The following is a 72089-nucleotide window of genomic DNA, read 5'->3' on the forward strand; positions in this document are numbered from 1 at the left end:
CACCCCCTCTTGAGTAATATTTTAGAACCAATCCACGATCCCATCATTTAGAAAACTTCAATGCGTGCACATCAAATTTTGACTCAATCCCACAATGGAATGACATACCATTTTCCACTTGAAGTTCGCCAGATGGATAGAAATTCTACTACAGTTTTTGGTTTATTCTCTTTATTTTCTTTTTTTTTTTTGTAAATTAAATACTTTTACTCTCCAACCCTAGACCATCCACTTGAAAGAGATAACCCTAGCAGTAAGTAGGCAAAAAGGGCTTAAGTAAACCCCTACAAAATTTAGGTTTAAAACATAACTTGGGTCATCCTTCACAGGGAAGAAAAATTCAACAAATCTCCCCCTCCCGACTATGTGAAGGTGGTTGTCATTTTAGTAATCAAACAACAAGCAACAAGCTTTTTAGTGTTCACTAGGCAAAGCCTTGGTTAACATATCCAAACTATTATCATCCGTGTAGACCTTGACCTTCTCAAGCTCTAACAATTTAGAATTCAAAATACCCTTTGTCCAAAATATATTTTATCCAATGATATCTAACATAAATATGCTTCAATCTACCATGAAATGTTGGATTCTTACTATCATGGATGACACTTTGACAATCACAAAACAATACATATGTCTTTTATATAAAGCCAAACTCTTTCACAAGTCTTTTCATCCAAAGCAACTCCTTGCAAATTTCTGTCATTGTAATAAACTCTATCTCCATGATAGACAATACAACACATTTTTGCAATCTAGATTGTCAGACCACTATTCCCCCTGTTACTACAGCCTAGCAAGATGTTTGTTCAATCTCTTGGACGATCTTTCCTAGGATAACCAAAAAGTTTAAGTGGTTCTTCAGGTCTCAACATAGAAAACAAAATCCTTTTCCATTTATTATTCACGTTTTCTTGGGGGAGGGGGTGTTGAAGCAATTTCCCCGACCCTCAAGTTTGAAAAAATTATACATAGGGTAAGTATTTGAAACTTTTTCAAATTCCCCCCCCCCCCTCAAGTTTGCTAAAATTATACATAAATAGCCAAAATCAATTTCTCCCTTAAGCTAATTTTGCAGTGCTTTGAAAATATGAATATGGTTGAGAATAATTATAAGATGTATCTACTTAATAAGAAATATAATTAATCACTAATTAAGCTCTGATCCTGGATCTGCCACTAGTTAAGTACCTTTTCTTACCATTCTCAACTTCACTCTCTCATAAGGCATTGAACTTTTTAAATGGAATATAAGCCAACACCTTAAACAAAAGAAGAAAGAACTAACTGTTAAATAAATAAATAAAAATCAATAATTGGAGCCTATTTTCAACTGTGAAACAGAAACCAAAATTATTATTCATTTTGCCTGGTTACTTGAAAGTTTGGGTTGACAAAGACAGCCATGGTCGGACCATACATGGAGGGACTAGAGAGAGAATGATTCAGTTTGGATAGGCCTCAATGATAGAAGGCAAATCTTGGATCCGGATGATGTTATAGCGTGGGAAGCCTCCTTTCTCCAGCACTCGTTTCCATTCAGCCTCTGCTCTCTCTTTTCCACCACAGCTGTGAGCAAGCATTATGAGATCGAATACAAATCCCGTGTTGTCAAACATGCTTTCACCGTCTGGCTTCAGAACCACTTCCACTAGAATCACCTTTCCTGTCTTCTCTGGGATTGCCTTCCGGCAGTTCTTCAAGATCTTCACACAGTCTTCGTCGCTCCAATGATGCAAAATCGACTGCACGAATTGATGATTAGAACATGAATTAAATCATCTAGACAGTTAACTAATAATAACTATTCTTTTTGTGTGTGTTAAAATATTTCCAAATTTAAATCCATTACCTTCATGAAAACTGCATCAGCCTCTGGAACAGACTCAAACACGTCACCTCCAATATGGGTAACTCCTGGGTACTCAGGTGCAGTGGCGACCACATGTGGCAAATCAAAGTTGATTGCTTTGATGTGTGGATAGGCCTTGGTGATCTCGGATATGGACGTTCCAATCCCACCGCCCACATCCACGAGCGACCCAATGGAATGAAATCCATCTTTGTACGCAGCGACGATTGCGGTAGTGGTGACCTTGGCGGAACATCCCATTGCAGCGTTGAAGACCTTGTTGAAATCTGGGTTGGCGGAGCCATAATCCCATATCGTTTTGCCATGAGCCTTTTCGAACGCAATCCCACCTTCCCGCACACACCTGCTGAAGCATTGCCAGGGAGCTAATGCCCTGGCGTCGCTCGCCATCAGTACGATCGCCGCCAGGCTCAGCTCAGCATCGCGCAGCAACAACTTGGAGGCGTGGTTCAACCCGTAGAGGGTCTCTCCGCCATCAACCGACGGAGGAGTGGCTGTGAAAATCTTTTTCCGAACCAGAAATCTCATGATCCGCCCCAGGGTAATGATATCCGGGGAAGGAGAGTCTATGCCGGCGGCGATTTGGGATAGGCTGATTGGACAGCCGGAAGAATGAATGATGTCAGCTATGCGAAGTTCCACCGCAGACTTGAGTGCCATGGCGTCTGCAAAGCTTAGCATCTGTTGCCATATCTCTGCTTTGGCGTCAAGCAATAACATTGCCTCTGCATCAATGGCTTCCTTCTCATTAATCATTCTCTCTCTGTCTCTCTCTCCCTCTATGTGTTTAAGCTTACGTACAGAAGAGGCTTTCTTGCTTGTAAGGCTTCCTTCTCCATATCTTATAGAGGAAGATTGAAGAAGGAGAAGAAAAAAGTCAACAGATCACTCAATGATCTACTGCCACTTCAGCGCAGGCAGCAGATCGTTACTCTTCAACTAATATGATTGAATAAGTCTGTGGCCGTGGCTGTGGCTGTGGCAAAAAAGTCGACAATCACTATCATAGCCTCTCTACATGTCAACAATCACTTTGTTTATTCTATGATTTGTTTATTAATCAAATCATGGCTATTTAATGATTTGGCTATTCTACGATCACTCTTTTGAAGAAAGCAAAGATTATCTTTTGCTTCTTCAATTTTCCATCAAAATATTTCTGGATTCAAGCATTAGGGGACTATTATTGTTATTATTATTGTTATTATTAAAAATTGTTTTAGAAATCAAAAGCTAATTTGGATATATAAAGTTCACTGGATCCTTATTTTGTTATTCATAATTTTAAATTTATTATCTCAAATATTTTAAGTTGGGTCTAATTTGGATACATAAGGATTTGAAATGACACTTTATTATATATATGTGTGTGTTTCTTTACTAAATTAAAAAAATATTTTATATTCACTAGAAATAAAATTACAATGAACACAGAGACTTAATGAATTTGAATTGAAGCTTAACCTTGCCTTAACAAGATAAAAGAAAAAACATTATCACTTGGAGGGATCAAGAAGTAATAAAATTCAATGTTTCAGGGATTTGCATCAATAAATTTATAATCGTTTGAGTTGTGTTCTACTTTAATCTACTAGTGTGTCTCTCTCTTGTGTTCTTACTTAAGACATAAATGGTTTTTTTGTTAGACATAGATCGTCAACCAGTCGAGTCATGAGGTTCATTTGATCAGGTTAGTGTTGCAGAGATTCCGGGAAAAATAGTTGTATGCCAAGTTTTCTAAATGTGAATTCTAGCAGATTCAGATAGTGTTTTTGGGTCATATAGTTTCTGGCGAAGGCATAACTGTGGATCTCGAGAAGATTAAATCCATGTTGGATTGGCCAAGACCTACTACTGTGATAGACGTTCAAAGTTTTTAAGGTCTTGTTGGATATTATCAACACTTCATTGAAGTGTTTGCTCATTTGACTTCCCGTATAACTAAGCTGACACGTAAGAGAGTTGGCTTTATTTGGGACAACGCTTGTGAGAATTGTTTTCAGGAGTTGAAACAGCAATTGACTTCAACACCTATGTTAGCCATACTCAGGAGTGGTGAATTGTTTACACTTTTTAGTGATGTCTCGTATACAAGTCTGGGGTGTTTTTTGATACAAGCTAGTTGTGTTAATGCTTATGCGTTCAGGCAATTGAAAAAGCATGAGGCGAATTACCCCACTCACAACTTGGAACTCGCAGGTGTGGTATTTTCCTTGAAGATTTGGTGTCATTATCTTTATGGAGAAAAAGTGCAGATTTTCACTGATCATAAAATTTTGAAGTACTTGTTCTCCTAGAAAGAGCTGAACATGAGACAGTGGCGTTGGTTGGAACTAATTAAGGATTATAACTGCGAGATTCTGTATCACTTGGACAAGGCAAATGTAGTAGTAGATGCCTTGAGCCGACGGGGAGCTTCAATTTCAACTATGATGATTCAGGAGTGGTCTTTACTAAAGCAGATAAGTGAGCTTACCATTTCAAGGTTGAGGGATGTCTTAGGTGTTTACTATGCCTATAGGAGCATTCATTCAGGTTTGGTAGACAGGATGCGGGACCGACAAAAGTCTGACGAGGGGTTGGCACATATTAGGTTGGATATGGATAGATTTGGACCTTTAGGTTATAGCCTGAGGGATGATGGATTACTTGTATTTCAAGGACGGATTTGTGTGTTAGGCGACGAGGCAATCAAACATGAGATATTTTCTAAGGCTCATCGTTCCCATTACGCCATTCATCTAGAGGTAGCAAAAATGTACCAGGACTTGCGCCGCCAGTATTGGTTATGGGTATGAAGAGGCAAATAACTGAGTATGTGTCTCTTTGTTTAGTGTGTCAACAAGTTAAAGCTGAACACCAGAGGCTAGCATGTTTACTTCGTCCCTTATCTATTCCAAAATGGAAGTGTGACCAGATTACCATGGATTTTGTATCCAAATTACCCCGTACTAGTAGAGGTCATGACACTATGTGGGTGGTTGTCGATAGACTCATGAATTCGACACATTTCTTACCTATCAAGAAGACTTATCCTATGCATCATCTGGCTAGGATATATATAGATGAGATTGTGAGGTTGCATGGAGTACCAACCAGTATTGTGTCAAACTGGGACCCTCGGTTTGCCTCGCACTTTTGGGGGACATTACAAAGTGCTATGGGGACAAGGTTGACTTTTAGTATGACATTCCTTCCCTAGATCAATGGGCCGACGGAGCGGAATATTCAGGTTTTGAAGGATATGCTCCGAGCGTGTGTACTAGATTTCCATGGGAATTGGGATAAGCACCTGTCGCTGGTAGAGTTTGCTTACAATAACAGCTACCAATCCAGTATCAAGATGGCACTGTTCAAGGCACTGTATAGGTGACCTTACTGGTCTCCATTATGTTGGATGGAGGTTGGGGGTAGTTCAGTGTTGGGGCTAGACATTATTGAATAGACCACGGAGAAGATTAAATTGATTAGAGCACAGATGACTGCCCAAGATCATCAAAAGAGCTATGCAGATAAGCAGTTATGAGACTTAGAGTTTGCTGTTGGTGATAATGTATTTCGGGTTGAATCGAAAGGATTTACGGCCAAATAGTTCATTCGAGCCTAAGTGTAATTTCTCAAAATTAGTTGAGGGAGGTCAAAATGACGTTATTTCTAAATTCTCGGGGATGAAATGAAAATCTTAGAACTTGAGGATCTCAATGGAATTTATGGAAAGTTCAAGGGCTTCTTGGAAATGGCCAAAAAGTAATTTCAAAAGTTGAGATGACCAAACTAAAATTTTGGAAAGACTGGCAGTGTGAACACTACCAGCCGTCAGCCACCTCTCCCATTGCCGATTTCAGCTTATGGGGGGTTCGAGGAAGGGCTCTAGAAGGGCTAAGGCTAGGGTAGGTTGCATTGGGAGTTGTCCATGGCCAAGAATCGACCACGTCGTCAGTTGATTTGTTCAAGAAATCTAATCGTGTCTTAGCCAAAAAATCGAGGCTTTAGGAGGTCATTTTTTAGGGCTTTAATCAAGGTTTTGGGTCGATCTAAGGGAGGTAAGGCCATTAATGACCTTGGATTGGCCTAGATTAGACGTTTGGCTCGGGTTTGGCTATAAATAGAGGCTGAATTAAGTTGAGGGTTTTTAAAATTTCAAGCTCAAATTGCTCTCATTTTGGGTGGAATCGAAGGCAAGGGATAAGGGGCTTTTGATCCTTGTGAGTTGTAGAGTGTTTTTGGAAAGTTTGGTGAGCAAAGGTGTACGTTTTAATAGGTTTCGAAGGTCGCCGAAAAGTCAAGGCAGTAGCTTTAGCTTAAAGTTTAAACAGTCGATTGAGGTACCTCTGGCCATTGTTTCAAGCATCTAGGGATACCATTCTAATCGACTAAGAGAGTAGAGTAAACCTAGAGCAAAAGCTAGCATCGCCGGTGTACCGGAACCGAAGAAGACTATTGGCACGTAAAGCACATGCGTCAGCCTTTACTTTCATTTCACGCGCCAGCACATAAGGGCGCGTGGCCAATGTGTATTTTTTGAAATTTCTTTTAATATTCTCCTAGAATTATTTTATGATTTATGGTGTTGAAAAAATTGGGAAAGTATTTGAGGTGGTATTTGTTTTGGAATTATCGGGAGAAAAATAGGAAGAAAATAGGTGAAAATTATGAAAAAAATTGGGAAAAAATGGGTGTTGATGTTTATTTGAATAAATATGATGGATATGGTGCTTTGGAACTCAAAATTGAGTGATTGTGTGAATTTCGAGGTTTGGCATGAAAATGGAAGTTATGCACGCTTTTTGAGGTATACTGAGTTATTGTTTAAGGTGAGTGGTTCTACCATAAATACTTGGTTTTAATTCTTCCTAAACATGATTTGATTACATGCAAAAGGGGTTTTGATTGCATGTGAATAGTTTTAACCTATGGTGATTGGTTTCATATGGGAGTTTCGTCCCAAAATGTTTATTACATGTTGTTTTGCATCGAATAATGGCATGTGGCATTGGCATGTTTCTATGTTGTCCATATGGGATCTCAACTTGGGATATTGCCCAGATAGTGTAGCCGTAATTCCCCAAGGTATTTGTCAGAGAAACGTATAGGGGTATTCTATGTCGAGTGTGTGTGTAGGGATGACTACATAGGGTTCCGTACCAGGCTGGGTGGTCAGGGAAGTTACACTAGGGTGATTGGTTGTACCTTTGGGATTGGGATTTCAACTTATAACATGGCACTTGAGTGATAGCACTAGGAAAGCGTGCCAAAGAAAAATACCCACTTATGAAGAAAGCTGAGAGTGGACACCACCCTGGCGGTCGATAAGTGGCGGTGCTGAGAGTGAACACCACCCCGAATAAACTTAAGTGGCAGGGATGCTAATGGACACCACCCCAAGTGCCTTTGAGTGGTAACATTGTTTCCGAGGTGGACGTGGATTCCTAGAGATAGTGTTGATATTCTTGTGGCCAGGGTTGTGTTGACAGGATCCGATATGCTTTTGAGTAGAAACATAATCCTTAACATGATTGTGGGGTGATTCCCTGGATTCTTGAATTAATGTTGACCATTCTGTGTCAGAAGTGGTGACGATGGTTTTTCGTTGTGTCAAAGAGAGTCATTGATATTGCTCTCTTAAGTTAGGACTGTGTTGTGCTAATGTGTCGATGTGGTTGTGTTGCCTTTAGAAAGATTGCATTTTCCCCGGTTAGGGTTAAGTGTTGTGTGGGATTCTCTTGGGCAGGGGCATATTAAGGATATGTTAGTTTTTCTTCATGTCTTGCATACATTCATGATATTGTTTTGAACTCTTACTTAGATAATTCAACATCTTATTTTGGACTTTGTCCCTAGAATATTCAACGTTCCAGGTGAAGAAGCGATGCCAAAGGGAAAGGAATTGTCGAGGAGTGACGGCGATTTGTAGGTGGTTCGTAGCATGACTTTTTTATTATGATGTATTTTATTTGAATGATGTCATGTTAAATGATGGTGAGATCTTTTGAATAAAGTGGTTTCGATTATGTATCATTTGAGGTTTCGATCTAGCTTCCACATTTAGGATGATGTTACCTATCTTATATTCCCAAAATTCTAAGTCATTTAACGCTCAAGAAAAGCAGGGCAATACAAGGCGTGTGTATCCTCAATTGTTCGAGTGATCAGGTACAAATTTAGGGGATCAAATTCTTTTAAGAGGGGGGGGGGGGGGGAGGATTTGTAGTGACTCAAATTTAGTTATGAAATGTTTTTATCATACTTTGAGGTTGAGTTAGTTAGCCTTGATGTGTAGAATGTTGTTTTTAGTGGTTAATAATTAAGTGTTAGGTCTTCGTTTGATGTATTTGGATGTATAAGCTTGCTTTTGCATGTGATATCCGACTATGGGGGTGGTGTCACTACAAGAGATTTGAGTTTTTCCGGCGGTTAAAAAATCGCCGAAAAAAGTAAAAAAATCGCCGGTAAAATTTTTACCGGCGGTAATTATTCTGCCGGAAATACCTCTGTCGGAAAATATTACCGGCGGTTTTTAACCGCCGGGAAAAAAAATTTACCGACGGTTTTGTTGAACCGCCGGTAAAAATAAGAATTCCCAGCGGTTTAAAAATCGCCGGTAATGATTTTTATCGGCGGTATAAAACCGCCGGTAAAATAACATTACCAGCGGTTGAAAACCGCCTGCAGAGTTTTTTCCTTTGCCGGCGGTTTAAAACCGCCGGTAATTCTATTCCCAAAAACATTATTACCAGCGGTTTTTAAACCGCCGGTAATCTTAAAATTTTTTTTTACAGCCTATACACTGTACATTAATAAAATGCAAAACCTGTATAACAAAAAACTACCAACAATTTTAAAAGATTCACCCACTACACAATAAGTATAACCATTTTATCTCGTTTATTTAAATACCATTACAATTTTAAAAGATCGATCTTATCTCGTCTCATTACACAATACCATTTTTATACATACAAATCAACCCTAAACTAAAACATGTCTAAGTGACCTCAGATAACTATTTATTACACCACCATGCTGCTCCAACCAAAATTGTATATCATATTTTTTCGATCTGCATTAAAAAACAATAGATTTATAAGTATGGACATTAACTATGAAATTGCATAAAACATGATCAAAATTGCATAACTATATATAAAAACACTTACATCTGAGACCCTCCATGGTATCGTAGTTTTACTGTTATTAGCATCCCTCAAAACACGCATCCCAGAAAATTGTCGAGGCAATGGATATAAAGGCTTAAGCACTTTCTGAATACTAATTTCAACAAATTCATTACCTAGCTCTACTCCCCCTACAGACTTGGTCGGATCAATGGACACAATAATTGCCTCAGCAACAATGTGGCGAGGTATTCGTCTATTCATCAAGTGAACAAATTCACTAATCTGATCATACAGAATAATAAGAATTACTTAGTATATAATATCATGAGTATCCATGAGAACAAAGCAAGGTTCAGTTTTGATTTTTCCAACTGAAAACAAAAACTAAACACAAAATTTGAAAACTTAAACTAAAAATGAATACGTGAAAATTAAGAACAAAATCAAACAGGCACTTGATCTCCAAGGACCATTCAGAATCACTGCCTATTAGTTCATTGAATAAGAAACCAAATGCTTTCTATCCTGTAATTTTAAATAGGGATGGTGCTAATTTTCAATTTTTGTGCTCCCCATTCGTTGTTTACTCATGTGCCCTGGTGGGACAGAAATCTTGAATCCCAACACCATCTCCAATAGGCTACCCACTCTATCCCTATCAATAATGAACAATATAATTTATAATACAGTTTTGTGTAACACAGAAATAAACACAATAATAATGGGATAAACATTGCATATTATACAAAATTTGTAAAACAGTAACGGCAAAGTCATGTTGTTATTGCTGTTTCAAAAAGAACATAAATTTCAAACTTACAATGGGCTGTTGGCAATAGTGTATTGATATAAACTTCAATTTCACAACTATAAATCATTCTGTTAATTAAACTGTTTCTTCCATGTGAATGGTAAATTATTTTAGTTTTAAATTTGAACAAAAGATATATAAACATCATCAGTACCACAAGCTTGAAACAGATTAAAGGAGAAGAGGTGAGCTGTTTATTACTAGGAGAGGAATGGAACATGTAGATAGTACACAGTACGTTTTCCATTGTTATAAAGTTTCCAATAACTGGACTGAGCAAATACTTTTTTAAATTTGGCAACTGGTTCTGCTAACAAGTTTACTTGGGTTCAAACATTTCAACATTCAACCTTGTTTTAAGCAAAAACAATCCACTTAAATAGCTGAACTGGAGCATGTGAAGTTCCCTCTTATGGTTTTGACAACTCCCATATGCAATTATTTGGTGACTGTAAAAGTTTAAGCGTGTGAATATGAAAATTTGTATTAAAGAAGGAAATATACATTAGCAGCTAAGATAAAATTATTTACTAATATAATAGTTGTGTATTACCATTTTTTAAATCTTTGAGATACCTAGCATAATATTTGAAAATTAAAAGGAGGTGCCTTAAATTAGGCCTAACCGCAAGGGTGTCATACTCAAATATATATTTGATGTTTGTAGACAACCTTATGCTTATTGGTAAACTAGATCAATCCAACGTTGCAACTGTTACAATTGCTTGGTTAGGATTAGGGTTAGGCAGGCTTGGTGGTTTGATGGACAGTGCTGTAACTGACGGCACATCAAACTTTTCCAGCGGTAGAAATCAAAATCCACTTCTTTTTCTGCACAAAAGCATTGGCAATGGCTACACCCAACACATTGACACGCTCAGTTTGCTTTGTCCTCACTCTCTACTCCTTCAAAATCAAGTACTCTTGCCATGTTCTCTATCTTTGTTGTACATTAAATTAAAATTTTAAAAAAATTATATCATTTTGTGTTCATTTTTTAGTAAATGAAGACCAAAGCATTGACAACCACCAAGAAGAAGATTGCCCCGGAAGAGAGCATGCACTAAGCACAGATGCAAAGACTAACGCTAGCTCACTAGAGCCGAGCAAAGGATTACAAGACTAACCCTCCACCCAAAGCAACCTAGTCAATAGGTTAATTTGAAATTTCATTCAAATTAACATAAACAGAACTTGTTTTTTCATGAACTGGTAAAACTAAAACCAAATACATTGGTTAATTTGAAATTTCATTCAAAAGTGTTAAATTGTCCCTGACTTCTAAAAATAAATGCGTGAGTTAATCCTTGTGAAGAAAACATAAACAGAACTTGTGGGTGTTTAAATACATGCATTTATTATATTTAAAAAATATAAGTACTATTTAAAAGTTAACTTAATATAGTCTAATTTTGAACTTCCGAATCCATGTAAATTGGTAAAATCGCCACTTCAATGACCAGTCCAAAAAGAAAAGTGCAAAACATAAACAGCATCACATTAATGCAGAAAACTAAAAGTGTGTTCTTCAGCCCCTCCATCCAAACCAAAACGAAAGTGAAATCCAATTGCCAAATAAACAAATCAAAATTACCAAATTTCCACAAGCACAGATTATCAAAGCATGATTAAAGTTAATGGGTTTTAATAGTGGCAGGCTTGGTTTTTGCAAGGAATTGGGCAAGATCAATAGTGCATTTGATTTTGAAGTATATTAACTATTTGGTAGCGAATTACCTCTAAATGATGATCACATTCTGGTATCGATAATCCAGCGCATTCAGCTTCGGGTGATGGTGTGCTTGCATGTGTGGCAGAAGCACTAGCATATGAAGATGGCTATATTTCAAAATAGTTTAGTTAATATATATAGTAAACATGTAATTTTAAATCAAATGCACTAATGAACGACATACCTGTCTCGGTTGTGGTGTATTGTCTGGAGCTGGTGGTATATGTCCCATTGCCTCAAGTATTGCACGAACTTGCATTTGAACTTGACTTTGGATTTGAACTTGAAATTTTTCTTCTAGCTCGGCAGTAATTTGCGCACGCATTTGGTCATATTGCTCTTGAGGCACTTGATACTGTTGTCTTTGTCTAACCTTAGTTGGGCATGTTCCAAGTCCTCCCATCCTTACCCTGCCATGCCCATCTTTGCCTAGTATTTGAGTAAAGACATCTTCTACCGAATCTGGGGTTTGTTCATCTGTGGGTATTTGTGACAACCTTTCATCCATTTGTTCCTCAAGAAACATTTCACAAGTTAGTTACATCAGTCGACAAGTAAAAGAAACAAAATATATCTACAACTTTCAAATTTTAAAAATACATACAATTATATATGAAGATGTAGAGTCTACTATCTCTCCGCTCTTTTTGGTGTGTGTCTTTCTAAAGAGCTTGATTCTATCTGGCTCATCTCCACTTTCAATAGTCATCTAAAAACATATATAAGATATGAAATATATTAAATGTTTAAAGTTTAGGCATTACTAATTAAATTATCAATAAATATATATAACTAATATCCATTCTATTCTTACCTGGTGTCTAACCTGAGGATGTGATCGCCTACCGCTGGTGTGACCCATCTTTTGCTTATCTCGATTGGCACGATTTGTCACACTAAGTTCCTACTTGTAATATGATATTAGAACTAGGCATAGAGAATCCATCTGATATATCCACCCATACATAAATCATACATACCTGTGCTTGCTCACATCCCCAATACTCCACAAGAACCTTCCACTGTTCTGGGTCCACCCCAGGCGGTATTTTTGACAGGCGAGCCTCATCTGTCTCATGGCAATCATAATGCCTCTTCAAGGTGGCTTTGTATTCTCTCCACTTCTTGGAAGCATGTTGCAAGCAAATTGATCTCCATGTTGTAGGTACATCAGTGTTATCCTACAATGATATCCTTATTAGAGTATAAAAGTTTAGAGTCAAATAACTAAGAATCAGAGAGACGTTATTTACTCACCAAGACCTCTTGCCAGATGCGCTCCTTATATGGTTCCATCCCTGGTGATCTCCAATCAGTAAATGTAAGGGGAGCAATACTCCTTACCATCACACCTAGTTGGGTTTCCAACTTAGTTTCCATCTCCCCAACTGGTTGTCCTTCAGCATCAAATTCAATATGAATCTTTTCCTTTCCCCACTTTGAAATTTGTCTTGATATTCCTCTTCCTTTCTTGGCAGTAGATGACATGGAGCTTGTACCTGCTAAAACATAATAACACAATAAATTCAGATTGAATTAGGAAAGAATAATAATTTATTATCGTTCATATAAATTTTTGGTATTTACCTTGCTGACTATGTGAGTTTTGGGAGTTGGATTGTGAGTGGATCAAGTCCTCTTCAGGATGATGGGGATGTGGCGGGACTGGGTTTGGGGTTGGATGATGGGATGGAATTGATTGTGAATCATTGTGGTGTGAATCTGTACTACGTGACATGAATCCAATTGGCCAACGAGTCTGCCTCTTAGGTGCCATCAGTGTAATTGCCTATTATTGATTTGAATGTAAAAAATAATCTGTTAGCATATCAATTTAGGTTAAACAAAAATAACAAATCAAAACATAAAAAGCTAAAAACATAAACATATATACATACCACATCATTAAATATTATGCAAGGAAGACATATACATGCCACTTCAATATTAGAAATCATTATCATCACTATGTGCAGTATAAGGAATGGAATTGTCGTCGTCATCTGATATATCAACTAGCATACCATCCTCATCAGATTCTCCAGAAGAGTAGTCTTCATCAGATTCTCCTAACTCTGCATGTAAGGACTGATCATTGTTGATTTCAACATGATTACTAATTAAAGCATCCTCCTCATCACAACTCCCTGTCACATTTCTTTTACCCATGTTATACAAATCTCTAGGTGTCATCTTCATGACAACGTGCCATTCTTCATCAAGAGGATCAGCCACATACCACACTTGTGATGCTTGAGTTGCAAGTATAAAAGGTTCGTCTGTTGGTTTATTCTCTTGATACATTAAACAATTAAAATTTACAGTTATGAAATTCAAACTGTCAACCTTCATCCCTCTGTTATTATCAACCCAATCACACTTAAACAAAACAAATTTGAATTCGTTAGAGTATCGTATCTCAACAACATCTGTTAGGACTCCATAAAAGGTAACATCACCACTGATAGGACGTTTATCTTTTGAACTAGCATAACTTTCAGTATTTGCAGTTAGTAATACTCCACTGTTTTGAGTCATTCTTCTCCTTTCTCGACGCCTCGTGTGGAATTTGAATCCATTTACGATGTACCCAGAATACTTCCATGCCCATGAGTGAGGCCCAGCAGCTAATGTTTTCACTTCATTGGGTACATTGTGACCACTTACTTGCAATTCATAAACCTGTTTTGTAACATGTTTATAATTCGTTACGCAAATAAATATATGCAAATTCTAAGATGGTTAGATATGGATGTTTAGGGTGTGGTGGCAGCATGTTAAGACATCACTTACATGTTTTTGAAACCATAATGGGAAGTTTTCATGGTGTTTTTGTGTAATTTCACGATTGCTAGCACCTCTTCTTTCCAATCTAATGGATTGTAAGTGTCCTGCATTGTATGCAAATGATAGGAATTATGAAATTAAAGTATAATTTTTTTTTATTATGAAATAAAATTGATCAACCAGATTAAGTTATAATAATCTTACTCTCGATAAGACGAAATTGTACTACAATTTGCTAGCACATAACGATGGGCTTGCTGCAATGAAATCTCATCCAATGTGACTAATTTCCCTTTTTTTGGGATAGGTTGACCATGTGCACCCTCATAATTTCGAACCGGCCTATTAAACTTTGTTTCCACATCATCCAAGTACCTTGCACAAAAAGTCAAACACTCTTCTGCTAAATAACCTTCAGCAATAGATCCTTCTGGATGACTTCTAGTCCTTACATACTTTTTCAATGTCAATAAGAACCTACATGATAAGTTACATTGTCAAGTAAATTCACAATATTTACTTAAAAACGAACAAACAAATTCACAAATAAAAAAAAAATCATGGCTTAATATACCTCTCGACTGGATACATCCACCGAAACATTACCGGTCCCGCAATTTGGACTTCGTCAGGCAGGTGAACAACTAAATGCTCCATTATATTGAAGAAGCTCGGTAGAAATATTTTCTCGAGGTGACAGAGCACCAATATAATGCGTGACCTCAATTGGTTACACTCGTCTACTGTAATGTTTTTAGAACACAACTGTTTAAAATAATTGCATAATTCAATCAAAGTTTTACTGACATACTTCCTCTTGAACACCCTCCTAATTGCCAATGGAAGCAAATGTTGCATCAAAACATGATTGTCATGGCTCTTAAGTCCACTCATTGTGTGTTCTTTGAGTTGGACACGACGTGATATGTTTGATGAGAATCCATCGGGTGATTTTATACTTTTCAATACTTTTAAAAATACATGTTTTTGTTCTCGATTCAACGTGAAAGATGTAGGAGGTAAATACTTCTTCCCACCCAAACGATCTTCAGGATGTAACTTTTTTCTTATCCCTAGTTCTTTCAAATCAAGACGTGCTTTCAAGTTGTCCTTTGTTTTACCTGAAACATTTAATAACGTCCAAATTATGTTGTCACAAACATTTTTCTCAATGTGCATGACGTCAAGATTATGTCGGATCAAATTGTCTTGCCAATATGGAAGCTCAAAGAATATACTATGTTTTTTCCAACCACCCATTCCTCTCCCAACACTAGTGCCAGAATTCTCACGATTTCCATACATCTTCTTAACAAATTCAACATCTTTGAATACATCGTGGCCAGATAACTGAGGAGGAGCAACACGGTTCTCAATGGTTCCATCAAAATTCTTCTTGTCTAACCGAAAATGATGACTCATGTCCTCCAAGAATCTACGGTGACCCATATAACAAAACTTACCACCATGTTTTAACCATTTGGACTCCGTCTCTTTCATGCAACAAGGACAAGCAACTCTTCCTCGAGTACTCCATCCAGATAAATTAGCATACGCAGGAAAATCATTAATCGTCCACAACAATGCTGCATGCATGTGAAACATTTCTTTTCTAGAAGCATCATAAGTTTCTATCCCCTCGCTCCATAATTCTTGTAACTCTTGAATCAACGGTTGCAGAAACACATCAATATTGTCTCCTGGTGCACGAGGTCCATCAATCAATAAAGACAAGATGAAGTAAGGTTGTTTCATACACAACCAAGGTGGTAGATTATATGGCATTAACACAACTGGCCAAATGCTATAGCTAATGGTCATTGTTCGAAACGGATTAAACCCATCAGAAGCCAACCCAAGTCTAACATTGCGACTATCTTCAGCGAATTTCGGATGTTGTTCATCAAAAGATTGCCAAGCCAATGAATCAGCAGGGTGCCTCATTATACCATCCTTTGTTCTACCTTCTTCATGCCACCTCATTAACGATGCTGTTTTGTTAGACATAAACAATCTTTGCAGTCTCGAGATCAAAGGAAAGTGTCGTACTTGTTTAGAAGCGACTTTTTTCATCTTCGTTATATCGTCGTCTACGTGCACCTCGTATTCTTTGTACCTTGACTCCCCACAAAAAGTACATCTGTCCAACTTTGATGCATCTTTCCAAAAGAGCATACAATTGTTAGGGCATGCATCGTACTTATAGTACTTAAAACCTAAATCCTCACTCAATTTCTTAGCCTCTCGATATGATCGTGGCAATGACACTCCTTCTGGAAATGCCTCATTCAACAACTCAAGCAACATATCAAATATTTTATCCGACAACCCACCCAATACCTTCAAGTGTTGTAAACGAACAATAAACGATAATGTCGTAAAGTTCTTACAACCAGGCCATAACTCTGTTTCTGCCTTCTCCAACAATTCATAAAATCTCGTAGCTTCTTCACTACTTCCAACATTGTTTATGGGAACTCCATGTGCATCATGTATCATTCCCACCATATCATCTCCAATATTACATTCCTGATCTTGAAATTCTTCTCGACTATGATGAGGCACATATAACTCTCCATGAACCGTCCATATTATGTAATTAGTGTCAAACCCATTCAGAATGAGGTGTTCCTCCACAACATCTCGTTTATGAAAATATCTGTTAACACATTTAATACACGGACAATATATGCTTGCCCCAGGAGACTTATGTCTATAGGCAAACTGAATGAACTCCTGAATTCCTTGTTCGTATCGAGGATCTAGCCTGTTCGATATGTTAATCCAACTCTTATTCAGCTCCATTAGAATAATTTATATATCAAACCTGCTAAGAATAAGGATTCAAAGGGTGCTCTAAGAATGGGATTATAATATATTAAAGTTTTAGTTAATATAATCGGTAATAGTCATACAATCACAAGAGAAACAAAATACAACCAAGTATAATTTATTTTGCAAGTGGTGGTGGTGTTGTCATTTTTTAAAATGGTAAATTAGTAAAGAATTCCATGTTTTGACCATTTGAACAGAAAATAAATTAAATTTATTCATTAATTACTGTTTGCTGAAAATAATGACCTTTGTTAACAAATAGTCTTCAAATCATTCGGATAAATTTATCTTGATCTTTATAAATATGATAACGTTTCTTAAAAGGACTAAATTTTTTAAAATGTTTAAAAATTTAAGTAGCTAGCTTGTTTGAAATTTTTTGATTAGATATATCATTGGTCACATAATGCCGAGAAAGTTGATTCAGTTGACGGGTACAAACACAGACTTGGATTGCCTGCTAATGTGCATTGAGTAGTAATGAGAGATATATATGGGGCCAAAAGTTTAGGTGAGGCGCTGATATATATATTTAAGGCTGTGAGTTGTATAGAGTAATTGTAGGCAACTATATATAATAAGTGATTTTTGAATGCCATTATAAATAGTGGCATCAAACTCCAAATTCTAGCTAGTTTATAATTAGTGTTCCTATCATTTTTAAATTAGTTTTATAAAAGAAACTAATTAGAAGCTAATTTTTGAAAGTAGTTATGAAGCACTTTAATTATTACTCTTTCTAAATTATATGTTTTCACACCTTTTCAAAGTAGGTCTTCCACCTTTAAAAAAGAAAAAAAAAACACTCTTATGTGGAGCTAATTCTTAATTAGGTCAATCTATTATGTTTTGGAAGTCACAAGACAAAACTATTAAAACTAATCTAGACAAAAATAACGAGCCATATAGAAGAGAGGCTAGACAATATTTGTGCATCTATCTAATTAAAAATACTATCCCTATTTATTAGAGGATGGGAGTTTTAATACTTATAATTAAATATTTAGGTATTATTATTATTATTATTATTATTATTATTATTATTATTATTATTATTATTATTATTATTATTATTATCTGTAATAAATAGGGATAGTATTTTTAAAATAAAAATATAAGATTATTGAATTTTTTAATTAAAAAATACCAGTTTCTAGATAGTTGAAGATCCAAAACTAATAAATAATATTATTTCCTAGCATCATCTAGAGACCCGCATTGGAGTTGGGAGTTAATTTGTGACCAAATCAACAAATTCTCAATTTCGATCCAACCGAGTAAATTCCCAAAATTGTGTCTGTTATTAGTTATATCATATTTAATGTTGAATCCATTTTAACACTTCAATTGCATTTGCTTAATTTATTATATACACGGATGGTTAATTCAATTTCCAACCAACCAAACAACACAAAAACAACAATGTTGATCAATAATTATGATCTAATAGAATGAATTATCATCTAAATCTCAACCGATAAACAGAGGATCTGGGATAACACGCAAGATTCATACGTATAGACAGATAAATAAACGATAGAGATACATTATACACAAGCTGGGGACAAACCTGATCAAGGAAGAACAACTATCGCGGAGCAATCGAACTGTAATTTACCCCAATTCCAATCAACACTTCTCTGGTTGCATGTGCGACTGATCAGTGAGCGAGGGAGGGCGAGGCCGAGGGCGACAGCGAGTGAGAGTGAGCGAGAGAGGGCGAGGCCGAGGGCGAGAGCGAGTGACAGTGAGCGAGGGAGGGCGAGGCCGAGGGCGAGAGCGAGTGACAGTGAGTGAGGGAGGGCGAGAGCGAGTGAGAGTGATCGAGGGAGGGCGAGGGGAGGTGAGGCGAGCGATCGAGGGAGGCAACGAGGCGCGAGCTAGAGAATGTTAGGGTTTGCAGGGGGGTTTTTGGAAGAGATCGAATTGGGCCGAGTGCGCGCGGGGGGAGAATTGGGCTGGGTGCGCGGGGGGGCTTATATAATCCTATCCCCGGCGGTTTTAAAACCGCCGAGGATGGTTACACACAACCGGCGGTTTGATAAAACCGCCGGTTATGTTTCAAAATCACCGGCGATTTTTTTAAAACCGCCGGAGATGTGTATCTCATTACCGGCGGTTTTAAAACCGCCGGTAATTTTGACCCATCACCGGCAGTTCAAAAAACCGCCGGTAATTGTCGTGTTTTCCCGACGGTTATTAAAACCGCCGGTAAAACTTCGCCGCCAATGACACTTTTTCCTGTAGTGTGTATCCTAATATGGGGGGGGGGGGTGATATTCAAATATGGGGGTAGGGTATCCGAATATGTGTGTGAGATATCCGAATATAGAGCTTGTGGTATCCAAATAGGCTAGGTTCTTGGAATGATATATCTGAATATGGTGCATTAGATATTTGAATAGGTGGGTTTTTGGGTGAGATATCCGGATATGGGGGAGGTGATATCCGAATAGCCTTAGGCTTTGGAGGCATATTCAGATAGCTCAAGAGATATCTGGATACCCTTAGCTTGAAGAGGTATCCAGATAAGCCAAGGGTCTATTCGAATACCCCATGTTTAACAAAAGGCATTCGAATAACTTGGGTGTTGTTCAGATATGCCTCTGTCTCCCTTTCTCCCTTATATCCGAATACTTTGCCCCTCATTTGGATAGCTTCCATTTTCTCTTCCAGGCTATGGTGGATGTCTTCCACCAGACTTTACCACATCCTTGCCACGTGTCCTTACCCACTAGCCTTTATTTCTCATATATATATATATATGTGTGTGTGTGTGTGTGCGCCAGATGCTTTTGTTCTTCATCTATATATATTCACGAAGACAGAGTGCGAGAAGAGAAAGAAGAAGCAAAAGAGGAATATAAGAAGAAGAAGAAGGGATTTCTTTACAATATCAGGTAAGTTCTTACCTGGTTACTTTCCTTCTGTTGTCAATCCATGACTACCACTCCTCGCTAATTTCATTTGATTCTTAAAAGCGTTCGATTTTTCCCCCTGGTCATGTTTCTCTTGGACCTCCTTCTATTTGGTGGAAAAATGGGTATACATGGTAAAATGGAGCCTTAGGTCTCATTATTCATGTGGCCATGGAGAGATAGGTTCCTCTCCAAATTTCTTTATGGAATGAAGCTAGACCCTGTTGGTGGTTGTTTAATTGGTTATTTGTGGTAGCCATTGTTTCACTTATTTGATTGTCTCATGCATGCTGATTGAGGGCAAGGACTAGGATGTTGGATGTTGCATGTACAAGACCCGCATGACTTGTGTGCTTGGGAACGAACATATTAGATTATTTTTGATATCTTGTGTAGCTTTACACAGGCATAGCATGGTATGTGATTTCCTTTATGGGAAAGCGTGGCTTGATGCATGGTTTTATAGGGGCTATGTATCACAGCTATGCTCATTATATCATTGCATTGTATATGTTCATCTACATGATTCTTGGTGCCAGTATTAGAGGCACATGTAACACTCCGCTTTTCCCAAGCGTGCGTTAACCCGAGATTTCAAGAAAAAAAAAAAATTTCAACATACACTCAACCTAAATCATTCCCAACAATCTCGTTTTACCTTCTCAGCATATCAACTTAAAGGAATAAACTAAGATAGGTAATATCATCACATCGGCGAAAACAAAATTGAAACCTTGATAATACATAACTGTAATTCTTTTGCTCATAATATAGAAATCGTACCATCAATATTCAACATGACATTATCAAAATAATACACTTACAGCTGAATATCTCGTACATAATAAAAGACTTACAAAAGATCTAATATGTAACTATCAACTACATCTCGATAACTTTATTTCCCTTGACGCCGCTGCTTTCACCTGAAACGTTTGAATATTCTAGGGGACATAGTCCAAATTAGATACTGAATCATCTAAGTAAGAGTTCAAAACATTTTCGTGAATGTATGCAAGACCATGAATAGTAAACATATCCTGACATGTCCCAACCCTAGAGAATCCCATACAGCGCTTAACCCATGCCACGAAAAAAGAGCAAATCTCTCTAAAGGTAACACAATCACATCGACGCATTGGCACAACACAATCTTAGTTTAAGAAGGGCAACATCAACACATCTCTCTGACATCTCAGGAACAAAAGTTACCACTCCTGACACGAGAGGTTCAATATCAACGCAAGAACCCGGCTCACCACAATCACGTTAGAGATTACGTTCCCACTCAAAAGCATCCCGGAACACTACCCATGTCCAACATATATGCTAATGCCATCACCACAACATGTAATGATGCATTATATAAAATGACATTTTAATACACGTTTTAAATGCACACGAAAATAACCGATTTGGATAAACCATCGACATGAAATCAGCCATTCACATGCCAAAACCATTGCATGAAACAAAATCAATTATAGGGTCGAACCACCCAAAATAAACCAAGTTGATAGGAGAATCACTCATCTTAATTGTAATTCAGAATACCTCGATTCTCATGGCAACCTCGATTTTCTTGCCAGGCATCAATAATCGTATTATTACTCAACCTCGAGCCTCAACGATCTCTAGACATCATATTTATTCAAAAGAATATCAACATCTATTTTTTCCATAATTTTCCTTTATTTTCTTTCCATTTTCTACTCAAAAATTCCAAAAAAAAATACCTCAAGTATTTTCCCAAATTTTTCTCCACCATAATTCATAAAATATTTTTCTAAAAATATTTTTAAAAAATTCAAAAAATACCTTGTCCCCATGCGCTACCCACCCTCCTACGCGTGAAAACTAATGCATGTGATGCACGTGCCTATCATCTTCTTTCTTTCTCCAGTTGTCGGAGATGCTCCGATGACAGAGATTCTTGCACCACCTCAAACCCTCCTCAAGTCGATCCCAATGTCACACTCCTTGGCCCGAAACACCATAAGAAAATGCCCCAATCGAACGATTAAACTTTCGGCTCCAACGACCGCTGCAATTTTTGACTACCTCTCGGAACACCCTCAAACCTTGATGAAACCACACCAAATTCTCCAGAAATGATGCCCAATACCTCTAGAGCAAAAGCCCTCTATCAAATCTCTCAAAAACTCACCAAAACTTGAGCAAAGGGATGCTCTAAAATTGGCCGAAACCCTCACCTAATTATAGGTGAAATTTTGTCATTCTTTGGTTAATCATCGGTAATAGCTTTGCTCACACGTTTCCTAAGCCGTATGCTTGGTCATTCCCTGGCAAGATCAAGTCATTCCATTGCCAGATTTTGTCCCATGTGCAGTGGCAGGTCCGACCATGCTTGCTACAGTATTTTTGAAAATTACACTTTGACCCCCTGGCAAATTCCTTTTGCATTTTGGCCATTTTCCTCAAGTCCTTAGACTTTGATATTTCACCACATGAGCCCCTAAGTTCCGTGCTCCTCAATTAGCCCAAAAAATTTGAAAAAAATATCATTTTCAATCTCTTTTCAACTAGAATTGAAAATTATACTAAGGCCCCAAATATATGTTTCAATTGTAAACCCTTTTGTTTTATCCTGAAACCACTTAAGGGTTGTTCTAGTCACAAAATTAGAGCCTCTATAGCATTCTGGGGATTTCTCGGAAGCCCCTTACCATCATTCGATCTTTCAGGCTATAACTTAGTTCTACTAAAAATCATCTTGAAATTGATTTCTTTCGGCATCATAAATTCTGTCTCGAGACGCTCATTGATTTCATACCCTTATCTTTAGGTATCTAAGTTCCAAGGCATTCCTTGCCATCAATTCGACAATTTATTTTATTATCAAACCAATTTTTTGGTATTTTAAACTCATCCAAATTACGTGGCAACCTCATGCCAACATGTGGTATTATAGCACAACTGTTTCGATAATGGAGGTTTTCGCACCGGGGTTATGTTCACAGACGAGTTTAGCATGCCATTTCAGGTGTGGTCGCACCCACCCTGGGATCTTTGAGGCAGGTGGCGGGTTATGTTGCCTTTCAGAGTAGTGATAGGTTTGCGACCTGGACTTGGGTGTTGTCGTGTCTTATGTGGGCCCCAAGGACTGATATGTGCATATTTTACTACGTAGTATTTCTTTATATTTGTCATGTGTTTCATGGGCATGTTATGCATGGTTGTTGCATGTGGGGTGCGGGTTACTCTCTAACTTCCTTACTCTTTTCAGTCTTTCTTTTCTTATATGCTTGCTGAGTCTTGTGACTCACTATTGCTTCTCTTCTTTCTAGGTAAAGGCATGATACAGGCCAGAACCTACAAGGTTAGGATAATTCCAAGAATCACTCGACCGGAGGCAACCGACATCACTTGACATTTCTAATCGCGGAAGACGCTCACATGACCAAGCCACACATTTGATATTTAAAATGACTCACTCACTTTAGGCAAGGAAAGGACTTGCAATATATATATATATATATTCTCAAAAACTCCCTAGATTTCCATTCACAAAGATATATATAGAGATTACAAAAGATACTCCGAGTTATTTTCCCTAGACACTTATTGCTTTAGGACTTTCCAAAGCAAGCCATATTTCCAAGACAAACAACACACATTCATAAGACATAGAAGTCAAAAGGTTTTCAAAGACTAACACCAGAGAATAAAATAAAATAAAATAAAATATATTTCTCGTCTCCCGAGTATGCTTCTGCATCATTCTCTTCCGTTGAAAAAGAAGTCTTCTTGGAATTTGTAACCAAATCTTCCCAAAGCCTTTCATTAAGGTTCTTGAGTTATTGAGCTAACACCCATGCATCTTCACAATGCGTTTTTCCTATCTAATGAACCAGATATTGCGTATAGGTTCCTCGTCGAGTAGTGGTTGAACGAACATCCAGGACATCAATGATTTCTTGATGGGAATTTTCTAGTGAAGCAATCAATTCTTTAAACTTCAAGGAATCACTATCGTCGTCTCCATAATAAGCATTCAAATCACTGATGTTAAAGATCAGGCTGATTGATAACCCTTGTGGCAACTCCAATCGGTAAGCATTTAGCCCAAGCTTCTTAATCATTCGGTATGGCCCAAACTTCCTTTGCTTGAGCTTGTTATAAGATCCCGCTGGAAATCTCTTCTTGCATAGATAACCATAACCAAATCACCCTTCTCAAACTCGTTATTCCTCTAGTGTGTATCAGCCTTAGTTTTGTAATACTTAGAAGCTTCCTTTAAGTGCTCTCGAACTTGATCATGAATGCTTTTGATGTGGGTTGCAAACTCCTCCGCATCCATGCTAACCCAAACTTGGTTACTTAATGGAAAAAGATCCATAACTTGATGGGGTTTTCGACCATAAATCACCTCAAATGGGGCCTTTTTAGTTGATCGATTGAAAGAACTATTATAGGAAAACTTAGCTTGAGGAATGACGAACTCCCATCTCTTTGGACTGTCCCCCACTAGACTTCTCAATAAATTTCCAAGCGATTTGTTCACCACTTTAGTTTGGCGGTCAGTTTGAGGATGATAAGCAATAGAAAACTGCAGTTGAGTTCCAAAAAGCTTCCAAAGTGTCTTCCAAAAGTGACTCATAAATCGAACATCACGATCTCATACAATTGATTTCTGAATCCCATGCAAACAAACTATCTCTCGAAAAAATAAGGTAGCAGCATGGGAAGCATTAGTAGAGTTCTTGCATGGTATAAAGTGAGCCATTTTTGAGAAGCAGTCAACAATTACAAAGATGCAATCATACCCATGCTGTGTTCTTGGCAAGCTTTATAACAAAGTCCATTGAAATATCCTCCCAATGAGCATTAGGGATAGGAAATGGTTGGTATAAACCTATATTTGCACTCCTCATTTGGCCTTTTGACACACCAAGAATCTTTTCACAAAACGAGCAACATCTCGCTTCAAGGACAGTAAAAAATAATGTTCTTTAACTAGCAGTTCAATTTTGTCCCTTCTAAAATGCTTGCCAAGTCCACCACCATGCAACTCTTGAATGATAAAAAGCCTCAATGATCCCTCTAGAACACACAATTGATTTCCCCTAAAAAGATACCTATTCACGAGCAAATAGTCTTGGCTTCTTCCATCACTTAACTCTTGCAAAACCTTTGAAAAGAAAGCATCCGTTGCATAGTATTCTAGTAAGAGATCAAAGCCAACAATTTTGAGAGAGAGTGCAATCAACAAGCTATATCTTCTACTCAAAGCGTCAGCAACCTTGTAAAGGTACCTTCTTTGTGATTTAGAACAAAACTGAACTTTTCCATGTAAGATACCCACCCAGCATGTCAAGAATTCAGCTTCTTTTATGCCTTGAGAAATCTTAGAGCTTCATGGTCTGAATAGAGAACAAACTCCACACCAACAAGGTACTCTTTTCAATGTTGCAACGCTTGCACAATTGCATACAACTCTTTGTCATAAGTTGAATACCTCTTCTTGGCATCAGTTAATTTCTCGTTGAAATAAGCAATTGGGCTCCTTTCTTGCATTAGGACAACACCTATACCCACATTTGAAGCATCACACTCTTGGAATATTTTTGAAAAGTTGGGTAGAGCTAGCACTAGAGCTTCCACAAGCTTTCCCTTCAAAAGTTGAAAACTCCTTTGTGCTTCCTTAGTCGACTGAAACTCCTTTCATTTCAAGACATCCATCATAGGAGCAACAAGGTGCTGAAGTTTTTGATGAAATGTCAATAAAAAGAAGCTGAGCCATATAAGCCTTGCACTTTCGTAAAACTTCTTAGGGTTGGCCAATCAAGAATCGCCCTTACCTTTTTCTCATCCATTTGCATCCCCTCTGCACTCACAATATAACCTAGAAATACAACTCAATCAGTGATAAAGGAACACTTCTTTAAGTTAATATAGAGCTGGTTGTCATGCGAGACTTTGAACACATTTCGTAGACGCTCCACATGCTGAATTCTATCATGGTTATACACCAAGATGTCGTCAAAGTAAACAACAACATATTTTCCCAAAAAATCCTTCAAAGCTTGAGTCATCAACTCATGAAAGTGCTTGGGGCGTTAGAAAGCCCAAATGGCATGACTAGCCATTCAAACAAGCCATTCTTTGTTTTAAAAGCTACTTTCCATTCATCTCCAAATTTAATTTGAATTTGATGATATCCACTCCTAAGATCAATTTTAGAAAAGACCTTTGCACCACAAATCATATCAAACATATCATTGAGACGGGGGATCGGGAATCGATACTTCACTGTTATCTTGTTTATTGCCCTACTATCAATACGCATCCTCCAAGTTCCATCATTTTTTTTTATGTTAGAAGAGTTAGTCCAACGCATGGACTTAATGACACCCTAATCAACCCCTTTTTTAGCAATTCTTCAGCTTGTCTTTCCAATTTAGCATGTTCATTAGGTGACATTCTATAATGAGCCAAGTTAGGAAAGATTACACTTGGTATGAAAATCAATTTGATGTTGAATATCATGAAGATGAGGCAAGCAAGCAAGTAATTCATCCGGAACTAAACCTTCAAATCTATGGAATAGACTTGAAACTTCTTCAGGAACATCTCTAGCATCTTCCTTATCTTCCCCTATAACCACCAAAGCACATGCCACCTTTTCTTTATTGAAAACTTGTTCGAAAACTCTATAGGACAGCAAGTTAACCGTGCCTTGAGATGCCACACTCGTGGTGGCATCCTTCAAAGGGTTCAACACAAATGTTACCCCACCTTTCTTAACTATGTAGGTGTTCTTCCTCCCATCATGTTGAGCACATTGATCATATTGCCATGGTCTCCCAAGGAGTAAGTAACAAGCGTCCATAAGATGGACGTCAAAATAAAGCTTGTCTTCATACTTTCCAATGGAGAATTTCACCTGGCATCTTTGTGTTACCAAAACCTCTCCTCCTTTCTTGAACCATGACACCTTGTAGGGTTTAGGATGCTGCTCAAATGGAAGTTTCAACTTTTCGACCATCGTGTTGGACACCATATTTTCTACACTTCTAGTATCAACCATCAAGATACACTTTTTTTCATTGGTCAAGCAATAAGTTTGGAAGAAGAGCCATTGATCATCTTCTTGAACAGTCATTACCCGTCGAATCACAAGACTTTCAACATCGCAGTCAGGTTCACAATACTCCTTTTCAGTTGCACCTTTAGGCTCTTCATCTTTTTCTTCTTGTCCTTCTTGAACAACATTCTCCTCAGCTTTCTTGGAAGGACATTCATATGCATGATGACCAGCCTCACCACACTTGAAACCTGAAGATCTAATTTTACCATGGTCCTTTTTCCCTCCCCCAATATGTGGGTTTGGATGCTCAAAGTTGGGTGCTAAAGTTTTTTTTGTTGGGGATCACTATCTTTGCTTTCAAACCTTTACTGCGGTCATCTTTTCTAAAAGAGGCCCATTTAAATTTTTCCTTTGCTTTAAGCACCATTTGACATGCCTCTTCAAGCGAATGGATGGGATGCATCATTAACTCCCCTTGAAGATTGACTTTGAAACCACTTGTGTTTCTTGCAACAAGCTGATCATTTATTTCCATAAGATTAATCCGACCCAACAACTTATGGAATTGCTCTGTGTAATCAGCCATAGATTGTTCATTGCGATAGTAAAGACGGTGGAACTTCTGGTACAAGGACTGTGAGTAATCTAGCGGAAGAAATTTCTCATCCAACTTTAACTTCATCTCTGCCCATGTGTGAACTCTTGGGACTCTTCGCCGATCTCGACTTCCTTGATATTGCTGCCACCAAACCAAAGCATGGCCCTTCAATTTTATAGCGACAAACTGCATCTTTCTTTCTTCTATCAAGTTTTTCCATTCAAAGAATACTTCCAAATGTTAGTTCTATATAATGGCAAGTATATCCCAAGAGGGGGGTGAATTGGGATTTGGGTAAATTTTTAAATAACTTGAAAACTTTGGTTTGCAGGATACTATGTTTCGAAACAAACCTTTCTGTTAAGTATGTTTCGAAATATAGATGAGTATGTTTCGAAATAAAACTTACTGGCAGGTATGTTTCGAAACCTACTAAGGTGTGTTTCGAAATAGTGTTCACTGATTTGCAAATAATAAAACACCTTTAGATTTTCAAAAATGATTCTTTTAAACAACATGAACAAGAATAACAAGTAGGAACAAGAAATCAAGTACACACAAGATTTATAGTGGTTCAACATTTTCCTACTCCACTACCTTCAAGCTTACCCACTTAAAGGATTTGCAAACCACAATCACTTTTACTAATGATCAATGAGACCAAGGGTTTTACCACGGTTCACCCTAAAACCTTATACACTGAGTTTTTACGGGCTCAACTCAAACCTTACAATAAGATAAATAATACTTATCTTTTACAACCCAATAATTTTGAATATAATTTAAAACACCTTACCAAATAGTTATAGCAAACCTATTGGTATGGAGTGAGGAGATCTTGAAGAAATGAGAGCTTTGGATTTTGCTTGCTTCTCCTGTTTGTACCATAATGCACACCAAGGAATGATTGAAAGGAACTTCTTTGAGAGTTTGTTAAAAGAGCTTTGTTCACTTGTGCTTGTGGAAAAAATCTCTTGTAGATGTGTAAAAATTGTGTATACTTGGGAGAAAGACTTCTTGTCTTCAAAGAGCTGATATATATAATAAATGGATAGACTTTTGGCTAATTATAACCGTTAGAGACAAGATAAGAAAGTAGGTTTCGAAATATACTTATCAGGTTTCGAAACAACACATTTTTACACAGAGGTTTCAAAACACACATAACATGTTTCGAAACATACAGCCTTTACAGCTGGATATGCACCAAGAGAAAAAATGGGCGGAAAAATTCTCTTTAAAAAACAAAATGATTTGGTTTTATTCTCCACTTAAAACATATCTGAAATTTGAACATCAAGGTATGGGTATAATTTTAAAAATAGATTTTTAAAATATCTTTTCAAATAAAGTGCAAAGTCATGACAGATTTTTGAAATTCTTCTAACAGAGTCAGGTGTTTCGAAATATGAAAAGTAGGTTTCGAAACATACTTTAGAAACATGTTTTAAAACATGTTGAACAAGGATACACTGCTGACAAAGGTTTCAAAATATACTAAATAGGTTTCGAAATGTAGGCTTAGATTTCGAAATACATCATATAGATTAAGCAAAACTTGAACCGTTTTTAATATACATCTTGAAACAAGTTTAGAAACATGGCAGACTGATGTTTCGAAACATGATGCATAAAATTGAATTTCTTCAACCATATTGAAGAGCATTTCGAATAGAAACATTACAGAACTATGTTTCGAAACATAGAAACATAGTTTCGAAGCATGATATGATAAAAAATGAATTTTTAAAATATTTGACCTTTAGCGTCAAAACACTAATCATACATGTTTCAAAATATGAAAAACTTATTTCGAAATATGAGATTTTCATATGGTTTTTCATCAAACACATTTTCTCATATACCAAAAAATATGATACAACACCAAAGACACAATCCGATCACAGTATTCATCAGGATCTAACTTTCCTTCGAAGTCCAGCACGTGAACTTGGATACTTCTTTCTATCCCTTTAAGAGCTCTTGCTAATTGTTTTGTGGCCTAACGATCACCAAAAACTATTTCTGAATTTTCTTTTGAACTAAATGAATCAGATTCCTCTTCCATGTCATCCAAGCTTCTTGAATTTATGGAGTGACTTCTTTGACTTCAATGCATGAGATCTCACATAAATATAACATACATGCTCCATTATAGAAATGTACACATCAAGAACATCATGCACATTTAAGCATCTCAATAACATATTCATTCATGAGCCCATGTATGTACATATCTATATGTCTCCAATCACATCCTAGCATTTTGGAGGATTGGGTGATGTTAGAGGAAGCAATTTATAGCAACTTAGATCAATGATCATACTCAATTTGGATTTAGGAAAGCCTTAACCAACTCAAATCATAACCAAAGTATATGATATTATATATCAAACCGAAGCCCTCAAAGTCTAGTTTATGAAGCTTCAAACATATCTTAATTTCAACTTTTACATCAAAAGTTATGGGCAAAATAGCGTAACATGCGCAGTGTTGGCAGAATTCACTAAGTCAACTTAAGGAGAGGATAAGTCGACTTAAGAGAAAAATAAGTCAACTTATCTGAGAACAATGAGAAAAATGACTGCAATGACAAGCCTCTGCCGAGTCGACTTAACCCATAGATAAGTCGACTCGACGCAATAAAAAACATACGAAATGAATACCAAACACACCAAAACCCCCTCATCTAGCTTCCTAACCTACCAAAGTCATTCCTTGAAATAAAAATAGGGTAAAAAAAACCCCCAACGAACACATAAACAAGACCCAACTTCATGCCTATGAAAAACCCACTAAGATACGACAATGAAAACTATAACGACCCGTTTATTTATGAATTAATGTTAATTTGGGTGTAAGAAATTAATTGGAGAAAAATTAAAATTATCAAGTGGGTTTTGGTAGTTATTCGAAATTATTGAGGTCATTATGAAAATTTGGGGATTTAAGGAAAAATAATAGTTTATGGAAATAGGTAATTAATTATCTTGTTTGAAAGTATTTATGGAAAGAATAAAATAAAATGATTTGGGTTAATTTTAGAAATTTTTGGGGTTAAAGTGTAAATTTGGAAACTGGAATCTCCTTAATAATTTAGTAGCAAATTTAGAAAGCAAGGGAGGCGCTAGAGCAAGTGGTTAAGTGTGCACGTGTGTAGGTAAGGGGTGGGGTGATCGAATCTTGGCTGGAGCAAAGGAAAAATCTGGGAAATTTTTTTCTTAGCAAACAAGGCGCCAACGATGCCGTTTCCAGGCGCCCGCGCATGGCCCCGCAGGGGCCCATGCGCACGCAAGCGCGCGGCCAGGAAGCCAGCATGCGTGCGGTCGCGCGCCCATACGCGGACAGCCGTGCCACGCAAGGCCCTACGTGCCCCTGTTGTGAGGCCACGCGGCTGCCAGCCGCGCCAGCTGCCTCATACGCATCCAAATGCTTTTTTTTTGCTCTCAAAAACTTAATAATTTTGCTGCCATGATGCCTTGCAACATTCCTATCTCCTTAGCCTATAAATAGGTAGTGGAATGGGAGAGTTTTGGGGAGATGAAGCTTGAGAGAAACGTGAGAATTTTAGGGAAAAATTAAGGAAAATTTTGGAGAAATTAAGGAAAATTCTACCGTTTGAGTTTGGGCTTGACATAAGCAATCTCGGTATGCTACAAAGATTAATAAAATATTTAAGGCAAGTTCTCTTCCTAGTTTTTGCAAGTTCTTATTCCTATCTTGCAAGTTCAGTTTCTTCCTCTTCTCAAGTTCATGTTTTTAATTTTTAAGTTCTTATTCCTATTAAGGTAAGTTATTCTTCCTCTTTGTTCCATTTAAGAGGCAAGATCTCAGTTTTCTTATTAATATGCGAGCTCTTGGTTCCTGATCTTTTAAATTGCAAGTTTTTTTCCTATTTTACAAGTTCAATTCCTCTTTTCACAAGTTATGTTTTAAATTACAAGATTTATTTTATAACTCTTGTCATTGCAAGATCATATCACTTAATTTTTTAAATTCCATGTTATTTTCCTATTTTACAAGTTATTTCCCCTTTGCCAGTAAATTATTCCATGATTTACATTTATACCTATTGAATCTCAAATAGGGTTTGTATCACCCTATCTTTCGTTGGGAATGATTCTTTATTGTGGACATGCAAGAGTTGATGTTGTCTTGCATGAATGTTGCCCCATTGTGCATATTGTTTCGTTAATTGCATGCCAATTATATACATGAGAAGTTATTACAAATATGCATGTTACGATAACGCATAAAGCATATACATGAAAATGGTTTTTAAAAATATGTAAAGGCCTCAAGATGCGCGCAGCAGACGAGTCCGTATGATATATCTGCAGAGAAAGTGCTGAGCTCAAAGTTGGACTTCGATCCCAAGGTTTCAGACTTCGGTCCCATGTTTATAGTTCTAAAAAGTACTGCATATGAGCATGGATGCATGTTACATCATTTTATCATGTGAAAGTACCTTAAATGGCATTCATGTATTCTTTGCTTCTTGATACTCATGGCTCTTATGCTCACTTTTTTCCAGTTATACTTGCTGGACCTTGTGGCTCATGTTTGCTTGCATCATTCCAGGTAAGGATAAGACTAAAGTAGAGGGCGAGCCAAGTGAATCAGGATCCATGGGGTAGCAGTGTGTACAGAGCCGTCTTAATCAAAGGTCTCTAGGGGAGTTTTGTGCTGTGTAATATTAAATTACGTTTGGTTTATGTTTTAGATTGTACCCCTAAGGGGACATGGTGGGTTTATGGACCCTAATGTGGTATGTAATATTAAGTTACGTTGGTATTTGGGCATGTGAACCCTATTAAGTATGCTTATGAGTAAAAATGTACGGGTGTGGTTTCCGTGTTCAATAAAAGAAGAATGTGTGCGAATGCTTCTAACTGATTTGGAAAAATGTCATCTTTCTTGTGGGTCCCTAGCTTGGGCTCCTACAAAAACAATCAGACACTTTCATGAAAGATTACAATATTTATAAGGGAAGCTTGTTGCAATGAAATGGAGAAGAAATGAAGGAAATACTTGCACAACCATTAAAAGAAAGTACAAGAGAACTTGCCTTAAATGGTGCAACTCCAAGAGATGAAAAACACTCCAAAATTTGCAAATTTTCACTTGAAACTCCAACAAAGAGAAATGGAATGGAGAAAATAAAAGAAGGAAATGAAGAGGAAGAAGAAGAGATGAACGAGAGGAAGAGAAAGAGAGAATAGAGAGAAAAAAGAAGAATAAGTGATTGGGAAGCAAGAAGGAATGGGGGGAGATGGGTTGTCGTCCCACTCCAACCATCCCATTCTTTGGAAATTTCCAATTATGCCCTCCACTACACACACACCACCTAAATATCAATGCCCCTTATGGTCATTTGTCATCTCCTTTTCATTTGTTTTCCCTTTATTTAATTCAATCTCATATTATATACATGGGCCTAAGCCCAAATCAAAAATCCACTCATATTGGGCCCAAGCCCATTTAGTCCACAACTTGGACTCTTCTATGCAATTAAACTTCATTTACATAAGCTTACAAATTTTTATTTCACTTACCTTTCTCATCCCACATAGTTATTATTTTCATTAATTTTTCTTTTATCAACACAAATTATTTTCACAATTAATTGAGGAAAAAAAAATCAAATACTTGAAATAAATTACCAATAGTGCTTAGACCCACTAACGAGTCGTTACAATATGAATATGGTTGAGAATAATTATAAGATGTATCTACTTAATAAGAAATATAATTAATCAGTAATTAAGCTTTGGTCCTTTTTAAATGGAACTTTTCTTACCATTCTCAACTTCACTGTCACTTCAGTTCCTTTTTTGGTTCTGAGCCCTACTCTCTCATAAAGCATAGAACTTTTTAAATGGAAATAAGCCAACACCTTAAACAAAAGAAGAAAGAAATAACAATTCAATAAAAAAGAAAAAAAATCAATAATTGAGCCTATTTTTCAACAGTGAAACAGAAACCAAAATGATTCTGAGCCTATTTCATATTATTCATTTTGCCTGGTTACTTGAAAGTCTGGGTTGACAAAGACACCCATGGTCGGACCATACATGGAGGGACTAGAGAGAGAATGATTCAGTTTGGATAGGCCTCAATGATAGAAGGCAAATCTTGGATCCGGATGATGTTATAGCGTGGGAAGCCTCCTTTCTCCAGCACTCGTTTCCATTCAGCCTCAGTTCTCTCTTTTCCACCAGAGCTGTGAGCAACCATTATGAGATCGAATACAAATCCTGTGTTGTCAAACATGTTTTCACCGTCTGGCTGCAGAACCACTTCCACTAGAATCACCTTTCCTGTCTTCTCTGGGATTGCCTTCCGGCAGTTCTTCAAGATCTTCACACAGTTTTCGTCGCTCCAATGATGCAAGATCCACTGCACGAATTCATGATTAGAGCATGAATTAAACCATCTAGACAGTTAACAAATAATAACTATTCTTTTTGTGTGTGTTAAAATATTTCCAAATTTAAATCCATTACCTTCATGAAAACTGCATCAGCCTCTGGAACAGACTCAAACAAGTCACCTCCAATATGAGTAACTCCTGGGTACTCAGGTGCTGTGGCCACCACATGTGGCAAATCATAGTTGATTGCTTTGATGTGTGGATAGGCCTTGGTGATCTCGGATATGGACGTTCCAATCCCACCGCCCACATCCACGAGCGACCCAATGGAATGAAATCCATCTTTGTACGCAGCGACGATTTCGGCAGTGATTACCTTGGCGCTACATCCCATTGCAGCGTTGAAGACCTTGTTGAAATCTGGGTTGGCGGAGCCATAATCCCATATCCCTTTGCCATGAGCCTTTTCGAATGCAATCCCACCTTCCCGCACACACCTGCTGAAGCATTGCCAGGGTGCTAATGCCCTGGGGTCGCTCGCCATCAGTACCATCGGCGCCAGGCTCAGCTCAGCATCGCGCAGCAAGAACTTGGAGGCGTGGTTCAACCCGTAGAGGGTCTCTCCGCCATCAACCGACGGAGGAGTGGCTGTGAAAATCTTTTTCCGAACCAGAAATCTCATGATCCGCCCCAGGGTAATGATATCCGGGGAAGGAGAGTCTATGCCGGCGGCGATTTGGGATAGGCTGATTGGACAGCCGGAAGAATGAATAATGTCAGCTATGCGAAGTTCCACCGCAGACTTGAGTGCCATGGCGTCTGCAAAGCTTAGCATCTGTTGCCATATCTCTGCTTTGGCATCAAGCAATACCTTTGCCTCTGCATCCATGGCTTCCTTATCATTAATCATTCTCTCTCTGTCTCTCTCCCCCTATATGTGTTTAAGCTTACGTACAGAAGAGGCTTTCTTGCTTGTAAGGCTTCCTTCTCCATATCTTATAGAGGAAGATTGAAGAAGAAGAAGAAGAAGAAAAAGAAGAAAGCAACACATTAGAGAATAAATGTATTCAGCCAATGAGGAATGATCTGTATTAGAGTATTTTAGAGAATAAATGTGTTAGTTTTGTTGTATTTTTGTTTTCCTTTGTTTTGTTATTTCTTCTGGACAAGCAATGACATTCTTTTCATCTTGATGTATTAGTTCTAAAAGTATTTAAAGAAGAAGTTGAGATCCTGTTTTAGGTTAGTGAGGCATTTTATTATGGAAAATGTTAGAGAGCCCGACGGGTTTATCGACGGATTTACCGAAAGGGGGCAAAAAAACCATTTTGCCCCCACACCCTGCTCTCTTCCTCCCCTTCTAATGGATTCCCCCCTGCCCTACGCATCTCCCCTGCTTGCCATGGCCGTCGCTCGTCTCTCTGTCGCGCCTAGCTGTAGTCGCTCGACTTTGCCTCCGTTGCCTCACCGACAGTCGCTACATCGATTGTCGGCGAGGCAACAAAGACGAGGCCGGGTGATTGTAGCGAGGCGCGATGGAGAGGCGAGCAGTGGCCATGGCAAGTAGAGGAGACGCTCAGAGCTAGGGGGGGACAGTAACCCACTTTGCAAATTTGCAAAGTAGATGAAAAAAAATCATCTTTTTATTCCCTTTTTGTGAGCCACTTGATAGATTCGTCGGACCCGCGTAGAACTAACTCTGTTCCCGGCATCAATTATGTTGCCCAGGTGTGGGTGAGTTCCCGTCAGCGGTCCCATCCACCCACCCAATGGTCTACTGCCACGTCAGCAAAGGCAGCAGATCATTACTCTTCAACGAATATGATTGAATAAGCCCGTGGCTGTGGCTGTAGCTGTGGCTGTGGCGGAAGAAAAGTCAACAATCACTATGATACCCTCTCTACATGTCAACAATCACTTTGTTTATTAATCAAATCATGGCTATTCTATGATTTGGCTATTCTACGATTATCACTCTTTTGAAGAAGAAATCAAAGATTATTTTTGCTTCTTCAATTTTCCATTAAAATATTTCTGGATTCAAGCATTAGGGGACTATTATTATTATTAAAAATTGGTTTAGAAATCAAAAGCTAATTTGGATATATAAAGTTCATTGGATCCTTATTTTGTTATTCATAATTTTAAATTTATTATCTCAAATATTTTAAGTTGGGTCTAATTTGGATACATAAGGATTTGAAATGACACTTTATTATATATATATATATATGTTTCTTTACTAAATTAAAAAAATATTTTATATTCACTAGAAATAAAATTACAATGAACACAGAGACTTGATGAATTTGAATTGAAGTTTAACCTTGCCTTAACAAGATAAAAAAAAAGAAACATTATCACTTGGAGGGCTCAAGAAATAATAAGATTGAATGTTTCAAGGATTTATATCAATAAACATTATAAAAAATTCGTAATTTAGTGACTAATTTAGCGATAAAAAATTTTCATCGCTAATTAAAAATGTCTTAGTGACAAATATTTCGTTGTCAAATTTTTTATTTTTTATTTTAAATTTAGCAACAAAATATTTTGTCACTAAATATTTTTAATATTTTTAATTAAAATTTTAAATTTAGGGACAAAATATTTCGTCACTAAATAATTAAAAAATTTTTTAACGACGTTTGAGCTATGTTTTACTTTAATCTACTAGTTTGCCTCTCTCTCCTCGTGTTATTACTTAAGACATAAATGGTTTTCTTTGTTAGACATAGACAGTCAACATAGCTTGAGACCTCCCCAAAATAATACTTTTGACACTTAGATTATGAAAAAAGAAAAATAAGCACTTCACATAGTTATTAATACCTCAGAATTTAATTGTTTCATGCCTCTCGAGAAAGAGATGCTTCCCCCATGTGTTGTCGCCTTTAGTTGTGCTCATGTGCTTGGACACATGGTAAGAAGGGGTACAATGCAATTGAGTATTGTAAGCAACACTAGAATCTGTATGCCCTAGTGAGGTAGATCCATGCATGGTGGATCGTACTAGCCCAATCTTGGCCTTTGACTTATGACCCAATTGTTCGATCTCAGCTTTCATTTGACCGTCCTTGTGGGTTATGGTGTGGTAAGATAAAATAAAAATTAAGTACATTAAAAAGATTAAAAAAGTTTTATTTTATTTAAAAATTTACTTAAAGATTAAAAGGTAATATGTTACTATCAAGCGTCACTCCATGACCTTTCATTTAAAATTTTTAGATCTCTTACATGACTCACCCTTCTACTACTATACAATCAAACACAATAATTTGAGACTTTATTTAAAAACATTTGGTCTTTTCAATTGCACGTCTAGGAATCTTCCCAAGCCTCTATATTATATTAAAGAGAGGTGCCGTGTGATAGATGATTAGCAAACTAATTACGGCATCGATAATGTCAATAACGATGGCGACTTTGCTTGGCGTTAGTCAGCACAATACAATTAGACAGTGAGAAAGGCATCACCCAACTGCTCAAACTGAGTTACGTTATTATCCCGCTAGGATAGTCAGCAAACTACACCCCTTTACTAGTCAATCCAACTACAAATGAATAAAATATACAGTAAAATCCACCATGCACCATGGTATTAGCCCAGTTGTCAGTGTTTGGTGGTATAAGGTTCTTAAGATCTAAGAATTCAAATTTTGAGGCTAATTTTTATTGTTATCTCTTGTGATTTAGTTGGCTCTTGAATACGATTTTAAGGGTTTAATTAATTTTATAGGGTTTTGATGAAGAACGATAAAAAATTATACGTTTGGATTAAAGTTTTGTATAGACGAATATGTGGGTTTTATTTGTTATCAATGTATATATCTATCATCTCAAACAACAATTGAAGGGTCTGACTGAGTTACTATAATCTTAAGGTTTTCTTTTTTAATAAGAATATCTATTTTATATTCATTATTTTTTATATTCCATATTATGTTTTGGAATAAAGAGCCTAATATAAATATTGTACTTTAGCCTATCAACCAAATTAGCTACAGACAAATAAATCTAGCAAATTAGTCATTGTATTTGGAAAATGACCAAATAAACCATTGCACTTTTAGACATCGACTTATGTTAATCAATATAATAGAGGTTATCTTAATATGATCGATAATATTTTAGTCATATCAATAATATCAATCACAAATCAACTCACCTCAATCACAATCATGATTTAAGAAACACTTGCATACAGCCAAATCGAATCCTAATCCATATTCAAAGAATATCACACAATTGCAAGTGCCCAAATATACCTTTGGACCGGGCCAATTTCAACTCTCTCCTTAAGTCTCTGCCTTTTTCTTAGGCTCAATCTTAGCTAGGGGTGAGTAAAAGTTCAGTTAAACCAAATTAAACCAAACTGAACTAAAAAGTTCGGTCAGTTCGATTCAATTTTTCAAAAAGAGTTATTCGGTTCGGTTATATTTTTTTAAAAAAATTGGTTATTCAGTTCGATTAAGTTATTTTGATAAAAATACTCAAAAAATCGAACCGAACCGGTGTAGCAAATACCCCTGGCAAATCGAACCGGCCACACCCCCCTCCCGCACGAACTGAACTGCCCCCCCTCACGTGGGTGCGACACCCCATGGGTCATTTCTGTACTTCTCTTCGTTCTTCTCTCTCTTCTCGCCATTTCTTCTCTTCTTTTCGAGTTCGAATCTTCATAGATCTAGCGATGGCGAAGACGAAGGCGATTCGATGCTTTGTAGATCAGGTATTGGCCAAAGGCTCTTCGTCTTCATCTCTTCTCTCTCCCTTCACCATCCATTGCTGTCGCCGATGGTGAAGAAGAAGACGAAGGCCGGATCTACTAAAGGCTGGATCTACTTACCACGCGTCCTTTTCGGTAAGTTTTCAGCTACTTCTTTTTTACATTGAAACTTTGAAACGTAGATCTACTAAAATCTAACCATTAGATACTTGTGATTTTTGGGTATGTGGGTCACCGTGGTTGGGGGAATCCGATGATTGGAACCAATCATCGGAATCGTCGGCCGGCTAGGTGGCCGGCAGCAACAACAAGGCCGGTCTCTTGCAGTCATCTTAGGCTCTTAAGCTCAGTTCAATTTTTGGTTTGGTTTGGTTAGTATGGTTTTGGTTTTGGTTAGTTCGATTTGTTGGGTTTGTCGGTGGGTCAATTCGGTTATTGCATATGCTTCGGTTTGGTTCGATTCATAATTTTTGGTCGGTTCGGTTCGGTTATAACCGATTGCTCACCCCTAATCTTGGCCCAATGCCAGCTTGCCACAGCATCATTGTAACCTTACTGGATATCCGCACGGCCGTCTCAGATCCCATCCACATTAATGAGGGTCCTGTCTCCACCATGCTACCACCTGGGAACCTCCACTGGTATCGGATAATCATTCACATCACCTGCAAACACACGACGCATGCATGTAAGAGGACATCTCCTTCTTTTATATCAACCAGCTCTTTTCAGAGCCAAGGTATGTTCTAATCTCTGACTTACTGATATACTGTCTCTCCTTACTTTATTACTCACTCGAGCGTCGAAGTACTTGCAGGTGCTAGTGCCCCGAATGGACCCGTCGACGGAGCCCACGCCCTGTCTCCAATCTTTCTCTTTTGGTCAGGAAGGAACATCTAGCGCCCACCGTGGGGCTCGATAAAACTTACCTACCCCATAAGCTCACTAAAAGCCTTTCAAACTAAGCTCCCGGTTGCCACACCATGGTGCGTACCAAAAGCGCCCCCGCTCAACAGTCGAATAACCCCTATCACCCTCCACAAAATCCAGCTATTATAGAGGTCCTTATCCAGACAGTCCAGCAGCTCTAGAATCGAGTTACCAAATTAACCAAAAACCAGCAGCGTGACTAACCCAACGAGCGAATTAACTACGATGCAGAAGGCAGTCGTCACCAACACCACCAGGCTACCCACACCTCTATCCCCTCACATTCCACACTCTTATACTCCCACAACCATCCATTTTTCGAGTTCATCATAACTGTTCCTTTACCCGACGGCTTTTGGCCTCCCTATGCTTTAGAACCTTAAGATGGCACCACCGACCCTCAAGATCACCTCACCACATTCAGCGCCCCCATGCTGATAAGCGGAAGCTCAAACCAGATCATGTGCCAATCCTTCCCTAGCACCTTGAGGAAATCAGCCATGTTGTGGTTCTTGTCCTTGGAGTCGAATTCTATCCACGACTTCTCCGAGCTAGCCACTCACTTCCTCACTCATTTCCCCACCAGTCGAGCCCATCGCAGGACCTCGGCCAGTCTTATCGACCTGAAACAAGGTGAGCACGAGGCACTGCGGGCATTCATGAATAGGTTCTTTCAAGAAGCCCTCCAGATCAAAGACCTCCACCCCGCGATATCCCTATATGCCATCATGGCTGGGTTAAGAGCAGGCCCCTTCGCCCATTCACTGGCCCGAAAGCCCCCTGTTGCCCTGGCCGATCTAAGAACGCACTCGGCATGGTACATCAACATGGAAGAAGCCTTGGTCGCTCAGCGCAAGGAAGCTGAGTTGCAAATACATTCGTAACCAGCCCCTCAGCTAGAACCTCCTGCCCGACATCAACACAGCCATAGGAGGGACCCCCACCAAAACCAAGAAGGTTGGGATCACAATAAAGGAAGAAGAGAACCACCCCGGGCCCTCGAGCCACCTCAGTTACACTACAATGCATATACCCCCCTCACAACAAGATGGGATCGAATTTTCCAAGAAGTTTACAACGCCAGGGTCATTGCTCTTCTAGATACCAACGAACAACGACCCCTTCACGGTAACACCGACACCAGCAAGCGGTGTGATAACCACTACATGTTCGGACATTCGACCGAGGAGTGTGCCGCCTTAAAGGACCAAATGGAGTTACTGGTTAGGGAGGGCTATCTCCTTCAATACGTTTACAGATCAGATCGAAGGTGATCCCCCCAGAGCATCCCAGAAAGGCAAAGGAGTTTCAACCCTTAAAGGCGGCACCAAGCAGGCAACAGGCAAAACGTCAGACCTCCCCCAAGAAACCTGATAGCCATGGTTATTAGCACCATCTCTAGAGGCTTCGCAAGCGGAGGAGAATCAAGGTCGGCAAGAAAATGACATATCTGGGAGGTAATGCTAATAGATAGCACCGAGAGGAGACCAAGGAGAATTCCCCGCCACCCCGCAATCTCCTTTACCGATGAGGATTTCGAAGGTATTGACAAAAACCTCGACAATCCTATGGTAATTTCGGTCATCACCGCCAACTTCTTGGTGAAGAAAGTCCTTGTAGATCAGGGTAGCTCGGCTATCCTGATATACTTGTCAACCTTAAAGAAAATGGGAATCCCCGAAAGGGAACTAAGACCATTTGATGGAAAGCTGATTGGTTTTTCAGGAGAACAGGTAACCGTTAGGGGCTACATAGACTTACTAACTTCATTCAGGACAGCTCCCCTCGTCAAGACAATCTGCATCCGATACCTAGTTGTTGACTGTCGAACACCATACAACATGCTGTTTGGTCGCCCTTCTCTTAACAAATTAGGCGCAATAGTGTCCACTCCCCATCTAGCCATGAAGTTCCCAGTAACAGACACTGAGGTCAGAGCCATTCACGCTAACTAAAAAGAGGCTCGACAATGTTACCACGACAGTCTTGGGGATTCGAAACCCCAAGCTCGGTAAGGATAGTAGGGGAAGCGACACTCCTGGGAATAATAGTCAAGCGGTAAGGACAAATAGCCAAGCCCCGCACCCTAGTGTGCACATAACAGAGTTAGAAAAAACAAAACCAACTGGTAGATGACCAATGTCGACCCGAAACAGAGCTCCACCTTGAAGGACCAGACCCCTGCCCATAACAAACCATCAATGGCATGAGCGTCGCACCAAGATCAGTATCAACAGCAGAGCCCGCCACCTGGCTGAAACCGAGGCGTGAGGAAGTAAGGGCGCACCCTAACTAAGAAGCCATCCTTCTAGGGACTCACTATTACAAAATTCCTTGCTAAATAAAGACAGTTGCTTCCACTTGTTACTTATCATAGCTTAACAAAAAGAGGAAACACGGACTTTCCTTCGGCACTCAACAATAAACCCCGACATAATCCCAGTTTTTCTCCATCACCCCGAGACCGCCTCAACTCAAATAACCTCAGCCATGCCTGATCAGTTAAATAGGAGAGCAAGTCATCTGCAACCTCGGTCCACTTAGTGCATATGCCAACCAAAGACAACTACTCAAACGAGCCACTACTAGAGTAAGACGAAGTAATAAGGTATGCCAAAAACTCCACATTTTACTAAGCAAATTCAGATACAGGAACAAAACAAGTACCTCAGGCACAACCCCATCATCGCTCTAGGTGCCTCGAGCCTGCCTCGGCCCTATCGAGCCACACCTTGTATCAGACAGGCACACAAGACCTCGAGCTAAACTTGGTCCTCCCTTAAACCGTGCTTGAGACCCAGACTGACATGGTCAATCTACCCTGCGCGGACCTCAGCCACAACCCCATCATTTCTCTAGGCATCTCAAGCCCACCTCGGCCCTATCGAGCCACGCCTTGTATCAGACATGCACACAGGATCTCGAGCCAGACTTGATCCTCCTTTAAACTGTGCTCGAAACCTAGACTGACATGGTCAGTCCGCCCTATGTTGACCTCAGGCACAACCCTGTCATCGTTCTATGTGCTCGGCCCTACCGAGCCACGCCTTGTATCAGACAAGCGCACTGGACCTCGAGCCAGACTCAGTCCTCCTTTAAACCGTGCTCGGGACCCAGACTGATTGGTCAGTTTGCCCTACGCGGACCTCGGGCAGAGCCCCATCATTGCACTAGGCGCCTTTAACCAACCTCAGCCCTATCGAGCCACACCTTGTATCAAACAGGTGCACAGCACCTCAAGCTAGACTTAGTCCTCCTTTAAACCGCGCGAACCTCAGGCACAAGCCTAAAGTAGTGCCTTGTAACAGACAAGCACGCCAGACCTCAAGCTTCCCTTAGTTTGATCCTAGAATATTTTACATCAGCACACAACAGAAAATAAGGTACCCAGAAGACACTTATATTTCATTACAAACAATTTACATCTGATTACAAGCCTCACATCTATAATAGTTTTACATTACACTTTCCTATCACACTACAACTGTCGCAAGATACAAATGCCTGAATACCTAACAGGGAACGAGCAAACGAGTAAAACAAGGCCAAGCGACAGTTGTTGCAGAGCGCACTCCCATAGATCACCAGTAATTGTTTTCCCCATAAATCGCGTAGGAAGGCCGAAACCCTTCTGTACTGCTTGGCATCCTTCCCTCAAAGGGGTCGGATTCTGCTAGCTCGGCAATAGCTCCTGAAGAAAATCCGAGACAACCCGCCGCCTAGGTTGCCCCGACATTTCCAACTTTTAACCTTGGAGTTGGCAGACGAGCCCCAACCTCCAGCCTAATAATCCTGAAGTTAATTACCCAAGACCTCGGAAGCCAGAACACGATACTTCCACCAGAGGTGAACTCTGAGAAAGCCACATCGCTTATTCTAGACACGACTTGTCTCACCCATCCTAATGCTGCCCTCATCGTAGTGCGCTCAACCACAGACTTCTCGATCCCTACCATACCACTTAGGAAGTTGCCACCCACAAGATCACCAGCAAAAACACCCCACCCAGGTGAAAAATTCCCATCGTTAAACACTAACCACATTTCCTTAGTCTCCTAGAATGAAGACAGAAACAAATAAGGATAGCATGGAGCGAAACCAAGAGCTTTCCCTTCCCCTTTTATAAGCGCAATCGCCCGACGGTCAGAAGTCCCTCACCGTCTCCCAAATATTAAATACGATTAGGCTCTGAAGAATCACCCCATCAATACGGTCATATCCATACCTAGAAAAATGAAAAACCACTCCTACCATTACCAATTAATACCCCCTATGTGTTGATAACAATGCCCGAAAGATGAAGCGTTTCATCAAAATAACACGTTCGGCCACGAAATGTTACCTCATCTATAACCGCGAAGCTTACACTACACGTGTGGTTCCCCCATACCTTTTCCAAACTCAAAGAGTTAGCACCCCGAGTTCTAGGATTAAACACCAATCATACCATCCAATTCAAGAACTGCCACGTCCACACCCAAGTGCCCCCGCTCGACTCAAAAGAAAGTACGACGTACCAAAAAAAGCATTCCATCACGAATGGAAAAAGAACATTCCATTCCATCACGAAAGAACATTCCATCATGAATGGCAAGTCAAAAGATGGCAAAAAGTCACAATATCACAAGCCCAGGCAAACTCAACAAAACATTGAAAAACCTATGCTACTGCAACAAAAGAGTAAATTAGCCTAGCTCGGCTAGGGATTCAACATTATCGGCAACACCTTCTCCAGCCCGACCCACCTTAGGATTTTCCCTTGAAGTCTTAGCCCGTATCCCTTCGGTCAGGTCAACAAGACGACCGCTCTCGACCCTCATATACGGCTTGTAGGGCTGTAGATCTAGGATGGGGAATAAAGTTCGAATGTGGAAAAGAGCTTTGTCGTAGCCCTCCAGATACTCATCCGCGACCTCTAACACCAGAGTCCTACCAGCCTCCGCCATCGATTAGGTGGCTCCAAGCGCCATTCGCAGATGGCCAACCTCCACATTTGAATCACGAAATGCCGCCCTAGCATCCTCGCGCTGGCAGTCGAGACGATTTATGACCTCGATACAACAAACCAACGACGCCTCCGACTCCTTCAGCCGCTGACACAAGTCAGTCGTTTCTATGACCACCCTCTCCCTCACCTTGCTCTTGATCTCCTCTTGGACACCCTCCACCTTCTCTCGATGTGATCGCTTAAGGACAGTTAGCTCCGAGCGGAATCCGAACTCCAACTTCTGTTACTCCGCCAAAACCCCTAAAACCCGATCCTCCATTCGATAGTACGTCGCCTGACGGTTCCCCGGGGGGGAAGGATCGGACACACCCGTAGATGGCACCCCAGTGGATGACTCAGCCCCCCCGACGCCCCTCAGACACTTCCCAGCAAGTGATCGCCCCTCATCACGAGCAGTCGAAAAAGCGGGCCCAACAATGGAGGATATCAGACTGATGGTCGAGAAAGTGATGCTTCTTTCAACATTGCTGCTAGCATCCTCTTGATGACCAACAAGGATAACCTTCGACATCCTTCTATTAAAACAAAACACTTCCTCTACCTGTGAGGAACGAACAAGAAGAAAGATTTGGAAAATAGTGCACCTTTGAGAAAGAAACAATGAAAAACCCAAAAGTAAAGGGACGCACCTTTTATACTGTCTTGCACGTTGCGTTCGGAAGAAAGCAAAATGCCATCAGACGCTTAGCAGAACATTAGAGGCACACCACCTGTCATGCACCTATCACGCATTCAAGTTTCTCAAGAGAATCAGAAGCCATCGTGCACACCTACGACAGTGCACCTTTTTGGTGTAGTGCTCCATATTCTAAAGTCCCGCATGATGTACACACCAGTGGATTTCCACTACCGCCGAGGTTAATCCCCATCTTACAAAGAGTCGAAGTCTAGCTATAGCTAGAGCCCCAGAAACATATCCAAAGCCACATTAGGGAAAGCGCGACCTTTCCTTCTTAAACTTAGATAACATACATGAGCAAGAACTTGACCATACCCCGAATGTGTCACGGTAATACGAGACCCTTCCGACGCACACTCATGGTGGCTAGCCGCCACTAGCACTTGGAAGTCACCCAACTAACGCCTTCCCCTCTTAGGACGAGCACCCTCGAATCCCGAGGCCACGCGTGGGACAGGTCAATGCGTAGAGAATACTACTCTGCTTACTCGTTTCAAGCCGACCTTGAAATGACTCTAGGATCGCCATCCCAGCAAAGATAGAGTCAGCTCGACCGACCGCATCAATCCCACTTAATTCGACTCTCCAAAACTAGCACATACAGCAAAAACTACTCAGGCTCCCTTTTTTAGCTAGAAAGCTCCTTACTCGAGCATCCAACCTAGGGGGCTATGGACCTTCCGGGCCCAATCTCGGCCCTCTCCTTAGGCCCAATCTTGGCCTAGCACCATCCTGCCACGGCATCATTGCAACCTCACTGGATATCCGAGCAGCCAGCTCAGATCCTATCCTCATTAATGGCAGATCCCATCCACATTAATGAGGGTCTCGTCGCCACCATACTACCACCTGGGAACCTCCACCGGCGCCGGATAGTCAATCCTATCACCTACAAACGCACGACGCATGCATGCAGGAGAATATCTCCTCCTCCTATATCAACCAGCTCTCTTCAGAGTCAAGGTATGTTCTGATCTCTGACCTACTGATACACTGTCTCTCCTTACTCTCTTACTCACTCGAGCGTCGGAGTGCTTGCAGGTGCCAGCCGCCCCCCAGACGAACCCTTTGTCGGAGTGCTTGCAGGTGCCAGCCGCCCCCCTCTGATCGTTCTCTTTTGGTCAGGAAGGAACATCCTTAACTTCAAATTCAAAGAACCACACACATATATGCAAATGCTCAAATCAAACCCCAAGTTCACATTGGAAAAACCTTACACAATTACAAACGCTTCACAAGAACCCCTAGAATCCTAGATCGACCACAACCACAAACGATCTAATCCAATGCGTTTAGAATTTGATTTTTGATCTAATTTTCTAATTAAGGTTTGATCATGGATAATGTTGATGTTGATAATGGAATTAAAATGCTATTAACAACATTAAGGTAACATATATATATAATGACTAATGTGACTGTTGTTTTTTGTTTCCTAATGAGGCCCAAGGCTATGAAAAAGATTCGAGTTTATCTTTATAGGCTTTGGCCCAGGATTGAAATATAGTCCAAACCATTGGCAGCCCATTAAAGAAGTCGGGCCATAATCCCTTTATTAAGCCTTTGGAGGAGAAATGGGTTGAGCCCATTTGCTAAAGGCTTAAGGAAGCCCGAGCCCAAGCCCATTTACTCCCCTGCCTTGCCCTAGCTTTGTCATATAAAAGGGCTCTTTCCTTTCTGGTTGCCTTTATTGACAGCCATTTCTCTCTCTCTTTCTCTTTGCTCACCCGACAGCTTCCTTGTATGGCCGATCCGATGTGTTCCCTTTTCCCTCTTAGTCTGATCGGTCTTTCCTTACTGATGTCCGTGTTTTTCCTTGTAGATTGCTTAGACGATCTGTGGGTGTCCTCTATTAATCCACTTCGATGGTCTCCCTTAGAAGTAAGTTTTTAATCACTGCTCTTCATCTCATATCTTCGCGATTGCTCTTGTTCCTTGGTGAATCCTGCTGTGAGCGTAACCTGAGTGGTTTAGGTAAGAGATTTTGCATTCTGGCCAAGGCGTTCATGGTCAGATTTGGGGGTTTCAGGGCTTGGCTTGTGTGTGCTTTCGTGTGGCTTGGTGTCCCTATTCCATGGAGTTACCTGGGTGGTACAAACTGGGAAAATCCAGATCAGAGCCTTGAAACGCCTTTACATGGAGTTTTATTTTTATTTTTTTTCTGTTCTTGGTTGTTTCAATCTTTTGGTTTTGTTTATAATCTGTACTAACCCTCTGTTTTGGTAAGTGTTCTTCCGCAACAAATGGTATTAGAGCCTTGTGTGACTCATGGGTTGTGCGAAATCAAAACCTAATCGAAAAACCCCTTTGGTTTTCTCGATCGATTTACAGGTAAGCGATTCTAGGGTTTACGTTAAATCCGGATCGTCTAACTCCGATTGCTTTGTGTAGTGAGTGATTCAAGGTAAACCAACCTCAGATCCGTGATCACCCAACCGAGTAGCATCGTCCTGACCAAAGCATGCCAACCTATTTTCTGACTGACGACAGCGCGTGAAGGCCGCCAGGTTCACGAGACCCGACCCGATTTCATTCTAGATCTCATTCCTGAGATCTAGCTCGATAAATCTGTATTAGCTTGTTTGAGATTGTGAAGCCCCATTCCCACTTACGAGTGCTACTCGTGAATAATTACTCGAATTGTCCACCTGCCCGGCCTTTGGTGAAGGGCGGACCATATTTCAAGACGAAACACCCTAAGTGGGAACTAGGCTCGTCCTTCCCTTCCCTTAACCCCAAGATTCACTAGTGGAATTGAGTTTAACTACACCGCACTTGGCTAAAAAGAAAATCTCATTAAGATGCCCAATTGCCATTTTCTCGTTTATATTTAATTCTTTTCTTCTTTCCAAGAAGTTCACCGAGCTCCTTGAAATTCACAAGCTCAGTCAATACATTGATTTTACCAAATTTGGAGGAAAAACTCAAAATTTTCAATTTTCCAAAATTTCGGCATTATTCTCCAAAATACCTGAAAAATCCCTTTATTTTGAAAATTTATTCGGGGCCCAAAATCAGTTAAGAATTGCCCCAAAAATTCCCAATTTTTTGGAATTTTAAAAAAAAATTAGCCGGCAAGGCCTGCGGTGCGCCCTGGGGCCCGCGCGGGGCCCAACTGCGCCCTGGCAGCACACACTGGCCGCGGGCCGCGTGACCCCGTAGGCCCGTGCCCGCCTGTGCGAGCGGGCCAGCCCGCACAGCCCAACGCGCCCATAGCCTGTTGCTGCTGCCATTTTCACTTCTTTTCTTTCTTTCTTTCTTTTTTTTTTTCCCTTTGGGTCTTTAAACCCATATTTTCCAGAATCCTTACCCCTCATACATGCCTAAAAAACATCCACTTTTCATATTCCAAAAGCCTCATTTCATAAACAAAATCATTTACTCTACCCTCATGATTTATTCCAAATAAATTACATCCATGGTTCTAGGCCTTCACAAGCCATTACCAACCCTTAAATTACATCACATGAGACACATACAATAAATAGTCTTCCCTAAGCCATAAATCCACAAATTAAATAACCACATACCTAGGCTTCTTTAAGCCATAAATTTACAACAAAAAGAATAATACCATGAGCTTTATCCACAAGCTTGCAACTTTTCCTTTTCTCTTTTGACATAAGAACAACCTACAAGGAGGATAAAACCTCATGAGCCACAAAGCTTAATAAGGGTGCAATGAACATAAGTATGAACAAAAACATAATATGTGATGCCAAATGCATGTATGCAACATGGTTAAGGCTTCCACATCCTCACAACCACCTTGGTTTGAGGCTTTAAACTACCCTACCCCACACAACCTCATGGCCATAGGTCCTTGAACACAAACAACATGCCAATGCACACATTCAAAGTTTAAATACATACTTACAACTTACAAAGCCACCATCCCATGGGGCTATCCCTTACCTCATTCCTTTCTTTGAAGCTTCAAGAGTCTCCTAGCTTCATTGCCTTCAACCTTTGCTCTTTCTCAAGAAACCCCTTAAAAAAATAAGGTAGCTAAGCCACCAAACAAGAAAGATAAAAGGATTTTTCTTTAATACTATAAGGTAGAAACCTTACCTTTGCATTCTTCCTTTCATCTCCATTCTTTCCTTCCTTCTTCATTTCTTTCTTCCATGAGAGACTTTTTCCTCTCTCTTCTTTCTTTCTTCAAGACTCTTCAAATGGAAAAAATTTGAGACTAAAGCACTCTATTCCTTTTCATACTACTCTAGTCTTGAAATCTTCATCTTAGCCCTTGATTTCCATTTGCTTTTTGAGAGAAAATCCCAACCACACAAGGAAACACAATCCATGCCATTTCCTCTCTTTAAATTTCAACCGTTGGATTATTTTGCCTTTACAAGACTTAATCTCTACCCTTAAAAGGAAACATAATCCATGTGCCTTTCCAAGAATTAATCTTAGCCATCCAAAATTAGTCTTTAAATTAAATCATTAATATGTTGGCAATCCTTGCCAACCTTCAAGACTAAATGGTGGCCCTTAGATCATTTCCAATTCCAAGAATCAACTCATCCCTCCAATTTTTCATTTCTTTCCCATTTAAATTAATGGGACTATTTTCACCCCATCACATGAGAGACTACTTTGAAAGACATAAATCCTTCATTTTTTATTTATTTATATCACCATTTTTATCAAGCATTAATGGTGACTAATTTATTTTCTTTTGGATTTTTCTTTTAATCCAAACCATCATGCCTCTCCTTTAATGCTTGAAAGACTAATTTCAAATCTTTTGCATTTATTTAATTCTCTCATTTAACTTAGACCACATTAAGCTATGTGTCACTCCAAGATACTAACCTTGGCTCCCAAGTTCTAATCTCATCCATCCATGTGGCATTACCACATTTATTCACCAATTTAGGAAAAATAATTATTTTCATAAATAATTGAATATCCACCATTTTCCCAATATTCCATAATTAAATTCCTTTATGGAAATAAATTCCAAAATTTCCAAAATACCCTTTGGAAATTATTAATCCCATATATCTCCACATAAATACAAATTTGGGATTTAATTCACTTACACACCTAACTCCACATAGGAATCATTTTCAATTTACCAAAATACCCTTTTATTGGACTTCACTATCCAAATTACCAAAATACCCCTCTCTTTGGGCACCATCATTCTCAAGGATTCATCACCTTCCCAAGGGTATTTTTGGAAGTTTCATACTTCCTTTCTTATTCTCTTAACACCGGTAACACCGGGTGTTACAGAGATTCTTTGTCTGATAGTTACTATTTTTCTGAAATTCCTTTTCAGTGCCTATATATACTTTGTTGTGTGCATTCTGATAATCTACTGTGTGTGATATCTGTTACTTGGCTATGTGCAAATCAGGTTCAGAATATTGTTTACTTTATTAATCAGTTTTCTTTGTCCCTGTTTAGGCCTGTTCCTGTTCTGTTTATTATCCCTCTGTGAATCTACTGCCTGAGCTAAATTTTAAACTGTGTTTGCATTAATTTAATTAGGCTGCATATTCTCTGTGTAATTCATAAACTTAGTGAATATGACCACACACTTCGAATTGGGGGTTTTCAATAGGAAGGGCGACTTTTCTATATGGCAACAAAAAATGAAGGGAATTTTAATACAATAAAAAGTATCTAAGGCTATAGATGGTAAATACCCTGAAAGTACTAAAGAAAAACAAAAACTTGAAGCTGATGAATTGGCATATACTTCTATAATCTTACATCTTTCTGATTCAATGTTAAGAAAAGTAGGAAAACTTAACACAAGTAAAGAGCTATGGGAAAAACTGAAAAAAATATATGTGAAAAAGTCCACACCAAAAAAACTCTATTTGTTAAAGAATTTTTTCAGTTTTAAGATTGACCCCTCTAAGGATCTAGATGACAACTTAGATGTTTTCAACAAATTAGTTCAAGATATTACTACTTGTGGTGAAATAGTATCTGAAGAATATAAGGTTGTGATCTTATTAAATGCTATTCTTGATATCTATAAAGAGGTTAAAAATGCCATTAAGTATGGTATAGATATCTTAACACCAGAAATTGTCATAGATTCCCTAAGAAGTAAAGAAATGGAACTTAAACATGAGAAAAGACATGATGAGGTCCATATGATGAGAGGTAGGTCCCAATCTAATAATCAAGAGGGAGATGGTAAGAAAAAGGGTAGAAGTAGGTCCAAATCTAAAAATCGAGGAAAGGGTAAAGAGTGCTATGGGTGTGGTAAAACTGGGCACTTTATTAAAGATTGCTATGCTGAGAAAAATATAAATAAAGAAAAGGGTAGGGATTAAGAAGAGAGTAATGTAGTAACCTCATATGACGCTAGTGAAGTATACATGCTCTTAGATTCTGACTCCATTGAAATAAATGTTGCATCTAGGTCAAACATGCATGAATGGATCTTAGATTCAGGTGCATCATTTCATGTCACATCACAAAAATATTGGTTTCAAAATTTGCATGAATCTGAAGGTGGGCATGCCATAGTGTGTAGCAACATAGCATATAAGGTCATTGGGGAAGGAGACATCTCTATTAAGTTAGACACTGGTTATGTCTTAAAATTAAAAGATGTTAGGTATATACTCGAAATGGTTAGGAATTTAATTTCAGTGGGAGAGTTAGAAAAGAGTGGTTTTACCGAAAAATTGAAAATGGAATGTTAAAAGTGTTTAAAGGAGCAATGGTAGTCTGTAAGGGGGTAAGAAATGGAATTTATGTATTAAATGCTGAGGTAATTAATAATTTAGGATCCCATATTGCATCAATCAATCCTGATGCCACCATCAAGTGGCACAATAGCTTAGCCTATGTGGGTGTTAAAGGGCTTAAGTTGCTAAGTGATAAGGGTGCATTTGGTAATGACTTTGTGTCTGATATCCCTTTCTATGATCATTGTGTCCTTAGAAAGCATCATAGGCTGTCTTTCTCCTATAATGTCCATAGAGCCTCTGGAGCTTGAGAATATATTCATTCAGATCTATGGGGGCCAGCATCAAATTCCACTTCAGGTGATAATAGGCATTTTCTATTTATAATTGATGATTATTCTAGGAGAGTTTGGCTTATCCTCTTAAAAAATAAGTCTGAAACTTTTAAAAGTTTTAAAAACTGGAAAACTCAAATAGAAAATCAAACGGACAAGAAGATAAAATACCTTAGGACTGACAATGGTTTAGAATTTTGTAATTCTGATTTTGACAATTTGTGCAAGGAATATGGAGTTACTAGACATAAAATAGTCCCCTACACTTCTCAATAGAATGGAGTAGCCGAAAAGATGAATAGGATCCTTCTAGATAAGGTTAGGTGTATGATGATTAGTTCAAATATACCTAAGTCTTTGTGGGCAGATGTAACACCCCAATTCCCGGGAGCGTTAACGTAACGTAAGATTCCGGGGATAAATTTTTTTTTTCAAACAAAAACCCAACACAAAAACCATTCCCCGAAGATCCCGTTACACCTTCTCAGTATATCAACTATGAACCATTAATAAACCAAGACAGGTTCACCAACACAAATGCGGAAGCTAGATCGAAACCTCAACAGGTCATAACCGAAACCACTTTATTTATATATAAAGTTGCACCAACGTTTACATGACATTTTCAAAAGTAAATAACATAACTGAAAAGACATAATGTAAACTATCCGCTAATCGTCGTCACTCCTCGACGATTCCTTTCCCTTTTGCACCGCTACCTTCATCTGGAACGTTTGAATATTCCAGGGACAAAGTCCAAATTAGATGATGAATCATCTAAGTGAGAGTTCAAAACACATTTTTCATGAATAATGCAAGACATGAAATAAACCAATACACCCGATAAGCCCTAACTCAAGAGAATTCCCACGCGCTTAACCCTACCATGGGGAAAGAGCAATCTCTCTAAAAGCTATGCCACCACACCGACTCGACGACACGACAACGCGATGAGATTCTAGCTTAAATAGGACTGCCAACGCATCTCACCAGAATACGTTCCCACCTTAAGCATCCAGGAACCACCATACAATCCCAACTCCAAAATTTCACATGGACCACCTAGTCGTCCTAGTGCAACTTCCCTGACCAAACGGCCTGGCACGGAAATCAAGGCGACTATCCTGACATGCACACCTACCATCAGATACCCCTATTATTCCGTCACGCCCTTGGAGAATTATGGCTACACTATCCAGATAACATCCTAGGCTGACATCCCACATGAACAATACAGTATGGACCACCTAGTCGTCCTAGTGCAACTTCCCTGACCAAACGGTCTGTCACGGAAACCAAAGCGGCTATCCTGACATGCACACCAACATCAGATACCCCTATTATTCCGTCACGCCCTTGGAGAATTATGGCTACACTATCCAGACAACATCCGAGGTTGACATTCCATACGTACACATAAAACTCAAGACAATGCCACAATTCACAATTCAATGCATCGTATAAACAACATTTATAAAATGCAATGCACAATTCAAAACGTTTAGCGACAAACCTCCCTCATAAATTCAACCGTCACCGGTTACCATTTTAATGCACAAAACCATTTTGCATGAAATCACCATATGTTCAGATAGAACAAGCACAATAAATCAAGTTTTGGGGGCAAACACTCACAACTTAAAACCAAGTTTTCAGGTAAAACACTCACCTTGAACGAAACTCAGAACACCTCGAATCTTGTGTTCAACCTCAATTTTCGTGCAACTCCTCAAGTCTTTTAACCAAACCACCTCCTTATAGGTCCTCACACGCTGCCTAAGTGCTCTACGCGTGTAATGCCTCGCGTATGCTTTAAAAACCCTCTACCCACTAAACCCGAAGCACTCTCGTCTAGCACAAATGTATCACAACTTCGAATGAGAGAATCCTTAGCCTTGAGCCCCTATTTATATGTTTAGGAAACTTAGCCACCAAGAAATATATATTCTGCAATCATTTCAAATCTTTCAAAATCTTTTCCAATCATTCCAAATCTTCTAATATTTTCTATAATCATTCCAAATCTTTTGATATCTTTTGCAATCATTCCAAAATCTTCTAAGATTCTCTGCAATCATTGTAAATCTTCTATAATCATTCCAAATCTTCTAATATCTTTTGTAATCATTCCAAAATCTTCTAAGATTCTCTACAATCATTGTAAATCTTCTATAATCATTCCAAATCTTCTTATATCTTTTGTAATCATTCCAAAATCTTCTAAGATTCTCTGCAATCATTGTTATCCAAATCAAATCTTTTCTTATCCAATCAAATCTTATACAAATCTTATCCTTAAAGTCATCATGAGCCTTCATCTTATCTCTAACGTCATCATGAGACTTCATCTTTATCTCTAAAGTCATTTATGAAGCTTTTTCCTGAATCTCCCAAATGCCCCTAGTAAAAAGATTTCAAGAATTACACTTTGGCCCGAACTTTTAGATAATTGCACTTAAACCCTTTTCAACATGATCCTCGGGCTAATTTTTAATTGCATTTTAGTCCCTAAAAAATGGACTAATTGCGCTAATGCCCCTAATTTTTAGGTAAATTACACTTTTACCCCAACCTAAAAAATTACGATTTTGCCCCTGGCTCAAAAACTGAACTTCTCTTTAAAGACCTTTATAACCCTTTGAAATATCCTAAAACATTCTCTTTAAAATTCCAAAAAAATATCGTTTCGATCTCCCTCTGTCAATTTCGAAAAAACTACACTTAGGCCCGAATCTTCGTTTTAGCTACAAACCCTTTTGTTTCTTCCAAAAACTACTGAAGGATTACTCTATATGCCAAATATGAACTTTCTCGAGGTTCCATTGACTTCCCGGATGTCCCGTACAATAATTCGATATTTCAGCCTAAATCACAATTGCCTTTTTTTAGCTATACCGAGAACCATTCCTGATCCAACTTCTTTTGATGCCTAAAATCATAACTCATATTACTTGTCGATACTATACCATTTTCCTTGGCTATCTAGGGTCTAGGGTACTCCCTCTGACTAATTCGATCATCCAAAGTTGCGTTAGTGTACCCTATAGTCTTATTTTCCACAAAGTCCATTTATGCCCTTCATCAAATATTATTTATGACCTCAAATCATTCTCGAGTATTACAGCAGAAGCTGTTATGATTGCATGTTACCTAGTTAACCTAATTCCTTCAACTGCTTTAAATGGTGATACTCTTTATGAAAAATGGCATGGAAAATGTGTCAATTATTCAATTCTTAGAACATTTGGTTGTGCTACCTTCACTTATCAAAATGAGGGAAAATTATAGCCTAAAGCTAGGAAATGTGTTTTCTTAGGCTATCCTGAGGGAGTAAAAGGGTATAGGCTGTGGGATATAAGCCAAAAGGGGATAAGAATTATTGTTAGTAAAGATGTCACATTTAATGAACCTAAAATGCCTTGTACAAAGCCTAATGGTGACAAAGTCAGTGAGGACAAGAGTCCTCAAGAAGAGTTGAAAAACTCAAGTACCCAAGCTCCTATAAACTCAGATGAGGTGGAGAACACTCCTTTAATCTCTAATGAAGTAGAGAGTCAAAATTAGCTTGAAATAGGTGAGGAGAGAGAGACAGTAGAAGAATATCCTAATGACCAGCCATCAATTTCTGATTATCAACTAGTTAGGGATAGAGAAAAAAGGTCTCATAGGTTACCTCAAAGATTAGCATCAGATTTCGAATTAGCCTATACTAGCTATCAAGATCTAGCTGAAAATGAGCCTAGTACATATGAGGAAGCCATAAGAAGAAAATATTCAAAAGAATGGATAGAAGCAATGAAAGAGGAGATGAGTTCCCTTAACAAGAACCAAACTTGGGAGTTAGTCCCTAGACCTAAGGACAAGTTCATTGTGGGTTGTAAGTGGACTTATAAGGTTAAAGAGGGTACAACTGATAGTGAACCAATAAGGTTTAAGGCTAGGTTAGTAGCCAAGGGATTCACATAAAAGGAAGGGGTAGATTATAATAAAATTTTTTCACTAGTTGTTAAGTACACCACCATTCGTGTCATGCTTGCATTAGTTGCATATTTTGACTGGGAACTTGAACAACTAGATGTAAAAACTGTTTTCTTGCATGGTGATTTAGAGGAAAAAATCTGTATGTATCAACCCAAAGGTTTGAAGATAAAAGAAAACCAGATTTTGTGTGTTTCTTAAAAAAATCTTTATATGGTTTAAAACAGTCCCCAAGACAATGGTATAAACATTTTGAGTCCTTTGTTAAATCAATTGGTTTTAAAATAAGTGAGTTTGATCATTGCTTGTATTTTCAGTATAAAAATGAAAATGACTATGTTTCTTTTACTTTATGTTGATGATATGCTTCTTATTGGACTTGATGTTAAAAAGATCAATAGCATAAAATCTGCTTTAGGTGGAGAATTTGACATGAAATACCTAGGTATGGCTAAGAGGATCCTAGGTATGGAAATTGTAAGAGATAGATCAAATTCTATGTTATTTTTGTATCAAACAGCATATGTGTTAAAAATTTTAAAAAGATTTGGCATGCATGATAGTAAATCAGTATCATTACCTTTAGGAAACCATTTCATATTATCTAAAGATAAATCTCCTGCTAATGAGGAAGAAGAGGAATATATGAATAGAATTCCTTACTCAAATGCAATAGGTTCGGTCATGTATCTTATGGTGTGTACTAGGCCAGACCTAGCTTATGCTGTTAGTACTCTTTGTAGATTTATGACAAACCCAGGTCCCTATCATTGGGAAGCAATGAAATGGTTATTGAAGTATTTGAGGGCACCTATAATGTAGGATTAATATATAAGCATAAGTCCAATAATGTGAGATTAAAAGAGTTTACTGATTCAGATTATGCTAGTGATAGAGATAATTGGAAGTCCACATCATCCTATATATTTACTTTGTGTGAATCATGCATTAGTTGGAAGTCTCAGCTTCAACATATTGTTGCCTTCTCTACCACCGAGTCTGAATACATTACTGCTACAGAGGCTATTAAGGAAGCCTTATGGTTTAAGGGATTGCTAAATGAACTGTGTGTTCTTAATGAAAATGTGACTATTTTCTCTGATAGTCAATCTGCAATTCACTTATGTAAAAATCATGTTTTTCGTGAACGTACTAAACATATAGATGTGAGATTGCATTTCATTCGTGATATTGTGTCTCAAAACATTATTAGACTGAAAAAAGTTCTTTCTGAATATAATCTATCTTGCTGATATGGGGACTAAAATTTTTCCTATGGCTAAATTTAGAAGCTACCTCGATCTTCTTAACATTAGTAAGGTTACTTGATAATTGCTTATGCATTTGTTGCATAATTTGCATTCTGTTGCATGTGCTTGATGCCATTCTATTTTTGTGTGTGTGCTGGCCTCATTGGGAATCTGGTGGAGATTTGTTATTTTTTGTTTCCCAATGAGGCCCAAGGCTATGACTAAGATTCAGGTTTATCTTCATAGGCTTCGGCTTGGAATTAAAGTATAGTCCAAAAGTACCACCCATTGGCAGCCCATTAAAGAAGTCAGGCCATAAGCCGAGCCCATTTGCTCAAGGATTAAGGAAGCCCGAGCCCAAGCCCATTTACTCCCCTACCTTGCCCTAGCTTTGTCATATGATGATCGTTTCTCTCTCTCTTTCTCTTTACTCACTCGACAACTCCCTTGTATGGTCGATCTGATGTGTTACCTTTTCCCTCTCAATCTAATCCATCTTTCCTTGGTGATGTTCGCGTTTTTCCTTGTGGATTGCTTGGATGATCTGTTAGTTTCCTCTATTAATCCATTCTGATGGTTTCCCTTAGAGGTATGTTTTAGGTCACTGCTCTTCATCCCATATCTTCATGATTACTCTTGTTCCTTGGTGGATCCTGCTATGAGCGTAACCTGAGTGGTTTGGGTAAGAGATTTTGTGTTATGGCCGAGAGGGTTCGTGGTTAGATTTGGGGCTTTCGAGTCTTAGCTCTTGTGTGCTTCCGTGTGGCTTGGTGTGTGATACCCCGGAACTTGATATAAAGCTTGGATGTTGTAATGGAAATTATAGTGGCAAAATGAATGGTATTTTTGCAAATGTGAAAAAAGAGGTCAGAAATACCTAGGAAAAGAATTAACAAGATATGATCTTATGAATAAAGTATTTCAAATGGAAGTTTAGAGCTAAAGTGTAAACATGAATGGTTTTAGGGCATTAAACTAGACCTAAGTGCAAATATCACAACTTGTAAAAGGGTTAGCTTGTTCCCAACTAAAGGGAATGAATGCAATAATGATTCCTTATCCTAGAAGGCATGAGTTGGAGAGATAGGATTGGATTTGAGAATTTTTCCCTAAAGTCTTAAAGTCTTATGATTATAATGATTGATTTCACCCTAAAAGTCTAAGATAACATAACTTGGAAGACTAGGATTGGATAGAATTGGCTTGCAAAGGAAGAAGATAATAGTGCTTATCCTAAAGGCCACGTGGGGGTGTATTTGGAGGTTTTGGATTGGAAGGAATGGAGGCTTGCTTTGAAAGATAGAATCAAATGAGGAAAATTTCAAAAAAGTAATGATTGCTAGGGTAGAAAATGAGTAACTTGGGGGCTAAGAGATATCTTGAAGATTTGGGATTTTAGAAGCTATATAAAGGGGAGGAGGAGAGGCCACATGAAGCTAAAGTGTAAGAAAGAAAACAAGGAAAGAGAGAAATCCAAAGAAAAAGCAAAGAGGGGAAGATAGAGATACCTGGTCGGAAAGTAGTAAAAACAGAAAGGAAATCAAAGAGTTAAGTCGAATTTCTTTCTATAAGGTCGTAGAGCATGAAAAGAGGAGTCTGTAGGTTCAAACGGAGAGCGAATCAGAGCAAAAATGAGCAAGTTATAGCATTTTTAATTTTAGGTTGCAGAATCCGTAACAAGGGAGGAGGTGGCGCGCGACCAACCTTTCGGGGGCGCATGAGGGCCCGTCCGGCCTCCGTTTGGACTGAAATTTTCACCTTTGTTCTCCTATAATTACCTACAACCCTATGTAAAACTATTTAAGGTTTGGTTCACTGAAATCCATGATTTCTGCAGACACAGCCCCTAATGCTCGAAATCGGGCTGTAAACCGTGCTATCAAAGGGAAACGATCAAGGTGAGTGATTCCTGCTTGTTTTCTGACACTTTGAGCATTTGTTACTTCACTCGTGTGTGGATGTTAGCTTGCATATCATGCCTTTGTGGCTTACATGTCATATTTTTCCTTGGCTATGCATATTTCTTCTGCTTTGTCATATATCATGTTTGTGTTGGTGACTGTGGCTAGTTGTTGGGCCATCATGGAAGAACTCGGGCTCTTGTGGTGAGCCAAGGGGTGACTATGATGACCGCGGGGGTGATTGCAATACCCTGACATTGCTACCACAAAGGTGGATTTCATAATGACATTATTGCATTTGCATGCATGTACTTTCCTTTTCTTAGTCACTCATTTAGATGTTATTATCTAACTTGGGTGTTTCATACCCCTGGGACATTTAACGTCTCAGATTTAATAGAAGTGCTAGGTGTTCCAGGTTCTGGTTCGAGCAAGGGCGAAAAGATGGTACTTGGCTAGCTTTGGGTTTCGCAGCCAGCTTTGGGATTTTGGTTTCATTATGTACCTTTGTAAACCAAGTGATGTGTTGTAATAGCAGCTAGGATGATAAAGCTTGTATTAAATGCATGAGTTGTGTTGGTGTAATATCTCATTTGATGCACTTCAAATGTTGTATGGGGAAATTGCCATGATGGGGGTTTATTCGCTAGCTTGGGCATGTGTTGCAGTTATAACTTCAAGTAGTGCATTGTGTCTTTTGGGTTTATTAAAAGTTCTCTACGTTTCTTGTACATATAAAGGAATCTAGTGGAAACCCCATTATTTAGCTTTGGTTAAGCTTGCAGGTTCAATCCAATGCTTCCGTTAGTAAGGGTTTCCAATAACGCTTGTATGTGATATCTTCTTATATTTGACATCATTGTGTATTTGGAAAAGTGGGCCGTTACATGGGGTCCCTATTCCTTGGAGTTACCTGGGTGATACAAACTAGATAGATCCAGATCTGATCCTTGAAACGCCTTTACAAGGTGTTTTATTTTTACTCTTTTCTGTTCTTGGTTGTTTCAATCTTTTGGTTTTGTTTATAATCTGTACTAACCCTCTTCTTTGGTAAGTGTTCTTCTACAACAGTAACCCTACATATAGTGGCTTATTTAACCTTTTCTAAAATACAAAGACCAATCTGTCATCGTGGAGGCAAGGCATAGTTGCTTATTTGACATTTTACTCTTATTGTTCATCCTATAAAAATTTGTATTTCATACATTGAATTATTTAGAAAGAAGAATTAAAAAGTTATGTTAAAAGATTTGGATATCAATATTTATTTAAAATTAAATAGTATATATAGATATATACAAATAAAATAAATGTTTCCCTACATCACACATACTAGACCTCTAGTGTGTGTATAAATATATAATATGAGAACACCAACGGACTATCGAGAGATTTGGAACACCCAATCCTCCATCTAGGTTTGCCCATTTTATATTATATTTGCTTCTTATCAAATATAATATAACTTTACGAACCTTATTTTTAAATTATTTAAAATAATAGGGATATACCTGAAGGCAAAATAATCATGACCTAACCTCCCGACAACAATTTAAGAGTTTCACTGAGTTAACCATACTCTCAGGATTTCGTTTTTAATGAATATATATTTATATATGTAATCTTGTGTTCTTTATTATTTTCTTACCATATTCGCCTTACTTTTTAAGACATTTTTAAGTGTATATTAAAAATTTTTAAAATATACATGATACTTCATAAATTATGCGTATTAAAAAAATTAATACTTAAAAATATACCTTTACAACTGGTGTGCCATGAGAAAAAATACCAAAAAATAAATTCATAAATGGATCAATCTAGCTTAATCGGGATGACTCAATTGCAAAAGGCCTCAAGTGATGACTGCAGCAGGTGGCGGTAGCAACTACAAGCAACGTTAGACGGCTATGAAAGACGATGGTTGAGGAAGATGATGCCTAACGACTGCAGAAGATGATAGTTGAGGAAGGCGACGTCAGTCGGCTACGAATGTGGAATGACTGTGGAAGATGACAACGAACGACTATGGAAGGTAACGATTACAAACGAAGGCGACAAAAAGATAAGATGGACGTGAGGTGAGAAGTGCAAGATGGCCTCAAGCCAGGAAGTGTGAGATGGCCTCAAGCTGGGAGGAATGCAACGGCCGCAGGCCACAAGGCGCGCAACGATCACGGGTCGTGAGGCATGCCACAACCGTGATGTGTGAAATGGCTACACCGAAACCAAAGTAATCTCCCAAATACACAAGGGGGTCCCACACAACATGTAAATATGATAACTCCAACAATTAAAAATCTTTCTGGGAAAATAACAAACAATCATTCATAAGGAATTTCATTCCCCAAAAGGGTAAGATAAACATCATCTATAAAAGATAGATATTCTCCATGACAATTCTAATTCCAATCAAATTAGGATTAATCAAGATAAACATTATCTACAAGAATCCTAATCCTGGAACATTTTAGATCACTCCATATTTCTCTATAAATAGGCAGGCACTTGTTCTAAATAAGGTACATCTCTGATACTGGTATAAATATTGCTCTACAGCTTTTATCACTCTTAGCGTTTGACTTAAGTATCAGAGTGTTTGTGTAGGGACCCTCCCGCGCCCTCTGAGGGTTTTCTTTCTTACAGACTCAAGCAACTTGACAATAAAGTTTTTTGACAACTAAATTTATTGTTGTATCTTAGCAACAACAATTAGCGCCGTTTGTGGGAACTCATACAAAAAGCTAACTAGTTTGTCTACAATGGCCCGAACTAGAAGTACTACTAATCAATAGCAAAGAGGCGATGGAAAAGAGGTGCAATCATAAGAGCCACAGGGTTATCAGATGACTCCTCCACAAAGGCATCAGACGGCTCCTCCTTCGAGGCACTAGACGACTCTTCCCTTGGGGTACCAGACGACTCCTACCTCAAGGCACCAAACAATTCCTACCCCAAGGCACCAAATGACTCCTCCCTTGGGTCACCAGAAGGCTCATCCCTTAGGACACCAAATGACTCTTCCTTTGGGGCACCAGATGGCCTCTTCTCATGGGCATCATATGGATCATCCCTCGGGGCACCAGATGGCTCCTCCCCAAGGCACCAGATGATTTCTTCCTAAGAATAGCTTGGGACTCCTCCTTAAAACCAACAAAGTATACAACCTCAAGCACCGCTAGAAGTTCTATGGATGGGCAGTCAGCATGTTTTTTACCCTCCAATATCACTGGGAGTTTATACCTAAGGCTAAGATCAACTTTAATCTTACTTCTAGAACCAAAAAGAACCTGGTCCTGCAGAATTCGTCAATCCCTCGAGGCATACCTTCTCTATAGTGCCACGAGTAGAATACAAAGTTGTGTGGTGCCAACATGAGGAGGGAATACGGGCATTGCAAGAAGTCATTAATCTATTGAAGAATATAGCCCCCTAAATGGTTCTACCATCGAATGTCAAGAAGTTTACAACCAATCCGAGCCACCCCGTGAAAGGACAAGATGAAAGTTCAAATACTACACCTAAACAACACAGGGCTCAATCCCATTATACCACCTCCCAAATAACTCTTACTTGAGATCATTTTCTTTCCCAAATACATGGGGAAGAAAGGGAAAGAGCATTAAAGAGACACAAGGGTACTCAAAGAAACTCTCAAACAGGAAAATATCTAAAAAACGTTGAAAGTATGTCTACAGATGTAGAACAACCTCCTCTTAAAGGTATGGTATAGAAGATTAACAAAATTGAGGAACCATCGACAGTTGGTGTTTGTGAAACAAAAAAACATGGAAAAAGATGATCGAGAAGGTCCTTGAGTAGGAAAAGAGCATGGGAAATAATCAGTTAAAGAGAATTACTCTTCTCCCTTAGAAACCCAGGGAAAACAATAGGGAGCAATTGGTGTGTCATGAGAAAAAAAACTGAAAAAATAAATTCATAAATGGATCAATCCATCTTAATTGGGATAACTCAACAACAAAAGGCCTCAAGTGATGATTGTGGCAGGTGGCAGCAACAGCTACAAGGAACGTTGGATAGCTATAGAAGGCAACGCCAAATGGCTATAGAAGATGATGGTCGAGGAAGGAGATCTCAGATGACTATGAAAGATGACGGTTGAGAAAGATGACACCAGATGACTGCGAAAGACGACGGCTAAGAAAGGCAACGCCAAACGATTGCGGAAGGCAACACCAGATGGCTACAAATGGTGACGATTGTAGACAAAGACGACACAAAGAGAAGACAGTCACTGGCCGAGAGGTGCAAGACGGCCTTAGGTTGGGAAGTGCGAGATGGCCTTGAGTCGCAAGGAACACAACAGCTGAAAGCCACAAGACGCGCAACGACCGTAAGCTGTAAGGTGTGCCATAACCTTGAGGTGTGTAATGGTTACACCGAAGCCAAAGTAATCTCCCAAATACGCAAGGAGGTCCCACACAACGTGTAAACATGATAACTCCGATAGTTGAAAATCCTTCCAAGAAAAGGATAGACAATCATCCACAAGAAATTTCATCCCTAAAAAGGGTAAAATAAACATCATCTATAAAAGATAGACATTATCTACAACAATTCTAATTCCAGTCAAACTAGGATTAATCAAGATAAACGTTATCTACAAGAATCCTAATCCTAGAACACTTTGGATCACTCCATATTTCTCTATAAATAGGCATGCACTTATTCCAGAAAAGGTACGTCTCTGATATTGATGTAAATACTACTCTACAACTTTTATCACTCTTAGTGTCTGATTTAAGTATCGGAGTGTTTGTGCAGGGACTCTTTTGCGCTCTCTAATGATTTTCTTCCTTGCAGACTCAAGCAGTTTGACGACGATATTTTCCAACAACTAAATTCATTGTTGTATCTTGACAATAATAATAACCACTATGAAAATGATTTACAATATAATAATAATAATAATAATGATTTATGATTAGATGTCACCTTAGGATAAGTTGAAGCTAAGGTTTGATTCATTGAATTTAGTTTTATCTACAAGTTGTATTCAATGGCTGGCCAATTCATTATACTGTCTTATTCTTTAATTAATTAAACAAAAAAAAGTGAAATTTTGCTAATGATAATTTTGATGATACATTTATAGGAATATTAATTTCCAAAAAAAATTGGAAAACTCCATATTAATGAAGAATATTAATTTCACATTTAAAATTTTTGTGGTATACTTTTGTTGTAGGCTATTCTCTAGGGCAAGATAGTTATCCCCAATGAAGTGATGCTCTCCCGAGAAAAGAAGCTCTCCGGGGAGGAGACAATTGGAGGATACTCTCCTGGGAAAAGACCTTTTCCCAAACAACTCTCCTTCACTGAATAAGACTTTACACTGCATAAACCTGGTCGAGTCATTATCCCGAACAACTATGCCTGTCATTACCCTACACAATGATAGCCTACCTCCAAGGCAACTACAAAGCTTCCCCCGGGGCAATTACATCACTCTCTCACTTCAATCTTTGTGTTTCTTGTTCAAGCCCAACAACAACTTATTTAAGAGACTCAGCCCAATTGATCTTTCCCCTCGATAGAGGGCGAGTAAACTACCTGGCCACTTGTCTCCAGGCTTGCAGATCAAGTCTTTGTTCCTTGTTGTGCTATGCCTTCTGTTCTATAAATTTTATTTGTATTTATGCCAACAACAACTTTCTTTTTTAATTACTAATTCATTAAGTCATAGTCAAAATAAGTTGTCATCAAAATTAGATTTTTAGTCAAAAAAAATCAAAATGATTCATAAGAACTGAAAATATCAAAAGTAAAACTGACATGATACGCAGCTCTTAACCTAACTTGGGAGTCCTTCAAAGAAAAAACACACAAACATTAAATATTAAAAATAAATTACAAAAAATTAACATAAAAATGACTTAAATCATAAAAGAGATTGAATTAAATTTGAGAAATCTTACCAAATTTATGGCTACTGTTCACATAGAAATATATAAGTTATAGTGAACCAATCCACAATCCCACCATTTAGATAAAACTTCAATGTGTGCATATCGAATTTCGACTCAATCCCATCATGGAATGACCTCCTATCTGCCACTTGAAGTTCGTCGGATGGATAGAAATTCTACTATAGTTTTTAGTTTATTCTCTTTGTTTTCTTCTTATTGTAAATTAAATACTTTTACTTTCCAACTCTAGACCATCCACTTGAAAGAGATAACCCCAGCAATAAGTAGGCCAAAGGGCTTAAGTAAACCACCACAAAATTTAGGCTTAAAACATAACTTGGGTCATCCTTCACATAGAAGTGAAATTCAACAAATATCCCCCTCCGACTATGTGGAGGTGGTTGTCATCTTGGTAATCACACGACAAGCAACAAGCTTTTCAGCGTTTATCATGCAAAGCCTTGGTTAACATATCTGAACCATTATAATCCGTGTAGACCTTCTCAAGCTCTAACAACTTAGAATCCAAAACATCTTTTATCCAATGATATCTAACATAAATATGCTTCGAGCTATCATGAAATGTTGAATTCTTACTAAAATGGATGACACTTTGACAATCACAAAACAATACATATATCTTTTATGTAAAGCCAAACTCTTACACAAGTCTTTTCCTCAAAAACAACTCCTTGCAAATTTCTATCACTGTAATAAACTCTACCTCTGTAGTAAACAATACAACACATTTTTACAATCTAGATTGTCAGACCACTATTCCCCCTGTTACTACAGCCTAGCAAGATGTTTGTTCAATCTCTTAAATGATCTTTGGTTCTTCATGTCTCAACATAGAACTAGTTTGAACAACACTAAAAAATATCCCATGAAATTGATCGTACCCTTTTACTTAAAAAATAAAATCCTCTTCCCTTTATTATTCACATTTGCTTGGGGGAGGGGGTGTTGAAGCAATTTCCCTGACCCTCAAGTTTGAAAAAATTACTCATACGGTAGAGTATTTGAAACTTTTTTCAAAATTGCCCCCCTCAAGTTTGCTAAAATTATACATAAATAGCCATAATCAATTTCTCCCTTAAGCTAATTTTGCAGTGCTTTCAAATATATGAATATGGTTGAGAATAATTATAAGATTTATCTACTTAATAAGAAATATGATTAATCACTAATTAAGCTCTGGTCCTGGATCTGCAACTACTTAAGTACCTTTTGTTACCATTCTCAACTTCACTGTCACGTCAGTTCGTTTTGGTTCTGAGCCCTACTCTCCCACAAAGCATTGAACTTTTTAAATGGAAATAAGCCAACACCTTAACAAAAGAAGAAAGAAATAACTATTCAATAAAAAAAAGAAAAATAATCAATAATTGGAGCCTATTTTTCAATTGTGAAACAGAAACCTGAATTTGGAGCTTAAATAATAATTTTAATTAAAATAATTAATATGTAATTTTTATAGAAAAATATTTTGGATGCTATTCTCACTTGCAAGCTAAGTTCATTTAATATACATATATTATTTTATATGTCGTTGCAGAGGAAATTTGATGAGGTTTAGGGAAATATTTGTGGGCTTTTCAAACCCCCATCAAATTGTGGTTTTCCAAAATCATATTCGTACATTAATATATTGTATCATGTCTCCAATCAATACAAGTGTCCAACACAGTAATTTAAAATTATCAAACCAATATTATCATTATGCGAAACACTCTTTATTAAAAGATACAATACAAATGTTCTTGCAATATTATTGTGCAAAATATTTTTATTAGAATGAAGAGAGATCGTACAACATGTCTAGTGTATATAAAATGAAAAGAAAAATAGTTATATATAAGATAACGTATGTATGCCCTCATACTCATATTATTCCTTTTGCTTGGTTACTTGAATGTTTGGGTTGACAAAGATTTATATACAGTCGGACCGTACATGGAGGGATTAGAGAGAGAGAGTGATTTAGTTTGGAGGGCAAAGCTAGGATCCTTTCTCCAGCACTCGTTTCCATTCAGCCTCGGTCTTCTCTTTTCCACCACAGCTGTGAGCAAGCATTATCATATCGAACACAAATCCCGTGTTGTCAAACATGCTTTCACCCGTCTGGCTTCAGAACCACTTCCACTAGAATTACTATGTGTTCTTGTTGGGCTGAGTTTCCTCCTTTGTGGAGATGGCCATTAATTTTTATTTAATCATTAATTAAGTAAATAAAGTCTATATGAATTAGGTTTATATGGAAGAGATAGGAGTATTTTTGTACTAAAAATATAAAATATAAAAGGGTTTTAAACCCTTCTAATGTGGTTGTCGTACATAAGAAAAAAGGAAAGCAGATAAGTGCATAAATTGAGAAAAAAAGGTTAAGTTTAAGTTTGATCACGAAGTTGTTTGGGGTTTGATATCTAGTCTAATTAGGTTGAAATTTGGTCAACATGTTCATAACACAAAACTCTACAATCTGAACAATAGAGATCTTCTTTGGAACTTTTTGTTAATAGGTTTCGGTGAGATCTCTCATATTTCTTAATGCAATTGTTTGGTTTCAAAAGTACTTATTCTTGAAGACATATTGTCAAGTGCTTCTAGTTATTGATAACTAAAGAAATCTTTCGTGTATTTCTATTATACTACAAAAAATTAAGATTTTAGCAATGGAATTTTTCATCACTAAAACATCAAAATCTGTCGCTAACAAAATTTAGTGACGAGCCGTTCTTCGTCGCTAAAAATGGCGTCGTTAAAATTTAGTGACAGATTTAGCAATGAAAAAATTTTGTGACAGAATCAGCGACGAGTGGCATACCCGTCACTGAATCGTTGCTGATTCAACGACAGGTATGCCACTCGTCGCTGCCTGTTGCTAAATCAGCGACGAGTAGGACACCTGTCGCTGTCCATTGCTAATTCAGCAACGGGTCCTTTCCCATCGCTAAATACAAGACAAAAAAATAAAAAAAATAATTTTTAAAATAAATAAATTAAAAAAAGATAAAATAAAAAATAAAAATAATTTATATTACGAAATAAAATTATTAAAAATATAAATTATATCAATAAAAATTCAAATATAAAAAAAATATTTAATAAATATTCAAAAATTTGTTTATATTTTATATTTATTTAAAAATAAAATTTTAAATATATAAATAAATTTTATAATAATTAAAAATTTATTTTAATTAATTAAATATAAATAAAAAATTTATTTAACTAATCATTAATTTAAAAATAAAAAATTAACATTTACATATTTATTAAATAAAAAAATAAATATGAAATTCAAATCGATTAATTAATTAATAAAATATAATCATAAATATTCAATTACAATCATCATCATTAAAATTATCATTTTGTTCCTCATTATAAAACTGGTGTCTCTGTCCAGGTTCAATCGATGATCCAGGTTGCTGTAACGCCATTATCTATCTATTCATCTGCTCTTGCCATGTCATCATCTATTGTTGCCATTGATGCAGTTATACATTTTCATTTTGTATCTCTGTCATCTAAGTCAAAGGGGAATGCAGCTCCTCATTCATTTGGGTCCGCGTGGAATGCAGCTCATTTTACACCTCGGTCACCTGGGTCAGAGCAAAATACAACTCATCATTTATCTGGGTGACCCTTAGTCTCATTTGTTCTAATTCCGACGACAACCCATATGAACCACTGGAGCTACTATCGAATCCAACCAGGTAAGACTGTCTAACTTGAGAGCCGAGACTCTAGACACCACTTCTTGTTTTTATCAAAGACAACCTGATAAAAGATGTGACACTCGTTGACTGTAGATGGAGATGACGACTTGTTACCGTCGGCTGTTGCTAAAGATGCCTCTACACTTAATCTCTCGAATGCCTCCTATATAAATAAAAATATTAACTTGCTAATTAATAAAAAAAATCAATAAATTGTAATGTTAATTAAATACAATTACCGCGATGACCTTTGATCTATTATCAACTCACACTTCTTGTCCTTGATCATCATTCCGAGTGTGAGTTTTCCTAAAAATGTCAAATTCATTGGGCTCGCGATCTAATTCATTTGTGTACATGACAAATGTATGAAGTAAATAAAATAAAATATAAACCACTATATAAGTTTATAAAATTTACATTTAAGTAAAAAAATTAATTACCATATTTCTTTGGCTCTTGATGAAAGGAATGGATCCGTCTGTGTGGACTAAGCCACCAGTCTCGGAAACGCTATTTTTTTTGTTTTGTTATGATTTCTTCTTGTATTCGCCTTCATCCCACTTTACTAACTATGTCCGCCGCACTATCAGATCCATCCACTTACCCTTATCAGCACCTCCTCTAATTTTGTTCAAATTATTTTTAAAACTTCTCTGACCAGATTTATTCCAAGTGATCCATATACAATCATTTTTATCGGGTTGCAACTTGAACTCATTCTACAAGAAGTTAAAAAAGAATAAATATGTATAAAATTTTAAATTAAAACTTTCTATAATTAAGAATTGCAATTATACTAACGCTAAATTTTTTCAGCCACATCTGTCATGTTAATTCTAGCACATCATCCGAATGAAGCTAAGGTTCAATGTACTGTTTCTTCCAAATCTTTGATTGTACACTTAGTGGGCCAATCTCGACAGAAAAAACTATAAAACCAATATTTATCAAATAAAAACATGCATTTTTGTGTATAACAATAATAAACAATCAATTAAAAATAATATATAAGATACTCACTTATCACAGTTCTAATTGCAGGAGATTAATTTCAGCAACATTACTAAGTTTCTGTGCTAACTCCTAAATTATTTGAATATCGTGGATATTATTTTTATTCTATCTGTATATTATTCAATTAAAAAAATGGGTATCCGCTAAAGGATAACATATTACTCAATAATAAAAATCGATATCTTTAAAAAATATATGCGTATATGGGGCACATATAAATTTTTATTTACGTACTATTACGTTTTTTTTTAACAATCATTTGAATTTTTTGTTTTTTAATTACACTTATTTATTTATATTTTTAAGTTAAATTTATTTTATATCAGTATTTTTAATTCAATTTAACCACTTTATTTTCGTAATCAAAATAATGAAAAGTTTAAGTTGTCATAATTAAAAAAAGTATATTTAATTAAATTGAGTTAAGAATATAAATTTATTTACTAAAATATTAAATTAAAGTATGAATTTCACGTTTTATAAATTTAGTTGTTAAAATATAATTTTTTTAGTTGTTAAAATATAAATTTATAAAATTTATGAATTTCACATTTTTTTACTAAAGTTTAAATTTTTTAGTTTATTTTTCTTTCTTTTTTGGCTAAGGATTTATTCTATCGGTAATGTTTTTTATTTTTATTTTAATTTCATTTTTTTAGCAAGTTGTCGCTAAAGATTTTATTTTTTAATTTATTTTTTTTCAATTTTTTTTGTGAAGGATTTATTCAGTTTCTAAAGTTTTAAATTTTTATTTTTTTTATTTTTTTAGCTACGAACATTTTTCGTAGCTAAAGTTTTTATTTTTAATTTTATTTTTTTCATTTTTTAGCAACGGATATTTTTCGTCGCTAATGTTTTTAGTTTTTATTTTATTTTTTTACTTTCTTAGCAACGGACATTTACCGTAGCTAAAGTTTTTATTTTTAATTTTATTTTTTCCATTTTTTAGTGACAAATATTTTTCGTCACTAATGTTTTTAGTTTTTATTTTATTTTATTTTCTATTTTTTAGCGACGAACATTTTTCGTCGCTAACGTTTTTATTTTTGTTTTAATTTTATTTTTTTTAATTTTTTAGCAACAGATGTTTTCCTTTGCTAAATATTAAATTTTTTATTTTATTTTTTCAATTTTTTAGTGACGGATATCCCGTAGCAAATCTGTTGCTAAATTCAAAAAAATTTAAAAACAAAAAATTGAATCCAAATCTGTTGCAAAAAATTAGCGACGGATTTTCGCCGTTAATTAGTGACAGATTTTGTCTCATCGCTAAATAATGTAGTTCTTGTAGTGTTATTTATTTGATAGTGAAAGTTTTGGGTAAATTCCGATTTCGTGATTTTTACTCTTAGCATTGAGAGGGATTTCTACGTAAAATTTTGATGTTATTGTAATTTAGTAATTATTCTATATTTGTTTAATTTAACTTCTATTAAGTTCACACACGAAAAAACAAATAAAATATTTAAACATTCTTCTTCTTCTATTAAGTTGTTGATTTGACTAAGTTTTCCCTCTAAGTTCTCTAGGATTGCCTTCCAGCAATTCTTCAAGATCTTCAGAGTCTTCGTCGCTCCAATCATGCAAGATCCACTGCACGAATTCATGATTAGAACATAATTAAACCATCTAGACAGTCAATTACAGGAATATTGCTTAATTAGTTAACTAATAATAACTTTTTTTGTTTTGTGTGTTAAAATATTTCCAAGTTTAATTCCATTACCTTCATGAAAACTGCATCAGCCATTTGAACAGACTCAAACATGTCACCTCCAATATGGGTAACTCCTGGGTACTCAGGTGCTGTGGCGACCACGGGTACGTGGCAAACCAAAGTTGATTG

At 37.8% G+C, this 72089-nt stretch overlaps 5 protein-coding genes, 1 long non-coding RNA gene and 1 pseudogene across 6 annotated transcripts; 1 reads left to right on the top strand and 6 right to left on the bottom strand.

Annotated features, from left to right (window-relative positions):
• Window positions 1-1326: 1326 nt before the first annotated feature.
• Window positions 1327-2758, bottom strand: LOC127811831 (desmethylxanthohumol 6'-O-methyltransferase-like; the record flags this gene model as incomplete). Its single annotated transcript, XM_052352017.1, has 2 exons — window positions 1327-1745; window positions 1853-2758. Coding segments are annotated over 2 exons (1206 nt in total), but the record flags the coding sequence as incomplete, so codon positions are not given.
• A 6083-nt stretch (window positions 2759-8841) lies between these two features.
• LOC127811950 (uncharacterized) lies at window positions 8842-12093 on the bottom strand. The gene is made up of 4 exons (XM_052352172.1): window positions 11719-12093; window positions 11540-11641; window positions 9031-9273; window positions 8842-8933 (listed from the first exon to the last, which is right to left on the bottom strand). Exons 1-4 carry the CDS (start codon window positions 12058-12060, stop codon window positions 8919-8921), a joined length of 702 nt encoding a protein of 233 aa, XP_052208132.1. The 5' UTR covers window positions 12061-12093; the 3' UTR covers window positions 8842-8918.
• A 2786-nt stretch (window positions 12094-14879) lies between these two features.
• Window positions 14880-17126, bottom strand: LOC127811832 (uncharacterized). The gene has a single exon (XM_052352018.1). It carries the CDS (start codon window positions 17124-17126, stop codon window positions 14880-14882), a length of 2247 nt encoding a protein of 748 aa, XP_052207978.1.
• An 8372-nt stretch (window positions 17127-25498) lies between these two features.
• On the bottom strand, window positions 25499-27807 carry LOC127811835 (uncharacterized). The gene is made up of 4 exons (XM_052352020.1): window positions 27489-27807; window positions 26627-27373; window positions 25897-25940; window positions 25499-25756 (listed from the first exon to the last, which is right to left on the bottom strand). Exons 1-4 carry the CDS (start codon window positions 27805-27807, stop codon window positions 25499-25501), a joined length of 1368 nt encoding a protein of 455 aa, XP_052207980.1.
• Window positions 27808-31281: 3474 nt separating this feature from the next.
• Window positions 31282-32596, top strand: LOC127811951 (uncharacterized). Its single transcript, XR_008025805.1, has 2 exons — window positions 31282-32101; window positions 32305-32596. It is a non-coding gene; the product is annotated as an uncharacterized LOC127811951 (long non-coding RNA).
• A 1106-nt stretch (window positions 32597-33702) lies between these two features.
• Window positions 33703-35107, bottom strand: LOC127811949 ((R,S)-reticuline 7-O-methyltransferase-like). Its single transcript, XM_052352171.1, has 2 exons — window positions 34230-35107; window positions 33703-34122 (listed from the first exon to the last, which is right to left on the bottom strand). The coding sequence occupies exons 1-2, from the start codon at window positions 35004-35006 to the stop codon at window positions 33823-33825; spliced, it is 1077 nt and encodes a 358-aa protein (XP_052208131.1). The 5' UTR covers window positions 35007-35107; the 3' UTR covers window positions 33703-33822.
• A 32395-nt stretch (window positions 35108-67502) lies between these two features.
• LOC127811837 ((R,S)-reticuline 7-O-methyltransferase-like) overlaps window positions 67503-72089 on the bottom strand; it is a 5926-nt pseudogene continuing 1339 nt past the window's right edge.

Source organism: Diospyros lotus, chromosome 10 (genome assembly GCF_014633365.1).
Source record: "Diospyros lotus cultivar Yz01 chromosome 10, ASM1463336v1, whole genome shotgun sequence".
NCBI lineage: Eukaryota > Viridiplantae > Streptophyta > Magnoliopsida > Ericales > Ebenaceae > Diospyros > Diospyros lotus.

What these genes read in the sequence shown, in the direction of transcription:
- LOC127811835 (XM_052352020.1), bottom strand. Translation starts at nt 27,807, where the DNA reads ATGAAGTTAAAGTTGGATGAGAAATTTCTTCCGCTAGATTACTCACAG. An exon ending in TCTATTCCATAGATTTGAAG is followed by an intron (nt 25,941 to 26,626) that starts GTTTAGTTCCGG and finishes TTGTATTTCTAG; the next exon opens with GTTATATTGTGAGTGCAGAG. An exon ending in TGCAAATGGATGAGAAAAAG is followed by an intron (nt 25,757 to 25,896) that starts GTAAGGGCGATT and finishes TTGAAATGAAAG; the next exon opens with GAGTTTCAGTCGACTAAGGA.
- LOC127811949 (XM_052352171.1), bottom strand. Translation starts at nt 35,006, where the DNA reads ATGATTAATGATAAGGAAGCCATGGATGCAGAGGCAAAGGTATTGCTT. An exon ending in CTGATGCAGTTTTCATGAAG is followed by an intron (nt 34,123 to 34,229) that starts GTAATGGATTTA and finishes GAATTCGTGCAG; the next exon opens with TGGATCTTGCATCATTGGAG.
- LOC127811950 (XM_052352172.1), bottom strand. Translation starts at nt 12,060, where the DNA reads ATGTTTCTTGAGGAACAAATGGATGAAAGGTTGTCACAAATACCCACA. An exon ending in ATACACCACAACCGAGACAG is followed by an intron (nt 11,642 to 11,718) that starts GTATGTCGTTCA and finishes TTTGAAATATAG; the next exon opens with CCATCTTCATATGCTAGTGC. An exon ending in AATGTGATCATCATTTAGAG is followed by an intron (nt 9,274 to 11,539) that starts GTAATTCGCTAC and finishes CTGTATGATCAG; the next exon opens with ATTAGTGAATTTGTTCACTT.
- LOC127811832 (XM_052352018.1), bottom strand. Translation starts at nt 17,126, where the DNA reads ATGGAGCTGAATAAGAGTTGGATTAACATATCGAACAGGCTAGATCCT.